The sequence below is a fragment of the Citrus clementina genome, unplaced genomic scaffold (genome assembly GCF_000493195.1).
Source record: "Citrus clementina cultivar Clemenules unplaced genomic scaffold, Citrus_clementina_v1.0 scaffold_3, whole genome shotgun sequence".
In the NCBI taxonomy this organism is placed as follows: domain Eukaryota; kingdom Viridiplantae; phylum Streptophyta; class Magnoliopsida; order Sapindales; family Rutaceae; genus Citrus; species Citrus x clementina.
In genome coordinates, this window is record NW_006262339.1 from 18,629,208 (window position 1) to 18,700,424 (window position 71,217).

The 71,217-nt window shown below is 33.3% G+C and overlaps 7 protein-coding genes and 2 pseudogenes across 9 annotated transcripts; 3 read left to right on the top strand and 6 right to left on the bottom strand.

Moving 5' to 3' along the window:
- Positions 1–13,564: 13,564 nt before the first annotated feature.
- On the bottom strand, positions 13,565–16,499 carry LOC18047181 (protein N-lysine methyltransferase METTL21A). Its single transcript, XM_006441424.2, has 5 exons — positions 16,148–16,499; positions 15,812–15,954; positions 15,177–15,361; positions 14,293–14,406; positions 13,565–14,210 (listed from the first exon to the last, which is right to left on the bottom strand). Exons 1-5 carry the CDS (start codon positions 16,412–16,414, stop codon positions 14,074–14,076), a joined length of 846 nt encoding a protein of 281 aa, XP_006441487.1. The 5' UTR covers positions 16,415–16,499; the 3' UTR covers positions 13,565–14,073.
- Positions 16,500–16,909: 410 nt separating this feature from the next.
- On the bottom strand, positions 16,910–19,207 carry LOC18047182 (UPF0426 protein At1g28150, chloroplastic). The gene is made up of 3 exons (XM_006441426.2): positions 19,014–19,207; positions 18,717–18,890; positions 16,910–17,214 (listed from the first exon to the last, which is right to left on the bottom strand). The coding sequence occupies exons 1-3, from the start codon at positions 19,050–19,052 to the stop codon at positions 17,035–17,037; spliced, it is 393 nt and encodes a 130-aa protein (XP_006441489.1). The 5' UTR covers positions 19,053–19,207; the 3' UTR covers positions 16,910–17,034.
- A 2,299-nt stretch (positions 19,208–21,506) lies between these two features.
- Positions 21,507–22,623, bottom strand: LOC18047183. The gene is made up of 3 exons (XM_006441427.2): positions 22,454–22,623; positions 21,913–22,104; positions 21,507–21,804 (listed from the first exon to the last, which is right to left on the bottom strand). Exons 2-3 carry the CDS (start codon positions 22,090–22,092, stop codon positions 21,712–21,714), a joined length of 273 nt encoding a protein of 90 aa, XP_006441490.1. The 5' UTR covers positions 22,093–22,104; positions 22,454–22,623; the 3' UTR covers positions 21,507–21,711.
- A 5,920-nt stretch (positions 22,624–28,543) lies between these two features.
- LOC18047185 (abietadienol/abietadienal oxidase) lies at positions 28,544–31,618 on the top strand. Its single transcript, XM_006441428.2, has 9 exons — positions 28,544–28,773; positions 29,225–29,549; positions 29,647–29,796; positions 30,046–30,285; positions 30,389–30,475; positions 30,590–30,668; positions 30,774–30,895; positions 31,074–31,201; positions 31,507–31,618. Exons 1-9 carry the CDS (start codon positions 28,544–28,546, stop codon positions 31,616–31,618), a joined length of 1,473 nt encoding a protein of 490 aa, XP_006441491.2.
- Positions 31,619–39,544: 7,926 nt separating this feature from the next.
- Positions 39,545–41,135, top strand: LOC18047186 (annotated as a pseudogene).
- Positions 41,136–45,070: 3,935 nt separating this feature from the next.
- LOC18047187 lies at positions 45,071–47,434 on the top strand. Of its 2 annotated transcripts, none has more exons than XM_024189608.1 (6): positions 45,071–45,177; positions 45,309–45,379; positions 45,518–45,566; positions 45,771–45,877; positions 46,452–46,534; positions 46,673–47,434. In XM_024189608.1, exons 1-6 carry the CDS (start codon positions 45,129–45,131, stop codon positions 46,926–46,928), a joined length of 615 nt encoding a protein of 204 aa, XP_024045376.1. In that variant the 5' UTR covers positions 45,071–45,128; the 3' UTR covers positions 46,929–47,434. The 2 variants fall into 2 exon arrangements, with proteins under 2 accessions (XP_024045376.1, XP_024045375.1); XM_024189607.1 differs by having other exon boundaries at positions 45,157–45,177; positions 45,478–45,566.
- A 12-nt stretch (positions 47,435–47,446) lies between these two features.
- Positions 47,447–48,705, bottom strand: LOC112099642 (annotated as a pseudogene).
- A 614-nt stretch (positions 48,706–49,319) lies between these two features.
- Positions 49,320–54,115, bottom strand: LOC18047188. Of its 2 annotated transcripts, none has more exons than XM_024187488.1 (5): positions 53,871–54,115; positions 52,657–52,793; positions 51,233–51,572; positions 50,017–50,426; positions 49,320–49,524 (listed from the first exon to the last, which is right to left on the bottom strand). In XM_024187488.1, the coding sequence occupies exons 2-5, from the start codon at positions 52,764–52,766 to the stop codon at positions 49,413–49,415; spliced, it is 972 nt and encodes a 323-aa protein (XP_024043256.1). In that variant the 5' UTR covers positions 52,767–52,793; positions 53,871–54,115; the 3' UTR covers positions 49,320–49,412. The 2 variants fall into 2 exon arrangements, with proteins under 2 accessions (XP_024043256.1, XP_006441494.1); XM_006441431.2 differs by having other exon boundaries at positions 52,637–52,793.
- Positions 54,116–62,075: 7,960 nt separating this feature from the next.
- Positions 62,076–64,185, bottom strand: LOC112099643. Its single transcript, XM_024187066.1, has 4 exons — positions 64,130–64,185; positions 63,353–63,973; positions 62,772–63,178; positions 62,076–62,665 (listed from the first exon to the last, which is right to left on the bottom strand). The coding sequence occupies exons 1-4, from the start codon at positions 64,183–64,185 to the stop codon at positions 62,076–62,078; spliced, it is 1,674 nt and encodes a 557-aa protein (XP_024042834.1).
- Between the last annotated feature and the right edge of the window lie 7,032 nt (positions 64,186–71,217).

Consider the following 71,217-nt stretch of genomic DNA (forward strand, 5'->3'; position numbering starts at 1 on the left):
CTTTTTATTTTTGCGAGCCCTTACTTTATTCCCCTTCGGCCTTCCACATTCCAAGCTTGATACTTCCATTTCTTTTTTCTGGGTTTTGTCATTTCCGCTCTTGGCCCACTCTCATTGCTTTCAATTTCGGTTTCCATTTGATTCTGAGGCCCATTAATTTTTTCCTTACAGCTCATTTCTTCCAAATCCCTTATTATTTCCTCTTCTACCCTCTTAAAATTCCCCCCTCTTTCTGAACTCCTGCCATTTCTTTTATTGATTTTTTGACTTTGAAAATTTCCTTCCTGCTGATTTTCTCTCTTGCCCATAATTTCGTTCTTCCCAAGCATTCCCGTACAGCTATCACCTGGTTGTCTGTGTTCTAAGGCCCCTTGCATTAATTTCATTTCACCTACCCTATGAGTTTCTCCCATATGTCTACTCATACTATCCATACCCGTATTCCTTTGGATTCGATTCACTTCATCATCCCCCACTGATTCTTCAATTATGTTTCTTTTTTTTGTTGGTGTTGAGGAGCAAGTGTGACTTTTACTGGGTTCCGAATCATATTTTTCTCTCATCGTGCTCTGTTTTAATCTCTCTAATGCAGTGGTTGCCTTTAGCCATGGGCCGTATGGGAGCTCATCCTTTGATTGGGATCTATAATGCCCGCATTCCCTATATTCGTGCCCTATTCTTCCACAACAGAAACAAAAATTGGCAACCGTTCATACATGACTCTCATAGGAATGTCCTCTTCCTCTTCCCCTTCTTGTTCTAACTCGATTAGCTTCTTCAGTGGCTTGGTGATGTCTACTGAAATTCTGATTCTTAGAAATTGTCCAAAACACTCCTCAGCTGCATCTGTATCTACTTCTTCCACCTTTCTAATCACCTCTCCTAATTCCACAGCCATCTCCTTTGACATACACATAATGGGAACATCATGAATTTGTACCCAAAAGGATGTATGACTAAAATTCTGCTTTTTAACATCCCCTATCCCCACTGGTTCAGTGAGCACAATAAGAGCTCTGTCGAAATGCCAAGGGCCTCCCATCATAATGCTTCTTTTATGATTTTCACTCCCAAACTTAAACATGAAGACCTTATCCCCTAGGCTTTCTATTTTAACTTCCCGTGAAGTTTTCTATACCTTATGTATTGTAAATTTCAGACCTTCAAAGCTCACCCCCCTTGTATTGAGTACTTTCCCAATTAGGCACCCTTCAATAATCTTTTCTCCCTTAGTTTTCATTTTACTTTTGAAAGCCACTCTTCATTCTTCCTCTTCACTTAGCTTTATAGCTCTGCACCTCTTAATTAAATCTTCAGGATCCATCTATGCACCCCTTCTCCCAGCTTTTGAATGTTCTGTAGTGTAAAGGACAATGAAACTTCTATCTTAATAAAGAAAAAGCATAAAAATTACTCAACAACCCATCCGAGAGTGACCCTAAAGAGTCATGATGGCTCTACTCTCCCTCTCATCCTTATTCGTTTTCAGAGAAAACTAATAAAGAAAGAGACCCGAAAGAGTAATAACTTCTATGTGCTTAGTTGTATCATGTTGGACAAGATTGTGAGCTATTGATTGTAGCTTTATTACAAAATAAAGTTTCATAGGTACTAAAGTAGAAATTTTGAGATATTCAAGTAGCCATTTTAGCCACAAAAGCTCACAAATTCCCTGAGCAACAACTTTGAATTTGGCTTCCTCACTACTCCTTGCTACAACAATTTGCTTTTTGCTTCTCCAAGTTATTAAGTTCCCACGAATCAAAGTATAATATCCTAAAGTAAATCTTCTATCCATTATAGTTCCTACCCAATCAGCATCAGTGTAGGCTTCAATCTTTAGGTGGCCATGATTTGCAAACAATAAACTTCTTCCAAGTGTACCTTTTAAATACTTGAGAATTCAATAGACTACTTCAAATTGTTTTTGTCCAGGTGATTGCATAAATTGACTCATTACACTTACTGCAAAGACAATATCTGGCTGAGTATGTAAAAGATAAGTAAGACTTCGTAGATGCCTATGAAATTGTTCTCGATTCACTACTTCCTCTGTACTTATTACTTGTAACTTTAAATTGGCTTCCATAGGTGTTTCTACTGGTTTGTAGCTAATTAAAATAGTCTTCTTCAATAAGTTTAATATATACTTCCTTTGAGAGATAAATACTTCTCTTGGATCTAGCAAACTCCATTCTTAAAGAGTATATCTTTTTTATAAGTTCTCTGACAAAAACAATCTTTAAATCCTCTAATTCTCCTGCATCATCTCTAATCAAGAAAAAATCATCCATATAAACAATAAGTATAGAAATCTTAACTTAACTTGGTGTTTGTAAAATAGTGTATGATCAGCTTGACTCTGATGATATCTATATCTTTTGATAGCTTTAATGAATTGGTCAAACCATGCTCTAAGTGATTGTTTCAACCCATATAATGATTTCTTTAATTTACAAACCTTTTTTTATTCCATATACATTTTCAAAACCCGGTGACACATCCACGAACACTTGTTCCTCTAAATCACCATTTGAAAAGGCATTCTTTACATCTAATTGCTGCAATAGCTAGTTCAAACTTGTAGTAAGAGACAACAACACTCGTATTAAATTACCTTTGTTATTGGTGCAGAAGTTTCTTGATAATCAACCCTATATGTTTGTGTGAAGTCTTTAGCTACAAGTCTTGCCTTGTATCTCTTGATGATACCATATATATTTCATAATGAACACCCACTTACAACTTATTATTTTCTTTGACCTTGGCAACTCAATAATCTTCCATGTTTTATTGTTAGCAATAGCCCTCGTCTTTTCCTTTATAGATGTCTTCCACTCAACATGCTTCAAGGCCTCTTGTATAATTCTAGGAATAGAAACTTTGGAAAGATTAGTTGGTAAAAGCTCTATGATTGGGAGACAACCTATGTTATGTCATAAATTTAGTAATAGGATGCACAATACAAGAACGAGTATCCTTTCTGAGTGTAATTGGAATATTTAGATCATAAAAAAGATTGCCATCTTGCTAAGACTCATGAATTAAAGATGGGTTAGGAAAGAACTACTTGTTGCATTTAACTTACCGTCATCCAGAGAATGTTTTTGGCAAGTAGTAGGTTGGTGCTCTTTGTTCTGACAACCCTTCCTTCGAGAGTAAACACGAAACTTAAATTGAGGTTGATTTCATAGTGGTTATCCCCCTAAAATGTTGTCTATAATGTTTGGCTCAATAAGTAATGGTAAAAAAAAAACTAAGTGAAGTAACATGTACAGGTGCAAGTATTAGTGAAGTACCCAATAATTCCCAAGAATGGTCTTCTTTGTCATTATGTTCCCACTGGAGAACATTTTTGGTAAAATAAGGTTAATGCTAAAAAACTGTCACATCCATACTTATACTAAAATTTTTAGGCACTGGATTATAGCATTTGTACACTTTTTGTTTAGGAGAATACCCAACAAACACACTTTTTAGCCCTAGGATCAAGTTTTGAACAATCTTGTTTATGAATATGCACAAAAACAGTGCAGCCAAACACTTTAACAAGTAATAAGGTGAAGATCCTCATGTAGGAAGAAATTGTCATCAAATTAGTTAGGGGAGGCTCAAATTTTAATACTCTAGTTGGTATTCTATTGACCAAATAAAAAGCTATAATAACAACCCCAACCTAAAGATATTTAGGAATTCTTATAGTGAACATTATCGACCTAAAAATGTCAAGTAAGTGACAATTTTTTTCGTTATGCTATTTTGTTTTATTATAGAATATCAAAACAAGTTGACTGATTAAAAATACCTTTTTCTTTTAGAAAGCTACTAAGAATAGAGTTAACAAATTCTTTCCATTATACGTTATAAACACTTGAATCTGAGTATAGAATTGATTTTCAATCATGGCATATAATTCTTTAAACACACTTGAGACCTCATATTTTTCTCTCAAAAAGTACACCCAACATATTTTAATGTGGTCATCAATAAAAGTGATGAATCACTTAGTTCCGGTCACATTGGTAACTAGAGAAGGTCCCCCACGTATTATTATAAATTAGATAAAATGGTTTAGATGCTTGATAGGAATGTGAAGGTTAATGCACACGATGATGCTTGGATAATTGATAAGTTTCACATTAAATTAATAAAGGATTTAAATTCTGGAACAGAGATGAAAACAATTGTTTTAAGTACGGAAAATTAAAATGGCCTAACATATAGTGCCATAACATTATTTAACTTTGATCAAGAACAAAAATATTACTTCTTGTAGCATGAGCTTGTCTACTCTTGAAGAAATTATTGTCAAATAATAGAGTTTATCCACCTTTCTAGCACTACCAATTATCTTCTCTGAATGTAGGTCCTGAAATTCACAGTGAGAATCAAGAAATTTGACAACATAGTTAGAATTGTAGGTGAGTTTACTTATAGACACAAGATTACTTGAAAGCTTAGGAACATGGAGAACATATTTTAGAACCAGATTTTCTGAGATAATTATTGAACATTTTCCTGCAATAAGTGAGAAACTACCATCAGCAATTCAATTTTTTAAAGTACTAGAACATGGAAAATATGTACTAAACACATGAAACAAACTAGTCATGTGATTAGATGCACTGAATCAATGATATAAGATGCTGGATTCAAAAGGCTAGTTAGGGCACTTGTGGGGCTACATGAGCTACCTTTTTAGGCAACAGAAACTGAAAGGACACTTGAAGACTAAGCTAGGTTTAGCAAGTTGTAAATATGATCAAGTTGCTCCTTATTGAAGGGAGTTGTCCTTATTTCACTAGTAATCTGTAATCCACGCCCACTTATATCTCCAAATCTACCCCCTTCCAATTTGCTGGTTTGCCATGTAATTTCTAGCATGTTTCTCTGTTTTTTACAAAGGTTGCACCAAATCTTGGTCATCTCTTTCAACTTTCACTATGTGATGGCTAATTTTTTTATTAGACATAGTTATTGCCTCAATGGCTGTTACATTGGGTGAAGAATTTTTAGTTTCTGTTGCATTTAGTGCAAAATTTGCATGAGTAATATTATGTGACTTCTGCCTCATCATCACCAATCCATAACTTTCTTCCCTCTTGACTTCCCAAAAAACTTCTCTAATAGAGGGTAATGGGTCTTTGCCAAGAATTTTCCCTCGCAATTCATCTAAATCAGTATTGAGTCCAGCCAAAAATTCAAATACACAGTCCTTCTCAACCGTTTTCTTGAATTGAGCACTATCTTCTGCACATGCCCATTCAAAACCATAAAAAAGGTTAAGTTCTTGCAGAAACCTCTTAGTATATTATAATGTTGTGTAACTGTCTATTCTCTTTGTCATCTCTCTCAGATCTCTGTCTTAATTTCATAGATTTGTGCATAATTGCCCATGTCTAAGTATGTCTCACTCACTACATCTCATAATGCCTTGGCTATAGAGAGATACATAAATGTTTGACCTATCTCCTTGTCCATGGAGTTCATTAGCCATGGCATAATCATTAAATTCTTTGAATCCTAGATAGAATAAGTCAGATCGTCTTCCTCTGGAGCTTTCTTTGGCCAGTTAAATAGCTAGTTTTCCCTTGACCTCAGATGAACAACTTCATGGATTTTGATCACCGTGGAAAGTTTTGTCCAATTAGTGAGTAAGTAGTGATTTGGAGGATTGGGCTATCAACCAGGCTAGATGATAAATTTTCCCAAGATGATAATAAGGTTCCAAACATTATGGATTCAAAAGAAAAGGATAACTTTGGTGTGAACAGTAAAAAAGAGTTGCTGAATTTATCAAATAATCAACACATTGTAAGAAAATTTGTTTTCTTAGAAAGGGCAGCTCTAATACCACAAGCACATAGGTAATTGAGAACAGAACTTTGATAATCAATTTTATTTACCAAGATAAGTTACAGACTTGTATATAGATCAGTGTATAATAGATTCTAACTAAAGAAAATATAAGTAAGAGATATAATGCCTTATATAATAAAAACTACTAATTTCAAAATTTAAATAGGCCAACTTATCTAATTATTGATTACTGACTTGATCTTTCCGTAGAAAATAAGGTTGATTATTATTATTTTTTTCTCATTTATTTTATACTACTTATGTTACAAATAAATACCAAAGCATACAAGATTGAAGTATATAAAACTAATGCATAACTAAAGCGTAAATCAAGATCAAAGCATACAAAATTCATATTAAAGCCTTAAAGTATCAAGATCGAAGCCCATTCATCTGAAGCCATAATTTGGATGTTCTGAAGTCCCTGAAGATTAATTGAAGATGGTGAATCCAATGAAGCCTAAATTTGAAGCCTACAATATTTTTTATGAAAATTATTTGCCGTGAATTATGCCTCAGTGATTCATCTAGAAGCCATATGCCTTAGTAATTCATCTAGAAGCCATGAGACTTACTAGCACAATCAAGCCCATCGAACTGATACGAAGTCATTGCTTGAACTAGTACAAAGCCATTTCTTGAAGATAGAATATCTCACTTGAATGAAATAAGTTTCGATTTCATATTTCAAGCAATCTATGATTACAACTCAATGCTTAACAGAATTATATCAGAGTTGAAGATATATAGAAACAAAATCACTAATGAAGAAGACATGCTCAACATTTAATGCTTCAAATATGATTCTGTAGCAACAATATCGAGCTCACTATACTAAAAGGCATTAATATCATTTTTTAAGCAAAATGCTATTACAGAGAAGTATGGTGAAAATCATTAACATGAAAAGGTCATAATCACACTAAAAATCATGATTATGATCATGATTTAGTCACGTTCGTAAAGAAATCATTATCGATCTCATGGTGATAATAATATCTCAGATGCATGATGTGTAAACAGTTGACTTAATTGATGATGGAGATATCTATACCAATTAGGATTACTATCAAATTTTATGATCTTTTATATTCACACATGTTATTTTATATATGATGATGTCTAACATATTTTTCTTTTGAAAGCATATGGATCTTCAAAGAGGATTGCATAATAGAGAAATGTGTTTAGCAGACAGTACAACTACACATATTATCATTAGAAATAAGAAATATTTCATGAGTTTAACTTTACTTGAGGTTAAAGTGAATACCATTTGAGGCCCTGCACCTATGATTGAGGGCTTTGGGAGAGCAATGCTCATTTTAGTGCATGGTATAGAATTACATATGACATAACTCAAAAGTGATTTATAATTGACAAGTATAAGAGTATCTTATTATTTTATAACTCGGTAAATCCAAGGTTGATCACATAGAAAAATATTTAATTTGTCAATTTCCATTAATTATCTAAAAACTAAAAGTATAATTTAAATACACACTATTTAATTTAAGTGAAACTATAGAAATAAATTAATTAAAGTTATGGATCTACTCTTAGTAGTAAATATAATTTAATAATTCTTTTTATCATTTCTATTTATTTGCCAAAAATATTAATTACATATAATTATTTTTCTAATTAATTTTATATGGATTAAGTACCTCGTGTGCAAAAATCCAGTTTCTCTAAAATAAATCAAAATATCATTTTACCATACTTATATTGAAATATTAAGAATTTATTGTACCAAACTCCCTTATTTGTTTACAATAAATCAAAATTACAAAATATAAAATATGGACAAAATCAAATAGAAAGTAATTTAAATAAAATAGAAAGTAATTTAATTTATATAATTAAAAATAGTTGATTAAACCATATTTTTCTACTAAGAGTGTCACCTTACCCTAACTATTATTATTTAGTTAAAAAGTGAAATAAAAATAATTTTTAAAATTAAATTACACATAATTTAAAAATAGAATAACTAAAATTAAAAATAAAACTAAATTTATTATGAAAATTAGTTTCCAAAAAATTCAGGAAGACATATGTGGATCTATTCACCTACATAGTGGTCTATTTTGTTAATTTATGGTCTAGAGTGATGCACCTATACAATGGTCACACGTTTGCTTATTATCCACCCATAACATTCGGTTTGTTAGATTAATCTGCACATGTTATCAGTTTATGTGCATTGTTTCCAAATTATCTAATCAAGACTATGTGGCTAGATAATGTTAGTGAGTTCATTTCTAAAGCTTTTGATGATTATTACATGTTAGTTGGGATTAATGTAGAGCACCTAATATGAAATGTGCATACATAGAATGGATCAACAAAATCACTTATCAAACGTCATCGTGTAATTATAAGAACTTTGTTATTATGCACTCGATTACTTATTTCTGCATAAGGACATACTATTTTGCATGTTGTGATGTTGATCCGCTTGAGGCCTACTACCTATCTCTAGTATTCCCTATTGCAATTGGTACCGGGGGCATCGACCTAATATATCCTATTTGTACACTTTTGGTTGTGTTGCAAAGTACATGTTGCACCTCTCTGATGCACTAAAATGGGACCCCAACTACGTTTAAGAATTTACGTAGATTTTGACTCATCATTTATTATAAGATATCTTGAGCGTATCATCAATGATATATTTATCGCATACTTTTCAGATCGTCATTGATGAGACAAAATTTCCTTTGTAAAAAGAGAAAAAGCCACCGTATGATGATAAGTATATATTTTCTCTACATTTTACTAATTAATTTCTCCATTTTTTTCTTGTTTTGTTCTTAAATATTCTAATCACTTTAGTGAAAATAGAAGAGAAGAAACAATAGAAGCAGAGTCAGCCTTTTGAATTAATCTCCATAACTAGTTTCATCAACTATTTATTCCCTTTTCTTGTTATGTTAGGCTAAATTTTCTATTTGATTGAGGGTGAATTCAAAACCCGAAACATGTCATATGGTTAATGTTCAATTTCTATCATTCAGTGTAATTGAGATTGTTTATGTTCTTCTATAACTAATGGTTATGATTTTATTATTGTCTTATTTGAGTTGCCAATTAGATCGGACTTGAATGAATTCTATTACTAGGTTAAAATTCTTGATCTGTAATTGTCTTGATATTTTAATCATTAGTAGCAAATTGGAATCTTTGGAGAACATAATATAGGTTAAATAATTCGAGCTTGTGTGTTTATTGCCTAGATTAACCTAAATGTTTCTCTGCTTAATGCTTCCATTATCTTAAATTTAAAGAGTTTGTTTTAAATTATTTAATGGTTAGAGATTAAGTGAAGTGCTTGTTTTACCTAACAATACATTAAGGAAAAATACAGACTAACATAGCTGATTGTTGTCTATGGTTGATAGTTTCAATAGAAATTGATGATAGAATTGATATATCATGCTACATGTTTGGTGGTGGCGAATGATCCTCTAATCAAAGTTTTTATCATTATTATTTCTTTTTCTTTTAATTAGAGTTTTATTAAATTATTGTTTTCATAGTTTTAATTTCTTTATTTCCTACTATTTAGTTAAAAATTCATAAAACCCTTTTTTTAATAGTTGGCATTTTCTTTAATTAGATTAATGTATAACAACAACAATAATAATAATATAAATTGAGATAATGGAAGCATTAAGTAGAGAAAAATATTAGGTTGAACTAAGCAATAAACACACAAGCTTGAATTATTTAACCTAGGTTATGTTCTTCAATTGAAATCATTGATTCTAATTTGCTACTAATGATTAAAATATCAAAACAATTACGGATAAAGAATTTTAATCTAGCAATAGAATATATTCAAGTCCTATTTAATTGGTCACTCAAAAAAGACAAGAATAAATCGTAGACATTAATTATAGACGAATATAAACAATCTCAATTAAGTTGAATGATTGAAATTGAAAATTAATTATATAGCATGTTTAGGGTTTTGAATTCACTCTTAACCAATTGTTACAAGGCCAAAAGGGAAAGCCACCAAATTGAATTAGATTCAATTTCTTCTTTAGTCTCCACGTGATGGCCGTAATCTTCTTAATGTGCATGAATTAATTTTAGGGCAATTATCTACCACCACTTGTTTTTTTGACTTTTTCAAAAATACACATATTTTGTTTTTAGTTGATTTCCACCTAAAGTTACAAAATGTATCATTTTTCCACTGCCGTCTAAACTCTATGAGAGAAGTTAACAAAATATTAACAAAATGACTATTTTACCCCCTTTAATGTAAAATTACTATTTCACCCTAATTAAATAAAAAAAATTAAATTACTTCAAATTTTCTTTGCAATTTAGACAGTAGATAATAAGTTAAACAAAATAATCTAGAATATTTTTACATTTTTTCCTCTTTCTACCGCGTTTAAATGACGTTGATTTTTGCTATGTAGGTGAAATGACAATTTTACCCCTATGACATCAGCAAGTTATAACAGAATGCAAACAGATGTGGAAAAGTGCAAGAAAATGTAACTACTAGTGGAAATCAACAAAAAAAAAAAAGATATGTGTATTTTTTTAAAAACCGGAAAGAATAGATGGTCGATAGATAATTTCCCTTAATTTTATTGGCTTCAGTTTTCTTGGGTTCCAAAAATCTTCAATTATTTCCCTTTTCTAATTCTTTCAAGTAGATTTTTCTTGAATGTCCCGATTTAATTTCTATTTAATCCTAGAATATATCTAAAATAACAAAATATAAAAGCTAAGATAAAAATTAACATAATAAAGTAATTTGAAAATAACTAAATTAAAAAATTTACTAAAGGAAATAGAATATTTAAAGACCAAAAACAAGAAAAAAAATGGAGAAATTAATTCGGAAAAGACCTTTATCATCCTAAGAGGACAATTAACATGTACTTGGGCCCTGAAAGTACCATATTTGAATGTCATTTAATATTATGATATATTTAGCCAATGTACTAGAATCCGAACATAGGCTTTTTCCCAGTGTACTTTATTAGCAGGGTTTAGTTCCTGAACCCAACTAGATGAACATTAGAATGGGTTTAAACAGATTTTTCATTTTTCATGGAGCTATTGGGTTGGTGTTTATTTCATAATAAATGAACTGAAAGAAAAAATCTTAGGTTTTGTGGCTCTATGTAGATACATGTTATTTACTTGATCCTCATAAAACTTGTTCAAAGGCAAGATAGGTTATTACTTATTGATTGACACTAAAAAATTTACATTTAATAAAGATAAAATTATCAGTATTTCACTTACAGTGTCAATTAATGTGCTCATTATTTCTAAATTATCTTAACACTCTACAAATATATTTTTATGTTAAATTGATTTGTAATATGTTAATTTTATTTTAATTTTATATTGTAGATTCATTTCTAAAATAAAGAGGAGTTGGAACTGAGAGCGGGAAACAAAGAAGAATTGATGGAGCCATTTAGAATGCATTATTGAGGAGATGTAATTAAATAATTTGAAAAAAATATAAAATAAAAAATAAAAAAATGAAAAGTGAGCAAACATGTTTGTGATGGTCAAGTGGCCATTTTGCCACTTGACCATCACACTTCTCTATGTATATATACTATAAAAAATAAAATAAAATAACAATAAAATAAAAGAAGAGGATGCATTCATTGCCTATAAAAGGCAAGGTGATGCAAGCAGTGAGGGAATCTGTGAAGAGAACAAGAGGAAAACTACGAAATCCTTTCTTTCTTTCTTTTTCTATTGTCTTGTTTTCTCGAATAATCAATTTTCTTATAATATATTTTAGAACTTTTTTAAATAAAATGAGTGTTTTTTTTTAATATGAGTAGCTAAATTTACTAAGTTAAGGTGAAAGGTGAAGTTCAATTATTCAAATTATTGAATTAATTACTCTCTTAAATGAGTCTTAAATTGATAAAATCAATCTAAAAATATGTTAAGGTGAATAATAATTAACTGACAGAATAAATGCAAAATACAAATATGAGAGAGTGTTATAATCATAATTTGAAATTCGAGAGTGAATCTCGTAACCTTAGCATATTTTTAGATTGATTTTATCAATTTCTTTTCCAAGCATTTAATTTTCTTTGTTTAATAAATTGACTACTAAATTTTAAATTTCATGTGATTCAACCCCGGACTCACCGAGTTATATTATGAATAGGTACTTTTATACTTGGGAGTAATAACACTTTTGAATCATGTCACTTATAATAGCACAATAATTTCTTGGAATTCTGTGAAGTAGACTTTTATGACTACATCCTCCTATAGTTCTTACTTTACATGAAGCAAGTAAGAATGCATATTGTTGTGGTTTGTTACCCATAATATTCAGAGTGCATGTAAATTATCTTGAAATGCCGACGTCCAAATAGTGATATATGAAGATAATGCTGCTTGCATAGTTTGACTCAAAGGAGGATATATAAAAAAAGATAGAATGAAGCATATCTCGTTGAAGTTCTTCTATACTCATGAACTTCAACAAATAAGAAGATTGATATTAACTATATACATTTCACATATAACTTTGCAGATATGTTTACAAAAGCTCTACCCATTTCAACATTTGAGAAGAGAGAATATGACATTAACATGTGCCATTTAAATAGACTATCGAGTTGGTCATTAGGAGGGAGCATCCATCACGAGAGCACTCATCAGACGGAGCACCCATCGGGGGGAGCACTATCTTACTAAAGAATTTCTACATCTAAACTTGACATATGTGCAATGTACTCTTTTTCCTCCCCTTGACCAACTTTTCTATTGGGTTTTTAGTGGTAAATGGTTTTAATAAGGCAATCATAGAGCACGTCCAGTGCTGCTTTAGCGTTCGCTAAATTATCTTGAAGCAGTGGATATATAAGGAGAAGCGATATATAAGGTTGTGTTTGTGTGACTATCCACTTTTGCCAGCCACATGGTGCTTAGCTCACCATCAGGTCCAAGCTAAATGTGTGACCGCATGTTACAATTGTTTGGAAGGACAAGTCTCTTAGTAAGACTAAGCTAATTAGGTGAGAAACAAGAGCCAAGAATGCAAACCGCTAGCACCGATTGGTTGGTTAGCTTTGGAGGATTAGAAGAAATAAAGAAGCCAAGGGAAAATTGATGTGTGCCAACCCTCCTCATATGTGCAGATTTCAATTGGTTGGAATAGCCTATAAACAAGCTCATGAAGTTTTGTATTTAGTATAACTTGAAATTAATTTAAAATTTCTCTCTTTTAACTTGTCCATCAGAATTTCCATATTTTCTATAATAACTACATTATTTGCTTGAGTTATTAATCACTTCTTGTTAACATCCATAACAGTTGTCACATAAGAATGTTCGTATCATGATACCGAATTATTGACTCGTAGTATCCCATTGTAAATGTTAGTGCGTTATCACGAGTTAAAGTTATTTTCTATATATATATATATATATAATTTATGCTTATTTTTCATTTTCATTAATGTGATAAATATTTAACATCATCTAAATATGATTTATTGATAATAAAATTGGAATGATTTGTGTGGTTTACTCTCAATATCTATGCTTGCTTTTAGGAGTTATACTAATATTTCATTTTGATAAATGCAAGGGGGTCCAATCTCATTTACCAATAATCCTCCAAAATAAATAATAAATTATGTTTTAGCCATAAATGCCTCTGTCCATGAATAATAAAACAATTAAATATGAGGGAAACACACAAATACAAATCCTGAAGATGTAAATGTTTACAGTATAATAACACTTTTCTTATCTCTTTGAGACACTATCTTCATCTAAAGTTCCAAGAAAACGTCACCAAATATTTTTGAATAAGGGACTCAATGGCAGCTGCCTTTGAAAAAAGGGGCATAAAAGAAGCACAAGGCTTGTAAACTGATCATAATTTGAATTCATACTATGTAAAGGTCACAAAATGTTGGTTAAGCTCTTGTCATTGGAAAAGTACTAATTGTCTAAAAGTTCGAACATTGGTTTGAATCCATCACAAGGGGCTTTCTAGCTATTAACTAGTGTTAGCATACCTCTTTGCAGCCAGCCCACTGCCTTCTGGCCTAAAGGCATCTTTTCTACACATGAAACTGGGTTGTATTGTGTTGTCACAGTTTTGATACCACTTAGATGCATGAGCTTATTTGCCAAGAAAAAGAGGAATCATTGGTAACAAAAAGAAGGCCCTTGTAGAGAAGCTCATTTCTCTAACTTTTTCACCAGGATATACACCACAACTCGAGGGCTGCAGTAATCTGGATGCCACTGTGTCTGTTCCACACGGCCAATCACAAAATCTTTCATTGCAGCTTCTAGAAAGTACTCCAGAACAGAATCTGCAAACCAAAAAAAGTATTGAGAACCTAAGGATGATCCTACAGAGAGAAAAAAGAGTGATAGTGAGGGAGAGAGACTTGCCATTCCGAAGTTCTCCAGCCAAAAAGATAGTAGTTTGGGTTCCACAAAGTTGCAGAAGGGTATCCAACAAATCACCCACTGCTCCTTCACTGTAAATCACATCTGATCCTAGCACTGACAAAGCAGTGTACATAAAATTAATACACAAAAGGTCAACTTCATCAAGAAATTCAAGGTCACCAAATAACTCAAAAACAGGTTAAGTGCTCCAGAATGATTCAAGGAATCACGCAAGAAAATTTCCCATGCTCTGTTTCTTTCTTTCTTTTTTTTTTAAATAAGAGTAAAGAAGTTAACCACATGTAATTGTTCAGTACACTCCATTTGAAGATCGACATGGAAAATTGCTATACGTTAGGCAATGGGTTCACTGCTAATCTCATGAACTATTTAGAGCCATCAGCTAATTGTGGAACTCAAGGAGGCTATGAGGTTATGTGTAGAATTGAGGTGCCATGGCTTTTAATCCACAACTGTTGTGGGATGGAATCACCAAATTTTAAAATATAAGTGTGTTAGTGGCTGGTAAACATTGGCTACCAAATAAAAGTGAGTGTTTATAAAACACTACAGTTTCTATGCGTTCAAAGTTAAGCTCAAGCACAGAAGCCCCGAACATACCCCCTAAGTTTTGTTTGAGACAAAATGCTAGGCGATATAAAAGAGCAAAAGCAGAAGTTAGTGCTCTAAGTGGGAAAAGAAATCCTGAGTAAGGCAGTGCATCAAATTTTGATTATTTTTAGGCTTAAAAATTGTAGTTTAACATGTCAGCACTGAAGCAATATTATAGCTGACCACCATCCACCATTTGTGTAGCATATCAGCACTCAATTATCAAACGACATTTTAAGTTGCTTGTAAGAAAAGCAAGAGTGATTCATTACCATAATCAGGTAAAGGTTGAATCAGATCTTGATCAGGATCATCTCCCCATGTGAGCTCTGTGACTACAGCAGATCCCCGTAAATCTCCATGTCTCAGGTTGTTTTCAATGTTCTTCTTCAGTAGCCTCAGTCTATCGGGCAAATCGGTAAGGATAACTTGAGCACCCAAAAGGGCTGCAATGCAGCTAAAAACAGAAAAAAGTAAGAATAAAATAATTAAACTGAGAAGCAAGATATTCAGGATGAGCTTATACCAAAACCCAATTTTAAGCTAAATTTAAAATGTTAAAATTTAGACCAACTAAGGTTATATGCCTGGGAATGTTGTGCGTCAACCTAATTTTAAACACCCAACAACTAAAGTGTTTCGTAAACACCAATTTAGATAACGTTTATCACCCACTGACCCACCCACACACTTAGTACTTAAGAGCTAGTGATTTCATTCTTAAAAAGAAAAAAAAGTTTTCATTTTCATGTTGACACAATCACTATACTGCATTTTCACTGTTTTTAGTCTCATAATGTAAATGCTATCAAGCCCTATTCCCGAGTCTCAAAAATACAAAATTCAAACTTCATTTCCTAATTCAAAAGAATCTCTAAAACCAGGGTCAAAAAGTGTAAGCGCTTACCCTACCAAGCCACATCCAGAACCCAATTCAACAATCTTCTTCCCATGAAGTAAAAGCATCCCTGAATCCACGGCATGCTCCAAGAACTTCCCCAAGACAACCCCACTATCCCACATCACTGATCCAGTCACTCCGGGTGTGCCCTGCAATCACACCATAGAATACATCTGTAACTGTTGTGCTTCTGATATACTTACATAGATAGTGCTTCCATAATACAACAATTGCAGCACCTCAATCCGAAAAATAGCCATTATAAAAAAAGATTAAAAAAAAAACTGGGTATCAGCTGAAAATTAAAATATAAAACCAAAGAAATGGAGAGTTAAAAATTACCAAAGAAGAAGGAGACTGGAGAATAGATAAAGAGTGGCCACAAGCGTCAATGCGGAGGTTAAGAGATGATTGGGCGACAAATGCGTTGGGTTTTGAGAGAGTTGGCTGTTGAATTCCCCACAGTAACATTGTCTCCTCTGCTGCTGATTCTGATTCTGAATCCCCGCTAACTATCAGTAATCTTACTTTGCCATCGTACGATCCCAATTTCACCATTTTCATCATCTCTGTTTCTTCCTCTGTTTCCACTTCAGCCGCAGTAGCCATTCTTTTCAACTGTTCCTAAATTTCGTTTCTGGGATTTTGTGTTCGCTCCAGAGGTTTTTTAATTGTTTGAAGTTTTTAAGGCTTTTCATTAAGTCATTTTCATAAAAATACTATATTTCAGGGGCCGTATTGATAAAACTAGATTTCTTAATTTTTTTTATGGGTAATTTACCTTGCAGTCCTTGTTGTTTGATGAAATATTGTAAACTCCACTAGTTCGCAAAATCCTTAATTTCAATCCTCTCTATTTCGGGTTTTTTTTTTTTTCATTTTTCTTGCAATAACTTACTTTTAAAGAAGATTTATAATCATATTGTTGAAAATAAACTGTATTCAAATAAAATTTAATTAAATAATAGTTTTCAATGTAATATTTCAATATGAAATATCATCAGTGAGTTGTTATAATATATAGCGTAAAATAAATAAATAAACCGAAAGAAAAAGGAAAGTAGTGGGGCTACTTGACATATGGTATGTTTGATGCACTTTATGTAGAACCACCATCGATTGACAATTTACTTGATCTCAATGTTTTTTGTTTATTCAGTACTTTAATGTATAAATGCAATGACCGAATGCAGATAGATAAATATGAAACAGGGAGGACCAAAATCTCATCATTCAATCTCTATCTGTTCTGGAACTTCTTCATCTGATTTTGAGTCTTCAGCTTTGATTTCTTCTTCTGTAATTCCAGCGGCTTCCACTGTTCTTGTAACCCAGTCCTTCAGTGGATCATCGTTCAAATCAAGCCTTAGAAGACCGGCAAACATGCCACCCACGAAGGCAACCGGCTCCTGGAGAGATGAAAATGATGATTTCATAAATGAGTCACGAGAAAACACATCAAAGAAAAACTTCTTTTCCCAGGACATAAACATTATGGCAAAACAAAAGCTAGAAAGCCAGTGGCTCAGCAATCAGTGATAGCAGTTAAGGTAAAGGAAGATAGAGCTTTCTAAAGTGAAATATGCAGTATGCTGTGATGCAACTGTTCACAAAAAGTGAGTTGCAGATTATTGAAACATGTTGAGAAAAGCATTAATAAAAGAAACTAAACAAAAGAAACAAAGAAAGGGACACCTTGCCTTCTTATAGACAATTTTATATGTTAAACATACATACAAATTTCAAATATTTCACATACTTTTAGGGGCCAAAAAGGAAAAATTTGAAGAGGAAGACTCAAAAAGAAAGAACCAAGTACTTGTGGAAGACTGTGTGCACAAAGACTGATCAGTCCAAGTGGAACGAAAGCTCACCAGAACAAACACAATCTCTATTTCACTACTAACTTAGAAAACAGAGGCCAGCAAAAAATAAAAATTCGAAAGCTAAACAATCAGAGCAGATGAGAGCGAATTAAACTCTTCTAATACTCAGAGATAAAGCATAACATTAAAGCTTATAAAGACAGAAGGAACTCTCCATTCTAGTGATGAGGATGTCAAAAATTGCTAAAACATTCTCTTAACAGACCTAAGCACGCTTTTCGAGTGTATTTATGAATGCCCTTCAGAAAAATACAAAAATATTCCAGGTTGTGTTATGCATTCACTTGAGATACAAAAGGTTTGACGCACCAATTACTTTCAATCTTAAAATACTGAATAAGGTTTTAACAACCAACCATCAAGAAAATATGATAATAGAAGCCAGAAAACACAAGCTAAGTGAATCTATGAGTGACATTTTTTTGCACAACCCTTGCTGCACACCTTGTTGAGCAAATGATGAGGGAAGCCAGATGAAGAAGATTTAACTCATATATCTTCCCCACCCACTAGGAGAGGCCTGGGGCCACCAGTGGATGTAAAGAGTATCCAACTCCTCTTCAAACAAAAAACAAAGCAACCAATACAATAATTAACTGCTCACTGTTACAAATGCAACTGAAAGGACATTTCTCAGACAAGACTTCATCAGTTTGCGATAAGTTAAGAGAAGCAAAACAACTTTTCTCTCTTCCACCAGTTCATCAATGACAATCAATCAAAAGACAGAAGTACAGCAAAGGATAAATTGACCAAACTCCATCAAATCACAACCAAAACAGTAAGAGAAAACTATCCTAATACACATAAGCTTGCAACAAGTGGAATGTGTTCAAAAAATATAAATTCCCAAATAAATAAATAAACCCATATACAAAAAGTGAGTGAAAATTCTAAAGCGACAATGCAGGAAAGCAAACATATGGAGTTCTCTGGGTTTGCTCTATTGAAACAATATAAACAAATAAACATTAGAATGGAGTCAAATAAAGACCAAATCGAAGAGAGTAAAAATTAGCGAGTACCTTAAGAGCTTCTTTGAGGATGGGTTCATCGATGGGACTGGAGAAACACGCTCTCACTCCATTTTTGTTTCTATAATTATTACTCCTTAATCTTAAACTAGAACTGCTGCTGCGTTTAAGCAATAATGATGATGGTGGTGGAGATGAGTTTTGTCTTGGATTCCTTATTTGATACTGCCCAAAACCAAACAAATATGTAAAAGATTAACAATTGAAAAGCATTGAAATAATTATTGAATAAATTGAAAAGCATGGAAATAATTACTGAACCAAAATTGTAATTAATAATAAGCTCACCAGTGTACATGAAGGAGAATTGTTGAGAGATTGAGCCATTGTTTCCAAGAGTTATCTGATGAAAATTATTATAATATCTGCCTTATTTTTCTTCTGCACTCCCCCACAAACATGTGGGTCGGTTCCGTTCCGGTTGGATTGGGTCGGGTCCAGTTGGATCGAGCTCTTCAATCATGTCAAATTTTGATTTTTTAGCCGGTATGTTTTGGTTTTCGAACAATGCCACTAGTGGTCTGTCAAAAAAAAAAGAGTAAAAAAAACACACCAACTTAAAAAACCATTAAGCACACCACTTAAATAAAGAAATTTATAACAAATTTTGTTATCTTTTTTTTTTAATTCAGGTAATTTTTGCTAAAATTAACATAATATATCTTAAGAGTTGATTTTAAGAGACTTAAAAGTAATTATGAAAACCCAATTTGAAGCTAATTTATTTTTTGGTTCACTGATTTTGTTGCATTTTGCATGATTATTGGCTTCAATGTCTTCTACCAATACCATTGTTTTTTTTGTTGTTGTTGTGTGTGTGTGTAAATTTTTACAAAATACTTAATGGGTAAAAAACTATCTCAACCTTTCATTTATTTTTTAATTTTTTATCTTTTTAATGTCATGTGGAAACCTCAAATGCATAAAAAAGTCCCTGACAATTAGAATTAGTAGACCTAGTAGCAACCCTCGAAATTCCTTATCTTCGTTTAAAAATTATTTTATTTCTAAAATGCCTATGTTAATATTTTAAACCACTTCAAATCTGCAATAAAAATTTTTCTTATAAAATCAACATATTTTTTTCACTAGTTACGTAGTTGTTTTTGGGAAGAACACAGACACTAAAAAATTGAGTGGTTGAAAAAGAACATTTTTCCTCGAGTTAACTAATAAATACAATTATATTTTCAAGAAAAGTCCGCTCCCTCTCATAGACTTTGTTGACATCGAGCTGTGGAGCTACGAACCATTACTAAAGACACGGGCTGCCGTTAGATCAAGAAATCCTTAAGTTGTAACCCCTTAGATTACTTTCATTCTTTTAATTACTCTTGTAAACTTGTGACCTCTTAAATTACGTCCATTTCTTTAATTGTCCCCATAAACTAAATTTCTGGCTCCGTCCTATACCATTCCTATGCAGAAATTCGTAATCGATCCCAACATTATTTGCGAGTAATCTCTGCGGAATAAAAGCACTTTGAAAAGGAGAGATGATTTGGTCTAGGGAAGGCTTGATTATGCTTCTAATGTCTTAGCAATAATCTTGTAGATAATGTTACACAGGCTGATATGCTGAATCAACCTTTGGTATGAGAGCTATGAATGTTCTGGTACAAATTTGACAAATGCAGGCCAACTCTAAGACCTCTCTTAGAGAGGATCAGTTCTTCAGGCAGAAACCTGCTGCAAAACCATCTGCACCAGGGGATTTAATGAATTATTGTTTCTATTCTCATAATGTAAATACTACCAAGCCTATTCCTTAATCTCAAAAGTACAAAAATTCAATCTTCATTTCCTAATTCCAACGAATCTCTAGAACCAGGGCTACAAGGAAAACAGCTTACCCAACCAAGCCAGAACCAGAACCCAATTCAACAGTGTTTCTTCCCATCGAATATGAAAGAAAAAGTCATTTCAAATTGATCTTAGATGAAAGAGCTAAGAAGATCTGGATTCAAGCCCCCATTACAGTTCCAGCTTCCAATGCTCAATTGCAGGATATTCAAAGCTTTTTTCAAGAAATGGCAAGGAGTCTGAGGAAACCTGATTTGGAACTTTCGGTGGTTTACTGCTGGATTGCGTGGTATTCAAGAAACAAATTTATTTTTGAAGGTAAGAAGTTAGAGCCAGATTTAGCAGCAGCAAAAGCTGAATCAGTCCTGGAAGCATATCGAAGAGTGAGGAAAACAGAGGCGTCACACAATGATATTTCCAGAAAAAGGAAAAAGCAAGAGTGGACTCCTCCTCCTGAAAATGTCTTCAAGGTCAATGTAGATGCAGCTGTTAGCAACAAAGATCAGATGGCTAGGCTCGGAGCTGTGATAAAAGACTCAGGAGGCAAAATAGTAGCTGCTGGAATTAGTCAGGCTCATCTAAGGGGAAATGTTAGTTATGCTGAAGCTGAAGCTGTTCAGTGGGGTCTTAAAGTGACAAGAGAAGCAGAATTGAACTCGGTGATCATAGAGACAGATTGTTTGGAAGTGGCCGAGCTAATCAACAACACAAAGGGCAGCAAAACAGAAATCTTCTGGACAATTGCAGATATCCGAAATCAGAGAAGGGATTATCAAAAAGTCATAGTCCAACATGTGTCCAGAAATCGTAATGCTTACGCCCATTCCTTAGCAAAGTTTGCTTTAGGAAGCAATTCGCCTAATGTCTGGTTAAATTCTATACCAGCGGAGGTCCAAATTGTATTTGATGTGTTGTAATGAAATGAAAGGCTTACTTTCTTCTCAAAAAAAAAAGATGAAAGAGCTAAAAGGGAAAGACAGTTATAGAATACACATTTGAGTAGTATATACCATTATCGAAGTCCCTCCATCCGATATAATATGAACTTATTAACACAAACCATATTCATGAAAATACGATTATCGTAATAGCTAATTAAGATTTGTAATTTTTCACAGCTCCTTTACGTAGCTCTAAAGTCTAAACCTAGATATCAGGCTCAAAAAAGAAGATAGATCATATTCTAGTCCGACACTGTTGTTTGAAGGGGAAGAGCACTTTCCACTCCCTTGGCATCCACATTTCTTTCCGAAATTTTTGACATTCCAGCAAACATCTGAGAAACAACCCAACACACGTCGATAAATGGGTGTATACATACAGATTAGACAGCCAAAAAATATGAATTTACACGGTACGGGCGGCATTCTTTCGCATGAACTACCTTTTGGACAGTCTTCTTAAAACAAGCTTTGTGTGCGTCCATCGATGCATGAATGAACTCGTCAATGTGATCCCTCAGATCCTCCAGGAAACTGGCATCATCATTCTTCTTCTTTCGGCACGAAGTCATAGCAGCAGCAGGGGCTGGTTCTTTCTCTTGTTGAGCTTTTTGGGTATCCATCTTTGTTATCACCTAATAAAATTATAAACAGTACAATCCCAGTAACACCAATTACCGTAATTTCAACTCGTTCACTGAACAATGATCCTTTCACTTACAAAACTAAGCATAACTTAAATGATACATTGTGGATAAAGTTAAGTGATTTGGATTCAAATATTGATGCCCTTTTGTTAATATCAGTTTCTAAGCCTTCACTCATCGATTAGTGATAATTTTAATGTTAAGAAATGGGTATTGCATACCACCTGTATGATTGAATATCCCAAAGAGGCAAAGAGTCGCATAACAAATCATCTATAAAACATCTATACATCGCAAATTTGATCAAAGCAAGAGTAAATTAGAAAAGAGCGCTTACGGTTTGATGGCCTTTTCGACTTGTCAGTTGTCGCTAATCTTCGTTGATGGTGTGGAAGCTTAATTGTATTTGTAGTTGGCAACTTTTCTTGGAAAACAAGTTTTATTATTATTTATTGTTTTTTCTAGAAACTTGCGGAGCAAGTTCAGGTGTTTGTTGAAGACAGTGAGGCTGAGGTGGCCAGAGAAGTCTAGAAGAGGCGCGCGCGCGCGTAGGCCGTATATTTATTTTTATATTTTCATATATCAAGTGAAGAAAATAATTTATCCACTTATATTAAGTATGTCCGATTACTTTCTCAATAACCAAAATACCCATTAGATTAAATTTATTTTTTAATTAGTCAGGGCTGATGTGTTTTTCGAATACCATATAGTTTAATATACTAAAAAAAATTATTTTCTTGAATCTACATTACAATATACTAATATTTACCATCAAAAATATATTGAAACCTCCTAAATCAATTTTGTGATAGCGTAGTTTAGATATCTTAATTTAGAAGGAGTCAAATCTCTATCAAACGTACATAATTAAAACTTAAACTTTTATTCGAATAATTGGGAAGGAAGAAGATTTATTATTATGACATTGAGAATCACATAAGTGTGTTTGTTTTGATATCGAGTCAAGGAACTAGTGGCATGACTGTGGTGCATTAGAGCATCTCCAAAAGGCTCTATAAATTTTACTATTCAAATATTTATTTACTTACCTATGTGGCAAATAGAAAAGTGAAAAAAATATATTATTCTCTAAAAGACTTTTCAAATAAAAATGAGTTAATATTATTTTAATTAAATAACTATTTTTTTAAAGGAAAAATCAACAGTAATTAAAGCACCTCTCTTTTTCTCCAACAAAAAATAATAAAATATAAATTGAAGAGAGAGCAAGCAACTCTCCAAATTTGAAGAGAGAATATTATTTCATATTTGAAGAATCTTAATTGGAATTTTTTTGGAGCCTTAAATGCTGATGTGCCTCTTCAAATAAGTAATAAAATCTTATTTGAAGAGTTTTTTTAGTGATTTAGTTGCACCATACATATGCACTCACTTTTTCTTTATTAATAACAATTATTCTATTGCATATACAATTTATAATTTTTATTTTACAGGTATATCATGAAAACTTGTACATATTCTTGGAAAAATAGTTTCGACAATGGCTATTTTGTGGTATAATTTTGAGTAAGACCCAATTGATGTAAGTAAAAAGTCATGAATGATTCCGTCGTAAATTCTTTATAATGGTATATTTATGTACTCAAAATAATGCTCGAGTGAACGATAAATTGTCCCTCAAAGCACACCCATAAAATAAAAAAAAAATTAAGGAAAATGCAATTATTCTACATAAGAAAAGAAGCCAAAGCATTACTTTATGTACAATTACTCAAGTGTAGTTGGATGAGAGTACAAAAATAGAGGTTGATAAGAGTACAAATATAGAGGCTTTCTCTCGCTTGCGCAAGTGCAAATCCCATCTTGATTTAGCAAAGGAGTTACGAGTGATTTGCAACAGGTAGATTAATTCTAATATTAGTTTTTGAAATTAATCCTTGAATTAATCAGAACAGTTACGCTCGCTAACTATTAAAATTAATTAAAAGAAAAAGATAAATGATATGAAATCTTAAAAGAGACTTCAATACTGAAACCCATCTACCTTTTGGGCTTCTGCTGAAGTAAACGAAAGCCCATCTCCATGCTAATGCGAAATTAAGAAGTCTAGGAGAAAAATGTCCCTTAATTATTTGACCCAAATACCCTTAATTTTCAATTTATTATTTCAATTACATTACATTTTCCTATGTTTTGGGAAACGCCTCAATTCGGTTGGTTCAAACTTAATTGCGACGTGGGCATGTGCCTGTTAATGCTAATTGTGGTATTGTGAGTTATGGGCAGTGATTCGCAATCAAGATGGGTTAGTTATATAAGTAATAGTTGACATTGGTGTTTATTCTGGTCACATTAATTTGGCTGAGGTGGAAGCTTTATGTTTTGGTTTACGACCGCAAGAGAGGATAGTTTGGCTTCGTTGATTATAGAGTTGGATTCGTTATATGTTACTCGGCTCATTCAAGGGCAACAAAGTAACCGGAGTGATCTTTTTTGGATTATAATTGAAATATAATAATTTTAAATCTGCGCTTCGTCTTAGTAATTCCTTTGTATTAATTGAAGATTTTCCGCAAGAATTATCTTGTTATCTTTGAGGTTCTACATCTTGATTTAATGAGAATTTTCTCCTTTAAAAGAAAAAAAAAAAAGAGTAGACCGAATTTACTTTCATGTATATGAGAGGAAAAATAAATAGCTTTTACAATGCAAACAAATGTGGGGAAATGATGTGGCACGTACGTAAAGATATACTTGCATGTACATCATTATTATTATTATTATTATTATTATTATTATTATTTTCTATCTAAAGTGATGTTTTTGCACTGTTGTTTGCTAAATCAAATTTCACAACATTTTATAATTAAGTTATGTATTAATACTACATCATTCGACATTTGGTAAAAATTTTGATTATGTAGAATCATTTAGTTTTAAATCAAAATTTATGATAACTTTTTGTCGTTTTCAGTAAATTTTTATGTCAATCATATTTGACAAATATCAACAAAAGAATTGCAATTCAAAATTTCTGATAAACCGATTTTGGGAATCACCTAATATTTGTCAACCATAATAAGCTCAGGAGGCTTAGCTAACACAACAGACATGCAACCCTCATTGTGAGTTTTAAATGCACAGTTAATATCAAAGTCCACTACATTCAGCTGCCAAATTTCTTTAATTACAAGCAGAAACAATTAAAGTCGGATGAATGACTCAATCCACCGACCCAACATGAGCAAGTTTTGCCTGTTTCACATGGGTCACAATTAGATTTTGTTATCTTCAAAAAGCACTTTCTAGATAAGTTGATGCAAAATTAATCAACTTGAAAGTTAGAGCTGCTGGTCATTGGAAAAACAATTTTGACATTAGAAGAGCTAGGCATCACAAATTGTTCCCAAATCACATGTCCATAACCAACAAACTGTGAGCAACTTCTCATTCTTGAAATCGAGGATTCAGGTCCTTTCTTGTGTGTTGTAGAAGTTAATTTTCTTTCAATATTTAGAAGTAAATCTTGTACATTTCAAATTTTGAATATCCAAACTGAGTCATCATATATTTAAAAGGTTAATTATAATAAATTTCTAATTTTAAATATTATTACTTTGATTGTTATTCAAAACATCAGACGCTACACATTTACAAAAAGGAAAGTGTATAAACATATATTATCTGCAAGCATGTTCACAAGTGCTTGCCATATTGCAATAATAAATGAGAATTGAACCAGAAATTAACAAATTGAACCAGTTGAACTTTAAAAATTGTGGGCTGTGGTTGGGTGATAAACAAGTTGAAGAAATCATGCCTAGCTGGTTAAAGCTGGCATGACTCATGAGTCTACATTGTGATACCACTGATCATTCTACTCTTCATTAAAATATTGAACTAAATGATTGCAAATATTCAGGGCCTTGATTCTTGGAAAGTATGCCTAGAATCAAGGGTTACTCTAATTAATTCAACTCCTAATTGCTTTAACTCTCCCTTTTTGCTTCTTTGACCGGTTTAGTGGCTCTAGAACTGGAGACCCAAATTCATTTCTTGCATCATCAAGTATCTGCTATAATAGTCGGTAAGCACATCCGTACTCAAAACGTTTGATGCGTGCATATATATATATATATATATTAAACCGTACAGTTTAAAAGAGTTAGTTTTTAAATGAACTATAAAATTGTGTGGTTTTAAAGAGTTGAAAACTAATATTCTTAAATTCCACAATTTTAAAGTGTGTCTGCATGAAAAAAGAATGAAGACGACTGCATTAGAGAAGGACTATACACACACGTGCACGCACACGCACACACACACACACACACACACTCACACTAATTTAATACTTACCAATTATTATACTCTCGCTTATATTTAACAATTAGTGATTTAGGGCAAGTTTGTTAATGTTGTAAATTTAAAGTAATTATTATGTATCCTATAGAAATAAAACGCAATGAAGAGAATTATTTAAATATTTAGTAATATTTTTTTTAAAAGTGTTGTGAGATTTCAATATAGTCATATGTATTTAGTAAATCTCACTTTTAAAATGTCGCAAGAATATAAATGACTGAAATAGACATAATATTGAATAAAACTTATTTAATAAATATGTATATATAATAATTAATAACTAAAATAAATATTTTATTTTATTATTTTTTTATTTTGTTATCTCAATATAATTGGTAATACTAATAATCTCTTTAAATTTAATGAGTTTATTTCTTAATTGAATAAGGATAATTTTAGATTTTATAATATATGTTAGGATATTTATGGAATTGTATTAAGTATAAAACTAATTCTCCAAATCAAATTTTGAAAAGCAACTACTCTTTTCTTACTTCTCAAAATCGACTGTAAAATAGGAAAATTTTGTTAAAAGTGGTTTTTTTTAAAAAAAATATCAAACACTAAAATTAACTTTTTAAAATTACTTTTAAGACTATCAAAAATTAAAAAACAATCCCAAGTAGATTCTTAATTGTGATCTTAAAACTTTTATCCTTTGGTTATCTTAGGTTTTATATACACATAACAAAATTCAAGCATATAATAAACACAAGAATCATTGGAGAAAAAAAAAATTAAGAATTGCGCAACTTAAGAATTTATGTGAGGATCCCTTAGGATCACATTTGCTAAGAATGATTAGAGAAAAGTGATGGACGTTAAATATTCTCCTAAAATATTTGAAAATGAAAAAGGTCGGTCAAATATCCCCTATAACAACTACTGATTATGCTATACACATTTGGAATTTTGATATGCGTACGTAGCTCAAGAATGATACTGTGCAAGAACATGGCAAAGAATGAAGGGCGGCCATAAATCGCAGGCCGACCTCGAGCTCTCAACTTGTCGATGTATGAAACCTGCAATTTCATTAATTTAACCACATAATAAATAGAAGACATTAGTAACAAATTCAAGTCAAACTTGAGCTAACTTTATGCATGCAGTGAAGCATCTCTTCAACTTGAAGATTACTCTCTTGTTTTTATGCTTTTGCAGTTGAACACAGGTGTGATACTTTAAATTAACCCAAATAGCAATTTTTTTTTAACATTATTGAGCAACTTTTTCTTTATTTATTATTTATTTTTCCTCTATCAATAAGTACATCTATTTGAACATTATATCAATTTGATTTCAAAAAGATAGTACTAAATGACACTTTATTTCTCATATTATTTTTAGGTTTTACCCCCGATCCCTTACATTTCCCTTAATATGTCATTGCTCTAATCATGTTAATTTTTTTTTTTTCTAAAAACTCATCTCAATATATGGTAGAACGACAACCTGATTTTTATTAAAATTTTGACGTAAAAAGAGTAAGGAAGTATTATAAAAACTACAAGTGGGTAATATGTGATAAAATTTAAAAATTATAGTTTGAATTTTGAGAAAATTACTTATAGACACTATATATCCTATGGATTTCTCCATTCACCTTGGCTTTCTTTACTTTTTAAAAAATCTTGTGTCACATATACATTATTAATTATGTATAATTTAGAAAAAGTCTTAAGTGTCTCAAGAACATTGCTCATTTTTTATTCACTCCTTATTATGTATTTTGGAAAGAAAAAATATTTTTTTATTACTTTTATTTTTATATACCACTAATGACATCCATATATTTGGTAAGGTAAAAGCTAAGTACAGGATCCTGGCCCATCTCTAGTATAAAAATTATCAAAGAAAATTTACTCGACGTGGCTTTGCTAGATCTTTATATAAACTTGAGGTCAACGAAACTTGTTTGCAATTTAAATAATATTAATTAATTGCTTATTTTTCTAATAGTTTCTGTTATAATATTCATATTTAGCTCACCACTATATTAATGATGATGATGAACTGTTTTTGCATGTTTAAATTCAACTATCTCTCTCTCATTCCACAAATTTCTTTTTTTTTTTTTTTAATTTTCCCACAGAAAATGAGGGAAATTTTTCCAGGACAATGGCCTGTTGTCACCATTCTCACAACACTAATGTTCATTATATTCGTGGGAAAGTTTCTATGCAGCACGAGAAAAAACCCTGAAAAGATCTCATACAAATTGCCTCCAGGAAGAAGAGGCTGGCCGTTAGTTGGTGATAGCTTCAACTTCTACAATGCTGTTGCTGGCTCTCACCCTCCTAGCTTTGTTCAAGAACAAGTCAAAAGGTACAAAATCTATAACTAATTTTCCTGGAAAATTCTGATGCTTTATCTTCCAGGGAAGCTAAAACTCAGCTTGCCTTCACTTGTTAATTCAAGTCACTTGAAAGTTTATTAATTAAAGAACATCGTCTGATGCAATGTTAGAGAAAGAAGTTTTCGAGTCAAGTTTTTAGTTTCTCTAACATAGTATCAAGAGGCTAACCTATGCATGCATGGCTGTGGCATGAGGGCTTTGGACCGCAAGTCAAAATTTTTTTGGAGAAGATAAGAATCTTAATTGAAATTCAGCCCATTCTTTGAATGTATTATGTTTGGACTCTTCAGTTATAGAATTTCGATTTTAATCCTCTTCAAGTTAGTAGTTTTTCCACTTTGATTTTATCCCATTTCTTTGAACCAAAATCTCGGTTCTACCACTGATCATTGATTTCAATTTTCAATTTCTCTTCGGTAGGTTTGGAAATATTTTTTCCTGCAGCTTGTTTGGCAAATGGACAGTGGTTTCAGCAGACCCCAGTTTCAATCGATTTGTAATGCAAAATGAAGGAAAATTTTTTCAGTCAAGTTATCCGAAATCTTTCAGAGATTTGGTTGGTAAAAATGGGGTGATTACAGTTCAAGGAGAGCAGCACAGGAAACTACATGGCATTGCTGCGAATATGATGAGACTAGAGAAGCTGAAATTCCATTTCCTGAAGGACATTCAGATAGTTATGCTTCACACCTTGAAAAAGTTCCAGGAAAATCAAGTCATTCTTCTCCAGGATGTTTGCAGAAAGGCAAGTAGAATTCTGTTTCCTATTTAGTCAAGTTTGTACTTAAAAGGATAAAAAATTCTAATTCTAGGTTGCTGAATTTTGTTAATTCTCATTTCAGATTGCTATCAATTTGATGGTTAATCAATTATTAGGCGTATCAAGCGAGTCAGAAATTGATCAGATGGCTCGGTTTTTTTCTGATTTTGTTGATGGCTGTCTTTCTGTTCCTGTCGATTTTCCAGGTTTCACTTACCATACTGCCATGAAGGTAACTTAATTTCATTTTCTGAAATTTTTTATATTAATTAAACCTTGATTTATGCAACCTAATTACACTTTATGGACACCAAACTTTTAGAAACAATTTCCTTTTTTTTTTGAAACGGAAAAGTGTTGTAATTAAAATAAAAAAACATCAACCACTAAGTTATATTCAAAATGTTTTCTTGTAGGCTAAGTAATCTTTTATTTTGTCAAACATTTAAACTGATATTTGAATGTGTCATGTCTTTGACAGGCAAGGGAGAAAATAATAAGCAAGATTAAGAAGACTATTAATGAGCACAGGCAAAAAGGGTCATCAGAATCCGGAGACGGCTTACTTGGAAGATTATTAGATGAAGAAAGCTTGCCGGATGAAAGTATATCCGATTTCATTATCAATCTTCTGTTTGCCGGAAATGAAACAACTGCGAAAACAATGCTTTTTGCTATTTATTTTCTCACTCAGAATCCTAGAGCCATGAAGCAGCTTCTGGTACTGACCAATAACTGAAATCTTTTTCATAAGAGCATTACTCAAAAATTATAGTGTCTCCAACAAATTCTTCCTTTTCTTGCTTTTATTTTTGGCCCAACAGGACGAACAAGAGAATCTAAAGAGGAACTCTGTTGAAGAAGAAATGCTAACCTGGCAAGATTACAAAGCAATGCCATTCACTCAATGTGTAAGCTGTAATTGGATATCAAGTCCAATAATTACCCTAGTTCTGACTGAACGAGATTCAAGAAATTTTACCGGTCGAATCAACTAATCCCTGAAGTTAACGTGATAATTGCAGGTTATCGATGAAACACTTCGGATTGGGGGCATAGCAATTTGGCTAATCAGGGAGGCAAAAGAAGATGTTACATACCACGGTTTATACTTCAATTCATTAATATACTTAATGTCATAAATCATCAAATATTTTTGAAGTTCTTGCATTTTAAAATTTTGTTCATTTTGTTGATTGGTTTTGGCAGATTACGTTATCCCCAAAGGGTGCTCTGTAATTCCATTTATGTCAGCAGTTCATTTGGATGAGAATTTGTACAAGGATGCTGTCACCTTCAATCCCTGGAGATGGATGGATCCTGAAAATGAGGTTAGAAAAATCTATTTAATATTCACCTTTTAGAGCACTAAAACATGGGATATCATCATTCATGTCCCTGATTTCTATAGATTTCTCAATTTGGACATAGTTTTCCTGCTTGTATCAAATGGGTCCCTGTTAGTATTTGGAATTTCTAGTTAGCTAATTTGATGTAATTTGTCTGTAGCAAAAGAGAAATTGGAGAAATAGTCCATATTTTTCCCCATTTGGAGGGGGAGCTCGGTTTTGTCCTGGGGCAGAGTTGGCTAGGCTTCAAATTGCTCTATTTCTTCATTACTTTATAACTACATACAGGTGCTACCTCTCTCTTTCTCTTTATAAATTGTTATGGGTAATAGTTAAATTTTCCAAGTAATATATGAAGAAATTTTACCACATATGATATGATATTTATCTGTTAGATGATAAGATAGTTGAATATCTAATTTTATAAATGTGGACTTTTATCATTTAACAAATGAATGATGAATTAATAATGGCACCTCAGCACACAAAAATTACATGAAAAATCTAATTATTTAATTATTAATATTTTTCTAATTTACATTGAGCTTATATGATTTATTAAATTAATTCTTTGAATTTTTCTTTTTAATCAGATGGACTCAAGTGAAGGGAGATCGGATGTCCTTTTTCCCATCTGCTCGCTTGGTGAATGGCTTTCAAATTCGTTTGATGAATAGACATGATGAACAAATGAAATCAAAGTGAAAGAAACGAGTTTTTTTTTTCAATTAACTTTATATATATAAAGATTTTAGACTTTGTTAAAATCTGAAAAAGATATTAAGTCATATGATTTTCTAAACTTTAATAAAGCGTGGGATCCTGAATTAGAACATAAATATGTATATGTAGTTGGCAATTTATTACACCCATTTGTTTAATGAATGATTTGTAAATTCTTCCTTTCGTATCATATATACAAATGTAATATTCTATAGTATCATTATGATCTATTTTGCTAAAAATTATCTCAACGGACAATGAAGATAACTCCCATGTAATAAAATTTTTATATGAGTCTGAAACACACCTTATAAAATTACATTTATGGCCTCTAAAATATAGTTTTAAAAAAATTTGGTTATTGATTGAATCTATGAGCTAAATTGCAAATTTCAAATGTGGTATATTTATTGTATTTTTTAGTGTATTAGTAATATCATGTGCTCATATGCTCCATGTTCCTCTTGATTTCTAAAATAGTCGAAGTCCTCAACAACTTAAACTCATCTTCATATTTGCATATTTCATTCACTTATAAAACTCCCACTATCATGCACTACCACCATAAGGGTTTGCTTGGTATGTCGAATTGAATTGAATTGAATTAAATTGGATTAGATTGGATTGGATAAGATAGAATTGAATTGGATAATATTAGATTATATATAATACCATATCTTGTGTTTGGTATGTCATGAGATTGGCTAATAACTAATAATATGTCTTATATATGAGTTTATCAAAAAAAAAAAATTTATTTTAAAATGGCATGGAATATAATCTAACTAAAATTAATAATTATTGGTAAATTTCTAAAAAATGCAAAATCTTCCCTTAATTTTTTTTTTTATATTTAACATGCTATAGTTTTTAAACTTATATTTTACTAAATAATATCATCATAAACATAACAAGAATATCACCAACAAATATAATAAGAACATCAGTCCATAAATAAATAAAAAATTACATAATAATGTCACTAGCTGTATATATGAAAATATTACATATCATTAATATAAAAGAGTGTCCTGACATAAATACTATCATTGGATGATGACATACCAAAAAACCAAAAGTCATCACCCAAATGAAATTACAACACAAAGGTGCCAGCAAGTTAAACTATTATCAAGTTTCCCAAAAGTCATATCTTGCAGCATATTGAACACATGATATCCATAGGGATGGCAATGGAGCAGATATGGATTGGATCTATATTGCTCCATATCCAGATCCGTAATAAAAATTAAGATCCGTATCTACTCCAGATCAGTCATGGATCTATATTTTTCGCTCCATATCTAGATCCGAAACAAAAAATAAAGATTTATATCTGCTCCAAATCCAAAAAGAAAAATTCAAATTCAAATTTGCTCTAAATCCTGCTCCAAATCCAAAAAGAAAAATTCAAATTCAAATTTGCTCTAAATCCATCATGAATTTTAAATCTCAATAATAAGAGATCAATATTTTTTTAGAAAGAAAATTTAAGACTAAAATGCATTGGTAAAAATTAAATTGTATATTTTGTATAAAAAATCTAATAAGTATTGTAGCTTCTACTTTTACACCAAAATATATAAATAAGAAAGATAATAAAATATCGATCAAAAGTAATTGCAGAAATAAAATCATTAAAATATTCTAATGTCTCATTTACCATCTTGATATCCACTGTACACCATCATCATTCTAATATCATTAAATAATAACATATAAGTTAAAAATGATTTATTATATTTAGTGCTTTATTATTTTTATTATGATCATATATTAACTAAATATATGATAACATAATTATTTTATAGTTGATAGCCACCATTGATTAGTGATTATACAAAATAAATAAGATTATGAGAAAATGAGAGAAAAATAAACTCAAGTCTATCGATTTTCCTAACAATTAAAGAACTTATTCAAGCATTCAAATGAAGTGGAGAAGCAAGAGTAAACTAAAGAGGAAAAAAGAGACTAAATTGTAGAGTGAAAAACTTAAAAAAATGAGGGCAAGCTATCCTAATTTTATTTCACACTTAATAAATTTTTGTCTTATTATCAATTAAGTACCTTTAAGTTTAAAATTCTTAAATACATGCTAATGAATAAATTTTATCATCATTTATAATTACATAATTGTTAAGAATTTTTTAAAATAAAATTACATTAAATAGTGAGTGGATATGAATTTGGATCTAGATATTAAGATAAATCCGAATTTGCTCCAGATCCGCCTTAGATCCACGCATCGATATCCAAATCCGATCCAAATCCATTTTAATCCGACCCAAATCCGATCCAATTGGATTTGGATCACATGGATCATGGATCAGATCCGATCCATTGCCATCCTTAGATATCCATCTATGTCAGCCACGTATATGGTTACAAAAAAATTATATATCAACACTACATTTGTCAACCATGAAATCCACCCCTCACAATTGACATAATGAATTCCATTTTGTCATGGTCATTACGTAGTGTTTTAAAAATCTCGACACTATTTGGTTCATTTAAAAATTTCTTCATTAACTTATTCGATCATGAAATGGCAACTCCATTCTCTCCAATGATCAGTGGTTTTTTGGCTTTCACTTTCTTTCTCCTTGGTCATACTTTGAACTAGTTGTGCCACATTTTCATTTGACCTCTCCGCAACATCTTTAAATACACCAACAAAATTCTCAAATGTATTCTCAACTGGATCTTTTGACCTCTTTCACTTCTTATCAATAGTTTGAGATTCATTTTGATTCATAAAATAGTTAGTTTCAATTTGATTAGGTGACAATGGAGAGTGAGGTTATGGGGCCCCAACAATTCTTCTATGCGCTTGTGGGTGTAACATCCTTCTATGTAATTCCATTAAAATGGCAGTAAGGTTACCTAGGGCGTAACTGCCTAGCCCGTTGACACAATTACAAATGTGTGTAGCCCCTCATGTCCATCCACCGCTTAGTGTGGGGCTCTGCGCTTCCATTGTATAAGGAAATAAAGTTGCACCTTGGCTATCAGCTTATGCTTTTAGCCCAATGGTAAGCACTTGATCCTAACAATTGGTATCAGAGCAAGGTCACGGGTTCAAGCCGCCACAGAAGCAATTTTGTGGGAGGGGGGTTGTTGAGGTTATAGGGCCCCAACAATTCTTTTGTGCGCTTGTGAGTGTAACATCCTTCTGTGGTAGTAAGGTTACCTAGGGCGTAACTACCCGGCCTGTTGTGTAATTCCATTGAAGTGACATTAAGGTTACCTAGGGCGTAACTGCCCCACGCGTTGAAACAATTATAAATGTGTGTAACCCCTCATGTCCATCCACCACTTAGTGTGGGGCTCTGCGCTTCCATTGTATCAGGAAATAAAGTTGCACCTTGGCTATCAACTTAAGCTTTTAGCCCAATGGTAAGCGCTTGATCCTAACAGAGAGAAACCCATAGCTAAATCAAATTCATTACCATAAAATCCTTCCTCATTAGCATTCATCGCCATATCATTGGGAGTTCTTGTTGTCCTTCCATTGGCATGATCTTTTCCCCCTATTTTAGCAAACCTCTCATATAAAGGAAATGGTTTGCCTCTCCACCCTTTTGCATCTTTATGATTCTACAATAAATAAATAAATAAATATATACATAAAGACATATAACAATTAAAAATAATGCAAACTAAATGATAATGTTTATTTAAAAAAAAATTATTGCAAACCTACACATAAGATTCCCACGCTTCATCACTGTTAACTTCAATGCACTTCTTCTCATCATTCCATCCAAATCCACTTGTGTTCAACATATAAAAAATGATTGAATATTTTCGTTTCCAAGCCTTCATTTTGGAATCAATATAGGGGCTAGCCTTCAATCCAAATTCAGGAAGCAACTGCTACAATTTCACCTCCATTTTTCTTGTAGGCCCTACTATATCAACACACCCACCATTTGCCACTATTGCCTCCAACACATCCATTAAAGCTTCTTTTTCTTCCCTAGTCCATACACGCCTACTCCCTTTTTTGTCTTATTCATTGACTTGAGCATTACCACCTCCATCTTCCATTCCTAAACAATGTTAATTTCACTCACTTTTCATTATAATGATAATATTATACATATAACACCCATTTTCGGTGACAGCAGAAAACGTCGGAGAAGTTGGAGGAGAAGGTTCTTTCTCGTCCTGTCTTTGTTCATGTTGACTACTAGTATAGATTGGGTATGGAACACTAGTGGTATAGTCAACATAACGTATAGAGGAACTAGGTATATCCGAAGTGGAAAACATAGGTTGACTCTTTACTGGTTGGTAAGGGAGATTTATAACAGAAGGGATTTTTGTAAATTTTCTTTCTAATAAAGGAATGCTTGAGCACAACTGTTTATTAGAAAATCTGGTTTGTTTAGGGTTTGGTTAAGGGTTTTATGCCAACTTGGATTAGTCCTATATGAACATAATTAAAATTCTTTTCTTTTAATTTCTTTAATGAATGCTCTGAAAACAACTGGATTGTTTCAAATGGCTTTGAAAGAGTTATATCTCGCTCTTCAGTCTTTATTACATAATCATTTTTGAAAAAAATCAAGCTTTTTTGTTTTGTAAATTTTTTCTTATATATATATATATATATATATATATATATATATTACAAAAAAATAGCACCCATGTTCAATAACTAACCAATAAAAGATATTACATAATCAAATAAATTTCAAGAAATAACTTTAAGGAATAATTCATATATGAAATTAATATGAAAACAAATATATATTTATATATTAAAACAACTCTAATATTCAAATACAAAAAAAAAATCTTAATTGAGAAATTCTAAGTTCTACGACTTCCACTTCACTCATTAAACATTTGTAAAGCTAAGTTGCTTCTCCCTATAGACCACTGCTCTAAAGAACCAACTTCATTAATAGTATTAAAGTCAACATGGCTTTCGCTATTAACAAGTTGGTATATCTCATGTTCCATTGAATCTATTGACATCTCTCTCATAATCAGATTGTGTGTAAAAGACAGCAAGCAGTTGTTATTTTGCATTGCATCGTTAATGGATAAAAAGAAGGGCTTTTTAAAATTACCCAACGAATTTTGAGAAATCCAAAACAATGCTCTACTACATTCCTTGCTGATGAATATTTCATGTTGAAGTATTCCTCATGATTAATTGGGGCACATCTATCTTTCCATTCTGATAAATAATATCTTGTTCCTTTATAGGGTACAAGAAATCTTTTAGTATTTGCATACCCAGCATCTACTAAGTAATAATAGCCTATCAAATGTTAAAAAAAATGTTAATAAACATAAGTCAGTTATATAAACATTAATAATTAATAAAGCATTATATCGAAATAATATTATGCATTATTAATTTATTAGCTTACCAATTGGTGCTTTTAATTCATTTGGTCTAGATAATGCATCTTGAAGCACTCTTGAATCTGAAGTTGAACCCTCCCAGCCAGGAAACACAAATATGAACATCATATCTCGTGAGCAAACTCCTAAGACATTAGCCGCAATGCATTTTTTCTTGTTCTATATCGTGGTTTATCAACTTCAGGTACATGTACTTTGATGTGTGTACCATCTAATGCCCCAAGCAATTCTATTAATCCATTTGACCATAAAAAAATTATGATATAACATGGCAAACTCTCTTTATTAAAAGAGAAAATAAAAATCAAGAATTTAAGCATGTCGTACCTTAAACCATTTCCATCTCTCATCCGTGCAATTTTCAGTTATAAGGTTAGGTGTTCTCAATAAGATATTTTCCAATTGTAAAACTGCATTAAAATCAAATTGAAGTATCTACTAACTATCTCTCCTGAACATAGAACTTTACTATGAATTGTTTTGTTTTTTACATGATGGGCAGGTATATGTATAAACATGCATACTTGTTCCTCAACAGAGACTGTACCATCAACCTTCAAACCCCTATTTATACGAAGTAGCTCATATAATAATTTGAATGTCCTCTTATCTATTAGTAGTTGATTCACACATTCTATGTTATTGCCTATTATACTTTCTAGATAAATGAGGCGTGTTGCATGCCTAATGAATGTGCAATTTGCAACGATATATTTTTCATTTTGTCGACTTCTGCGATACCAAACTACGGTCGCCAATGCACACAAACATAAATGCTGTAAACGTGACTCGTATATAAGAGAGAATAATATAATTTCTCTTTCATCCATATCTAGTTATTGGAAGATATATAGTGCGAGCATATCACATGGATATTAAAGTGAAGTAGATATCAACATAAAGAATTACCATAACTGGACAGATAAGGAACTAATCAAGATACATTCCCTGTGAACAAGTTATTAGCTCAGTTCTAAGAAACTTATAAAGCAACCATTTTCTTTTCAAAATATCTAAATCTTGTCAACATAAGAGACAGTTTAATTATTGTATTCTTAAAAGCATAAAGATAAATTTATATCATTAGATAGCAAACAGTAAAGTAAATTCACTATAGGCAAGAACAAATTTCCAGAATTGCTATCCTTATTTTCTTTAAAATAGAAAAAATTCGCTAAAAAAACAAAATGACAAGATATAACTTTAATTAAAACTATGAAGATAAAGTTCTATTATTAGAAAGCAAGAAGTAAAGTAAATTCACTATAGGTAAGAACAAATTTCCAAAATTACTCAAGAAACAATTTCCAGATTTGTTATCCTTATTTTCTTTAAAATAGAAGAAATTCACTAAAAAAAATGACAAGATACAACTTTAATCAAAAGTATAAAAATAAAGTTCTGTTATTAGAACAAGTAGTAAAGTAAATTCATTATAGGCAAGAACGAATTTCTAGAATTGCTTAAGAAACAATTTCCAGAATTGCTATCCTTATTTTCTTTAAAATAGAAGAAATTCACTAAAAAAAATGAAATGACAATATACAATTTTCATCAAAAGTACGAAGATAAAGTTCTATTATTAGATAGCAAGCAGTAAAGTAAATTCATTAGAGCCAAGAATAAATTTCTAGAATTACTCAAGAAACAATTTCCATAATTGGTTTTTATTTTTAAATAGAATAAATTCACTAAAGAACAAAATGACAAGATCCAGCTTTAATCAAAAGCAAATCACATAAACTAACAAAGAATCTGGACCATATGGGTAGAAATTGATAGCAAGATTTGCTAGCTTATGAACAATCCCATTACTGTATTTGGAAAAATAAAAGAAATTCCACGAAAATGTCTCTTTTTAATTCAGCTTGAATTTTAGTCAAAACCCAAAAAATTCATGGAGCTACTCTTTCCCATGAACTAATCCATAAACAAGTTCACTCAACACAAACGATTAACCTCCAAAATTGACTTATACACATGAAAATTAATAGAAACTAAGAAACACTCAACTACCATATAAAAAATTAAAATTCATTCTATTAAATAATTACAACAAACAAATAAACGAATAAAAAAATATTTAACATAAATTGATTTTTTTTAGTCAAGATTTAAGGAGACTTACTATATGAAGAGGAAATTTGGCGAGAAGAAAGACTTTGGCGGTGAGAGTGATGGAGAGAAATTTTGGGATTTTTTCTTATCCAGTGAATAGTGATATGTTATATTTTAGCTTATCCCACCCTCCCCTCATTATAAAATTCGGATACCGTATTGGATTAAATAGTGGACTCCATTAATTTTATCCTACAATTCCTTTTGTGTACCAAACACTACATTAGGATAATTTTAGGGTAAAATTATCTAATCCCATCATTTTATACTCCAACCAAAGGAGCCCTAACTATAGCAAACTGACTACCAATTTTCTTTACTGTAAAATCTCTCTCCCATTTTCACTTCTTCATAAATCTCTCTAATTTCTTTCTAAAATCCTTAAGAACAAGACCTCCAAACATGGCAATATTGTGGCATTTTGCTATAGTTGTTTCCATTGCCATTGTTTTCATCCCTACATCTACTCTTCCCATGAACGTGACTGATCAATGTTGGAGGAAAAATCCTAACTGGCACATGCATCAATGCCAGGTCGCTACATGTTCCATGAGTTTTTCTGGAAAGATAACCGATAATGTTGGTAAAGACATAGTACATTACAAAGTCACTGATCCTGGTGATGATACTATAAACCCTAAACTTGGAACCCTAAGATATGGAGCCACATTGATTCCACAAAAAGTATGGATCACTTTTTAGAATTACATGAACATCACACTCCACAAATCGCTAATTATCAGTAGTTTAAGTACCATTGACCATCGAGGTGTCAACATCCACATTACAGGCATTGCATGCCTTATGGTATACAAGGTAATTAATCAGCATGCCATCACATTCCAATATTTTATGCAATGATTTTTTTAATAATTTTTCTTACATTATTTCCATCGATGAATTAATTAATTTTTCAGGTAAGCAATGTGATCATTTATGGGCTATACATCCACCATTGCTGAGCGAAGGGCCCAAGCCCTGTGATGAGTCCAAACAGAAAGATAATGCAACTGGGAAAATTTGACGGAGATGCAATCAGGCTAGTGACAACATCAAAGGTTTGGATAGATCACAACATACGATATGAATGTCAGGATGGGCTGATCGATGTAAGACGTGGCTCGACAGATGTCACCATCTCAAACAACTGGTTTAGAAACCAAGAGAAGGTGAAGCTTTTTGGACATGATGATGAATACATAAGAGACAAAACATGAAGGTCATTGTTGTGAATAATCATTTTGGCCCTAATCGGAACCAAAGATTGCCAGGGTATGTATCTTGCTACACTCTCATCTCTCATACCGATGTGGAGCTCTTACATATTAATTTATTTTTTTTAGTCAAGCAATTTTTTTAACATGGTATGAAAACCAATGCCTCAAGGTTTATTTGTATTATGCACAAACTCTTTCGAATTTGATTATTTCTTTATTTTCTAGCTCAAACATTTTTTACCCATCTATGATCTTCTGGCTCAAGTCTAAATTCATGTTTCAAATAAGAAGACTTATGAAAATTTGTTTTAATACTACTATTGGACTCTTACTTATCAATTTAAACCTTTAGGTCAACTTTTTTTATATAACAAATTGAAAACCCTACATGGTTCGCCATGGATTTGCACATGTAGCCAACAATTTGTACCTAAAATGGACAGACACAATACGCAATCGGGGGAAGCATGAACCCTAGCATCAAGAGTCAAGCCAACTTGTTAATTGCACCAAAAGTAGGAAACAAAAAAGTAAACTTAATTCAACACTAAATCTTAAAGAGAGGGAAAAAAATCTTTGAGTTAATCATTAATTGTGCAAAACTAAACAGATTACATGGAGCCAAGGAGACTCAAAGAAATTTTTCCCAGTAGGGGATCTTTTTAAAAATGGTGCTTCCTCACAGAAACATATATTTGAATTACACCGAGGAACAAACATTTCAAGTTGCAGATGCCAAGTCTGCGAGGTCATTGACAAGTGAATCAAGTGTTTGAGGAGATCTAGATGTTAAATCAAATAAGGGTCCAATAATTGTTGATAGATATACATACTAGAAATATATAAGTTGTATTAGAGTTTTCTTTTCGGACTTTGAATTCATTGATTTCTTGTATTCAAGATAAATGATAAATTGGATATAGAATATACTTCATATTATTTTCCCTACTGTATATATTATCCTTTAATTTCTTGTCACATATAGGTGATTCTCATAATATTTATTTTAAATATGAGAACATTTATTGTAATCTAGCTCATCAAGTTAGTTTAGTTTCAGTTGACATCTGTTACAACAATACCTACAACAATATTGTGTCAAAGAACTAAATATGTTTCAGTATTCGGACAATGTGTTTTAATATTAACATTATTATTTTTCTCTCGTTACCATATTTTTTGCTTAAACTACTTCGTTGTGTATTTTATATAAATTGATGAAAAACAACAATAGTATGAGTTAAATGAAAATATATAATATATAGTAGAATCTATTGGAAATATGAGTTAATATTATTTCTTTGAATTCCAAATTAAACAAGTTGGAATAGAAATTCCAATCAGCAAACACAATGGCGGTGAACAATTGCCTGCAAGATATTTTAATCCATTGCTCGCAAGATGAACAATTGAGAATAGTGATATAGATATATATATATTTTTTATGACATGAGACTATTGCTCAAATTACAACTCATATTATATGAGAATATAACTAATATGTACAATCATATATATATATATATATATACTGAGACCTGTTGACATTAATGTTTATATGGCACCGCTCAGATTTTTTTTTAACCCTCTCAAATATTTGAGGGACGTCAAACTCCCAGCCTGGGAGAAAGACTGCCTTCACTCAAGCTCTGGGACTCCAAGGAAGGAAATTTAAATTAAACCCCTGCAATGCGTCTGCGGAGGCTCGAACCACTTCCCTCACATTTGTGAGGGAGTGGCTCTAGCCACTTGGGCTTATTTAACCCACAAGTTGCACTCGAGAATTTGTAGCCATGGACACAAAAGTTGTATCCCATAATGATGAAATTGACACACTAGACCAACATATAGAGGATTTGTCAAGGTGTGCAAGAGCACTTATTCTTAAGACCAAATTTTGTGCCTCAAAATAACATTTACCAATGTAAGAAGGACGAACAAAAGAAAGTAGTTGTTGTGAAAAACTTAATATACTCGCAAGCGCACGAATCCAAAAATAGAATAGTGGTAACGAGGTTGAACCCACATAGATTGTTATAAATTAAAAAGTCCAATTTAAATCTAAAATTACTATTAATCCTAACCAAGTTGAGCAAATTGACTTTCTAAGAAAATTAAACCAATTAAACTAAGAAAACAACTAAAACAAAGGAGAATTCAATAAGACAAAAATTACCAAGGTTTCAAAATCTACCACTATTCAACTAGTAATTATCTAATTATCAATTAATTCTCAATTTTAAAGTGACAACTCGAAATCAATTTATGTCATCTCATGGATATAACAATTAAGCCCAAATAAAATTAATCTTGTATAGGTTCTTTTTATGTTTAATAGTATGATATCTAAACTATTTTTTTTCAGGCTATGAATAGGCTATTGAACAATTAATCTTGTCTCACAAAAACTTGATAAAACTTAGAGTTTCTATAAACTAATGTTTCTTTGTGTAACGAAGAGGACTAGATGCCCACACTAAATTTTATAAGAGTTTTGCTATTCAGTAGTATGATGCTTTAATGACCATGTGCTTCATGGAATTCATGAGTGCTCTAAGATGCCTATCTTGCTCTCATAGGAATGGATCCAATTTCATACTCATATAGGTAAATCCCTTGCAAGTGTGTCATGCTACTTTGACAAACCATTATACACAAAATGTGGGGCTAAGGAGTTCCTTAAGAGCCTAATTACTCAAAACTTAATGACTACAGTAAGCAACCATGTCACTGTAGAAAGGACTAAAACAAATCAACAGTGCTACAAGACAACAAGTGATTTTTTATTACTTTTATGAACTTACTTTATAAGATCTCCAATCACATAGGTAAGGCTACCATCATTTTTGTCTTTGGTTCTAGATAAAGTCCCATTCCCCTTAACTTATTTGCCACTAGCCTCTTGTTCAGAGGTTTTATCATATAATTGACCAAATTTGACTCTGACATCACAAACCTAGGCTTACAATTCCAAAATCTAATAACTGCTGAAACAATGCTATATCTCAGACAAATTTATCTGTTTTTCCCATTATATTACTTATTTTTTTCCTTCACAATAATAGCATGGCAATCATAATATAATCACACAAGAACATAAGGATAAATGTTAATAGAAAGATTTGCTAAAAGACATCTTAACTATTCAAACTCCTTCTCAAAAAAAAAAAAAAAAAACTATTCAAACTCAGTTAGCGATGGGCATCAGATTGAATTTGGCCAATTCTGTCTGATCTGATCTGAACTATTTTTTTTTTTATCGAATTCGGATTTTGATCTAAATCCAATCGGATAAGAATTTTGTAATTTTATCGGTTTTTATTTGTATCAGATCTGATCGAATTGCACTTACAATTAGAAAGAATATACAACTTAAATATAAATAAGAAATAAGACAACCTTAATCCTTAAATTCCCAAATCAAAATGAAAAGAATCAAATAAGCAGCTCAGCCGCATCACCTATGAACCCATCCATTCTCTTTGAGAGAAAGTCAGCCAGCTCTCTAGTTGTCGACGCCTTAGTTGTACACAAACGACGATGCAACTGACAACTGCTGAGCTCGTGAACCTCACATTGTAAAAGTCCTAAACCTAGCCACTGCATTTATTTGTTTATTACAAAAGTTTCAAATGGAGTCGGATCCATCAAAACTTGTGAGTTGCAGAGGTTATAAGAATAGATACTTTGACTTTGAAAAACTTGTAGAGGTTTGGTCTTTTGAATTTCTTGTGAATTTGTTTTTGACTACATATCATTCTCCTTATTTTTGGTGATTGTAAAATTAATTGTTTGATTTGGCTTTCTTGCTTTTAGGATGCAATTTATTGAAGTCCTTAATAAAATAATTGATGTTAAATGAACACACTTTCATTTTTTGTCTTCCCCTTTCCCTTTGCTAGCTTGCTGCAATTTCAATTTTGTGCTTCAACTTGCAAGTGTTCCAGATTCATTTGATTTATTCGAACACATGCAATTCAGTATGATATTATCGATCCGATCCGAATCCAAATTAATCCAAATTATTCACCTAATTTGAATTCAATCTGAATATGTTTAGATCGAGTTTAAGTTTGAATTGCACTTGGATGACTTTTTAAAGTCAACTGGAATAATTTGAATTAGCCTTCCATATGTAATATGTCTCATAATTTAATTCAACTTGATTAATCTAGATCACATGTAAATTTGCCTTATTAAACTCTAATTTAATTTGTAATTAAACCAAACATATAACTAATTTCAAATCAAACACAAAAGTAATTGTTCTCACTTCCTTCTAATGCGGTACATTATTATTTTGAAATGTCCATATAATCTCAAAAAAATCTCAATAAATTAATACTCTATAAATTGATATTTCGATTAAATAATATATTTTGTCAATCTCAACTTAGGAACAACGTGCTAAATTATATTTTGAGTAATTAAAATTTTCTTAATGAATAAATTTTTCTTGGGACCAAGAGTACTAATTTATTGAGAATACACTGAAACAAATCAAATAATTGTTATGCCACATCAATTAATAACATGAAAAAAGGGTATCGATAGATAATAATTACATATGAAATCAAAAACTATTTGGGCCGCTCTATTGCGCCCAATTACTTAAAAAAGTTGGCCCGTAAAGAGCCCATTTAATAGAAGCCCAAAAAATACAAGTCATCGTAGTTATTTGTATTTTGTGAAAATCCAGAAGAATCCTCAAAAAGGTCGAAGCAGAAACACAGGAAGAGAACTCCGAAAGACAAAAAGAAAGAAAGGAGATGGCGGGGAGAGAAGTGCGAGAATACACAAATCTCAGCGACCCAAAAGGTAGTAATTACGTTTAAACCCCTTCAATCTGGTTAAATTTATACATAATTATGTTAAAACTGCTGTAGTGCCCCGTCGTCGTCGTAAAAGTAGTAATATTTTCTTGATTTTGTTTAAATTTTGATGCACAGACAAGAAATGGGGTAAAGGGAAAGACAAAATAGACGATGAAGACATCACTTTTCAGCGCATGGTTGCCAAGGTTAGACTGTCTCCCTCTCTTTTTTTTTTGTGTTTAATTTTATTGTGACCAAAAAATTTAAAGAAATTGGGAAGATTTCTGATCACATGCCCCGGCAGGGATGTTGGCTTTGTCCTATTGGGTGATTAATGCAAGCAGATGCAAGAAGTTGCTGGTGAACGTGGCGGTTATCTTCATGGCCGTGGAGGTACTACCCTTCTCTCTTTTCTGTGTAGTCATGTATGTGCGTACATTTGTGGTTTTGTTACATTATATCGAGGTTATGTTTGTAATTGTTGTAATTCTGCTTAGTTTTGAAAGGAAGGTAGTCAAAGCAGTTGGGTGAATGCCCACTTAGGCTAGCTCTTCAATATGAAACATATCTGTAGTGTGTTGAGGTTTGTTTGTGCAGCTTTGGACAGTGATGATTTGCTCTACCTCAAGGAGCAGATGGAAGCTGAGGAGGATGCTGAACGCCTCCTTCGGCGTACTGAGAAACGGGCTTTTGCTGCTTTTAAGATATCCTTTCTTTTTTATATGCTCTATGTTATATCATTGTTATGTTGATAAATTAGTATTTGGGGAGGACATGGAGGTAATAGCATGTGAAACCAGTGTGTTTTCTTCGTCCTGTTGCATCTTTGATGTAGTTGAAGCATGGGCTTCATTGTGAACTAATTGTCTGGTTCTTGTGGAAACCAATTAAATGTGTGTAACTGGAACTCCAAATTGGGTCTTTTTATTCCATCTGCTAGGTTTTTTTAATATCTGCTTTTGCAGTTACTGCAGAATCTAATGACACGACTCATTGTTGCCCTGCATTTTTTTCTATTTGAAACTAAGAGCTAGCATCATCTTCTTTTTCTGTTGTCATTCAAGTTTTGTTTGTTTTGATGATGATAACAGTTGAAAAACACAAATTTAGAGTATTAATACTTTTACTAGAATCTCATAAATCTGAAAGTTGCTGACTCAGTCATGGGCTTAAACATGTTGCAGCATACTAATAGTATATTTCTTAATCATTTCCATAATCTGGTGCTTTTGGTTTCAAAGATCAGCTTATTAGTTTTGCTCCTTAACCAATGGATACAAAGCTGCAAGTTTAGCAGATTCATCACCTGCATCTGTTCCCTTGCCACTTCGTGTTGAGCCCAAGCCGAGGAGTGGGATTAGGTATGTGTGTTTACTCTTTCAGAGACACGTACGCACACATGCATAAACAGAAACATAACCTATATTGTCTTTACAATTTGCAGTTCTGCTTATTCAATTGCTTCTTTTGTGTAGCTGATATGATTGTTGTAATTGTAGACAGCAGGATCTGTTGAAAAAGGTGTTGGAAGTCAAACCAAAGAAACCGAGAGTTTCAACCCCATCTGATGGTAATCAGCCCAAAGCAATTTCTAGCAACTCAGCAGCAAACAATATCAAGCCTGAGGTTGACCAGGTGAAGAAGAAAGAGCAAACTACATCAAAATCAGACAAACCAGGAGGTCAGAATGAGGTTGAAAAGCCTGTTAAAAGTTTATTAGGCTTAGCATATGCAAGTTCTGATGATGAAGATTGATTGTAGAATTGAGGGGTATCGCTAGAGCCAGCCCATATTCATTCATTTTTCTGTAATAGATAACTTTTGCTTGCTTTCTTAATTAGTGTGGCGTGTTCCAGTGTCCGAACAAGACTAGTTGTTTGATGAATTCTGTGTTCTACAAAGCCAAAGTAGAAACTTGTAGATTACATGCTATGACTGAAACCCAAAAAAAAAAAAAAAATTCCTAGTATTTTTGTTCATTATCTATATTCTCTTAGTCGACCTAGCACCTAAGTCGCCTGGAGCACTTGAAAGCACTTGATGAACTTGTCAACGGACGTTCTGACCTGGCATCTGCAGCTTGAAATTTTTGTTCCTCATTATACTGCAGATTTGCTTTTCCAGAACCCGTTTTCTTGGAAAGAAGCTCCGTTTTTGAAGACATCTTCAACAGCAAAAAGTTTCCATGAGTCTCCTTGCCTCCTTGCGATCTGTTTAAATTTTTGTAATGATTAGTTAGAAGGCTTTTTTCTCTTTGTTTTAGTTTTTTGTTTTTAACGAGTCTCCTTGCCTCCTTGCGATCTGTTTAAATTTTTGTAATGATTAGTTAGAAGGCTTTTTTCTCTTTGTTTTAGTTTTTTGTTTTTAACTGTTATATGATTCAAAAAAAGATAATTCCTCTGATGTTACTCTTTGTTTTCCATTTGCTATTCTTTTGTAATAGTTATAAGAAGTGTTGCATTTACCTCTTTGTTTCCAGATTTTGGTGCAATAAATAGGTTGTACTAGGATTCACTCTTCCCCCAATTGCATTTGGTGTCCTTTCTTGGTACAGGTTGTTGACTACGTGAGCAAATCCATTGCAAACCCTGCAAAGTTTTGATGTCTTACAATGATTTATATTTCTTGTACTTGCATCGCATGGTTCAGACTCTTGCCTTTTGAATTTCTGAGTTCAGAGTTTTGAAAATCTTTCATGCTGGAAGTTTACTCTTGTACTTTTGGGTATCGATACCTTTATGTAATGTAGCCAAATTATTGATAGAGATAAAGAATTTAGCAAGACGCAAGTATATTACCTCGGCCTTTGTTAATTGCATTCAGGTCCAAAATGGTTGAAAGCAATAGTCACCGTCGTGTTCCTGTCTCATATATATCCATTATCATGTCAGGTGCAGCATAACTTTGTCCTGGTTGCTAAACCAGTTGTTATGGACGGTTACATCCGTCAAGCTGTGCTGTGATCTATCCAAACCTTTGATGCTGTCAACGACCTGATTGCATCCCCATCAACCTTCCCTAGCCGCATTACCTTCGGGTTTGTAACCCATCACAAAGCTTGACCCCACAGCTTGACAGTGGTGGATGTATAGTCTGAGTGATACATTACTTGCCCGAAGAATTCATCAATAGAAAATAGAAAATAGAAAATTTTGCATATTTCATTTGAAAAACTATTGCATGAAAACAGGGAATGAGATGGTGTCGATTACCTTACACACCCCTAGGCATGCAGCTGCTGTAATGTGTATGTTTATACCACGACCATCAATGGCAATTAAACAACTGATAATTAGCAGTTTTGAGGAGTGTTATGTTAATGTTCTTTTGGAAAATGATCCATGACATATCTTCAGGTTCCGCGTTTAGGGCTTAAAGGGTGATCACTAGGATCTATAACTTTGTAACTTATCACATCTTTACCAACGTTATTGATCATCTTTCATGAAATGCCTCGGGAGCATGTAGCAAGCCAATAACGGTGCCTCCGCCGGTCAGGGTTCCTTCCCCAACATTGATCAATCACATTCATGGCAAGTAGGAATGAAAAAATGGCAATGGAAAGAGCTACTGCAAAATGTCAAGAAGTTGGCCATTCTTTCAGGTGCTGTTTTAGGCTTTAGAGTGGAATAGAGAGCTATTGGACAAGTGGAGAGGGAGACAGATTTAATAGTAGGAGAAGAAAGAAAGCAAATAAGCAAAGAAAATTAGTAGTCAGTTCTTTTGGTTGTGGTGTAGTAGTAGTAGAGGAATTTTTACCAGTGAATGAAAGATACCAATAGAAAAGAAAGTTTCAGTTATTGAATGTTGAGAGATATGACCTATTATTGGATATTCGGCAGCAACGAAGGATGTCAGCCAGTGACATTCTATTTGTTAAATGGTGATGACAATAATATTTTTTAAAATTTAAATCCATGCAACGTAAATTTTTCACTATTAACCAATTGATTTATTCCCCAATCGATGGATTTACCTCAATATCCTTGCTCATCCAAGAATCCACAGTTCTCAGTTCCATTCCTTAAATGGACACATTTTGTTGCTCCTAAAATAAAGTTGCCCCCTGTGATCCTGACTTCTTCCATGTAACAGCAGCTATCTTTTTGCAAATGATAGGGCTTATCATGAAAAAAATGCATATGCTATACAAATAACACAATGACATTCAAGAAAATGAGCTAGCAATCTACTAATCTCTTATGCCAATATCACAGTTCTCGAGTTATCGACAATGATTTAAGATTTTCTCCACATACTGAAAAAGTCATCTGCAAATGACTTCAGATTGTCCCACAGAGTAGTTTTCTTTGGAACTTCTGCATCATCGGTCTGCCTACTAGAACTGTCACTGCAGAACAGAATTTGCTTTTCAGTTTGGTAAATTAAAGGGATTGCCAAAATTTAGAAAAACAAGAAACAGAGATGATATGGTTCAAGTGGAGATAAAAATGTTCGAAGAGTCTGTTTTAAAACCTAAGCCATGTTCAAGGCCAGTTAACTGAACTATGTGTGAGAAACCCATAAGAGCACTATCAGAGTCATGTCCCACAAATCGGGAAGTCACTAAGTCTTTCGAAGCCTAAAATTCAAGAACTCCAAAGCAGTAACGTGTTGTATATCAAAATCCTTGTGGGCTAGCTAAGACTAACTGTTCACAATAACCTTCCACATCTATATAGACATAATCTAGAAACTCCTTTGTTTTCTAACTTTTGCTCATTGTGCTCCCTATTGAGCTTCAATGGAACAAATCCTAGGCAAAGTAGACACTATTTCAGAATTTGTAAACATTACTTCCAAGATGTACAAATACTCACAACTGTTATAGAAACAAACTTACATTGCACTTGTTTCGAGCTCAGGAGACCCTTTAGACTGCTCAACTTTGTGCTGTGTGTCACCAGACTCCACTGAAACTTCAGATACAACCTGTTCCTCTTTCTCATCTGCATTCCCAGCTGAAGGATGAGAAACTTCCTCAGTTTCTCCTATAGGCAGAGGACTTTCGCTCGCAACAAAATTAGAAGGGGCACCCTCAGGTTCCTCTTTTTTCCTGTTCTCTGCTGTATCTTGACCTTGATAAAAAGTTTTATCAGTTACTTCTTTGAATGGATGTATTTCCTTTCCAACAAAATCCAGATGATTTTCCCCAGCTCCTTCCAATTTCGCACCCGCCGGTTCTATAAATTGGGGATAACTAACATTGTTACTATTTTCTGTCATCAGATTAACAGGACCAGGCTGACCATCCTGCAAGAACAAAACATAAACTATAATAGGCAGAGAAAAGACTCCACTCTAGCAACTGAAAGAGAAAACGTAATAATAATAATAACATCAAGGATTTCAAGACCAAAGGAGAAGAAGAAAAAAAAATCAACAAGTCACCAAAAATTCCTATCAACTACATTGAAGATGCAAAGCTTTTAGATAAGATCATAAGACAAGATCTGTGAAAGCTATCTTGGCATATAAATAGACAACCATTTGTTATTAACAAGAAAAAATATGACTATCAAAGCCCCATTTCGATGCAATTGTCGTGGCAAGCACGCATCCAGGACTTCTTTAAAATTGTTAAAACAAATAATTTCATTTTATCATTTTTTCTGTTTGCCCCAAGAATGGGGAGGATGTATGTATACACACACACACACATGTACGTTACACACATAGTTTATGTACCAAATCTGCTTCTTCCACAATCATCTTACAGCAGTTTGTTTTCAGCACCACACTTTTGCCATTAAAAAAGTAACAAACCATAACAAAAGAATCAGAGAAAAATATTTTTAAAAAAAAATGTCAAGATATTCTCCATCATGATGCAGAATACATCTATCAATTGAGTGTTCTAATTTCAACTGCAGAGGAATTCCTACAATCAACCTTCCAACCTCCATGGGCATGAACCCACAATTCAGTTGATAAACCCTAAAAGGCTTTAAAATTTCTGATTCATCTAATTATGTTTTTGACAGAGTAACTACCATTTCCACCCAAAAAAAAAAAAATGCAAACAATCAAACAAAAGGTGAAAGATGTCAAATACGTACTGGAGCTGTGGGATTTTCAACCTCTTCAAAGATGTTCCTTTCAGCTACAGAGGAAGTGAATGGGCCACCCTCTACTTCTAGATGCTTTTCACTGACATCACCAATCTCCACATTATTAGCAGCTACTTTATCAACCTCATTTTGAGTTCCCCCATCTATGCATACTTCGTGCTCTTTAAGTAGTCCATCTCCTACTAAATTTTCAGTCCCATCAGGAGATGATGATTTACATTTGTGCACCACTTCCTGGAGAATGATCTTCACAACATAGTAAGAACCACCCACATTCTTGCGAACATCAGATGCAGTTGGGAATTTCCCATCATGTCTTACTCTATACCTGTACAACATTAAATTAATGGTAAGATTCAACACAAAAGCTTTGATTTTTGTATTATTCTTTATCACAAACAACAAACAATAGCAATAAGATGATGATATAAAACAGAGAACATAAGATATGTTTCTAAACAAACTTAAGGACCATACTTCTCAGGCTACCAGCAAACTGAAAACTCAACACAAAATCTATCGTACCGGCAAGTTCCAACAAAATGTGAAGAAATAAAAATCAATGGAATTTACTAGTTTTGTCTTCCTAAACACTGTAAAAATTTCCCATTTCAGAAAGCTTCCCAAGCGACAAATCATAATTTTGTTATAGCTTCTTCACTGTTGGTGTATTGATCCAGGGATGGTGTTACTTGACTTCTATGGAACAGTAGCTTCATAAAACCACAGAGTGATAATAATTTTTTATCTGCTGAACAAAGTAACTTTCATCTTCCCCTTTTCTCCTCCACATTGATCTTCCCCAAGGTACAAGGGATAAAAGGCTATTAATCTGTTCTCTCTTTCTTTTCCCCATCCAAAAGAAACCACACAGTTAGATGAGATTACTAAAGTTTAAATTGGAAAAAGAACAAGATACAAATACTCGGTAACAGGATACCTATAGATTAACCAGGACATCCAAAGAATCAAAGACCTAATTTTTGAATGCTTTAAGATAATTACAATCTCTGCCAAGATGAAGTTGTAAGTACCAAAAAAAATATACATATATATTTTCACCTTGTTTTTGATAATCACAGTCCTTTTAAAATGTAAATAAATGAATAAATCATAGTCCGCTATGATATCTCCTTGCCGTATACTTCCTCAAAAAGCCAAGCTTTAAATTCATTCATTCCGAATGCTCTATTTGCCTTTTCAAAATTGGCACATTCATTAAAAGCAAAACACAATTTCCTTGTGTTCGTATAATAATTATACCCTCTTATCGGAAAAAAAATCTAACAACTATACCCTCAAGAAGAGTCAATCTAAAAAATAATCATGGTGTGAATACAGCTTGATGTAGCTGTTTAAAGAAGATATAAAAAAATAAATTAAAAAAAATACTTGTTTACAAAAGATTCCACCATAGCTTTTCGTTCATCTCTTGGAAGCCTCCGACCTCTCTGGGATTTCGGTGCGTCAGAAGGAACAGAGGCAGCATATGACTTTCCACGCCACTGAATATTTGATCCATTTACAACATTGTTTAACCCAGTGAGAACTGTCAAGCACCAAGGTTGCAAATAATTTGAGAAAATTCAGACATAAGGAAAACGCAAAACTAAAAAGGAAAGACGTGATACATTGCATCAACTAGAAACCCAACAAATGAATACTAAAGATTTAAAAGGAAAAACGGATGGGTATGAGAAACTTGACCAACTAAACACCAACTCTTACTCTCTATTATGACTTGATCTCAGGTAACAGTGGGTGCAAAGTGCACTCACGGCCAGCTGAGCTGAACCCAGATGGCTATATCACCATGTACGCTAGTCAGATAGACCCTTACAAAAAGCTAAGCTTTATTTATTAAAATCCTTCATAAGCAACTTCCAACGAAAGTTTTAAATGCAACCTTTTTCAGCCCTTTTCACTATCTATAGGTTTTTATATACTACATTTATTTTTCACAGGAACACGGAAATACACGTCTATTCATTTCCTTATGCCAAATCCAGGAAGTTGTCGTGTCTGACATTACCAATGAGACTACATTTACATTTGCTATCAGACTTCATTACTTCATGCACTGACGGATCAGCAAAACTTTGTAGGCTTTTCACAGTATATAATTTTTTCACAAGTACATAAATATATTCTTAAACATGTACGGAAACACACATGTATAATCATTTCCTAAGATAGGTTGCTGTGACTAACATTTTATCTTTGTGCGACCCTTTCCAACAAGTCATAGCTTTAATCATTTTACGCCTCACGTTTCCAATCATACTTCTTTACATACTTACCACATGCATTGTTCTGCTTAGAATCGAAAGTTCCCTTAATTTTTTACCAATAAGCAAAATAAGATGGCTTCTTCCACCAATATTGTCCATGGCCAATCATCAGTTAGTTTTCCCTTTCTTTAATATTGATCTAATACACTAAAAACATCCCAAAATCACAATATTTACTTCATCATTTCCAGCAAATGCTAGTTAAAAAAAGAAAAAAAAGGCAACAAAATGTTCAGTTGACGGCTTAGTAATAAAAATACAAAAGCATAAAAAAACCTTCATATCTAAACAAACTCAAACACAGAGAAAGAGAGAGTGGTTGCAGTTTTCTTTACCGATTCTATTTCTATTAAGAAGAAACCGACGAGCAGGAGAGGTTCTTACAATCTTCAGCATCCTTTCTTCAAATCAAAATCCCACCCATTTACTTATTTTACACCCAAATTCAAAAGAGCAAGAGAGTTTTACAAGAAAGGGTTTTAGGGTTCTTTTTATTTATTTGTTAAAATTTTTAAATCAAGGGTTTTAGCTTTTAGGGTTTTTGATTCGATGATATTAAGGTTTTATTTTTATGTTTCCAGAGCGGTTTCGTTTTTTTGACTATTTGATTTCTAGCCGATCGGGTTTGTAATTTTTGGGTAATATTTTATGGCAACCATTGAGGTTTAGCCTAAATTCGATAATACCCCCAAGGTTTCAGAATAACCTTCTAATACCCTTACGGTTATTCAAACAGACCATTTTCCACAAACTTTAAACTCATTCAAATAACTTTGAATATTATCACACCTAGTCTTTACAAAATCAACTGTAATGATTAAGATCGAATGTTATAATAATTAACTGAACATCTGATTGGCTAATGGATTCCATTAGATATGGCCATCAATTTATTTGTAAACATATTCATATTAAATTGAATTTTATAATTAAAAACTACTCGGTGAAACCTTGAGATTTAACACCAATTATTTTCTATTCCTAAGCTAAATACAAACATTAGACTAGCAGTAGGCTTTATTGGTATATCGTTAATACTCTTACATTATGAACAAGGATGTTGGACTGGAAAATAAAGTGATAAATTGCAATCCAATGATTACTAAATTTTTCATTTTGATTCTTAAGATTTTTATCTTGTTCTCAAGTTTTAGTTAAATTTGTTGTTACTTAAAAATCGATATTAGACCCAATAACTAGCCCTTGACCTTATCTGACAAAACGACAAAAGACATGTATTTATATTTATAGACCCAATCTATTATGTTAGCATTACTATTATCATGTGTTTACTACAACGGTAATCAAAATGAGTTGGAATTGAAATAGAAGGGAATCAGAATAGGGAACGAGAATCATAATAAATTATTTACTTAGTTATATGAATCAGAATCGGAATGAGTTATATTATCATTGATGTGTTTATTTTGTCTTAAAATAGTAATAAATTGTTGCAAATTACTAATAAATTTCTGTCATTCTTTGTTATAATAATTTTGATGATTATTATTATTCAAAATAATTATTTTTAATAATAATAAGACTAATAATGACGACAACGACGATGATGATAATGAAACTAATAATTATAATTATTGTTAGAATTATTATTACTATATTTATTAATTAATTAATATTAATATAATTAGTTAAAATTATTATTATTATTAATTTTATTATCATTATTATTATTAATTTTATTATCATTAATTAATTAATTTATTATATTATTATTATTATAGTGATGGTGATGATGATGATGATGATAATGAAAAATAATAATTATAATCATAATTTTAACATTAATAGTAATAATGATTATTATTTTTTAAAAATTATCATTACTATTATTATTAATTAATTAATATTAATATTATTAGTTATAATTATTTTTTAATTTTTATTATTAATTTTTATCATTAATTAGTAGTATTGTTATTGTTAAATTATTACTCATATTATTTAATAATAAAATGATACAATGTAATAATATTTTATTTGAAGATAAAATAGAAATTATAAAATTTGGGTGAAGGTAAAATGGAAAGTTTAAGAAATGGAAACTTGATTCCCTACCCCCTGATGTGAAGATCATTAATCCTAAAAATTTATAGGACTCGTGTGTTTCATTTTCAATCTCATTTTTATTTTAGTAGGTAAACACCATCAATTATTTTTATTTTAAATTCCGATTCCTTAATTTAGGAAGTAAATACACCATTATGAGTATTTGGAACTTGTGAAATAGGTAACGGAAAGGCCCATATAAGCCAATAGCTAATTTAGGCACATGTCTTATGAAATACAAGTGTGCAACCTAAGAGAGAGGGGTGAATTGAGATTCTAAAAATTATTTGATTCTAAAACAAATTATCATGCAAATCTAAAGAGAATTTAAAGCAATAATAATTAAATCAATTACAATATAAAAAGATAAGGGAAGAGAAATTCAAACACGAAGATTTTTACGTGGTTTGGCAAACCTCGCCTACGTCCATGCCTCCAAGTTTTCTGGGCTTGAGAATTTCACTAAGCAAGCCTTCAAGGTTTCAAATGCTTACACTTGACTTCCAAGGTATCAACGAACCTTTACAACAAGAGATTATCCCAAATCTCTTAACCCAAGTGTATCCCCACACTTACAATCGTTCAAAATAAAAAATTATAAATTATTTTTCTCTCACACAATATTTAAGATTGCAAATTAATGCCCAATGTGTGAATAGATGAAGCAATGATGTGTTTAAAGCTCTATGAAGATTGTATTCTCGAATATAAGCTCAATAGTTGTGTTGTGATCAACCTTATTTGAATTTGAATGAGCTTATTTATAGTTGGAGCTGAAACACTAGCTGTTATAGATTGTCTGCCCAAAAATGGCTTGCCGTTAACCATTATCAGTTAACCGTTTAGACTGGTCAAAGTTATCGTTGGGTCAAATTTCAAATAAACGGTTTGCCATTTAGGCTTACCCTTTTGCCGTTAAATTCCAGAGACCTGCAAGATAAACTTCAGTTATCTGTTTACATTAAACGGTTAAAGATTTGCACGAAATACCCTTTCTGGAATTTATCGGTTAGCCGTTTGTAATTAATGGTTCGCCGTTTGTTTCCAGTAACCTGCAGAACAAAATTAGCCTTATCCGTTTCAGTTAAACTTTTGCCGTTTGTTTCCAGTAACAAGATGAGTACAATCTTCCATTCTGGATTTTATTGGTTAACCGTTTCAATAAACGGTTTACGGTTTAATTCCACTAGCCTTCCCAGCATTTTGTGTTTTCTGTTTTTCTTAACCAGTTAGAGCTTAAGCAATTCATTACTCTCTGAATCTAATCGGTTAACCGTTTAAAGAAAAATGATTCACCGTTTATTTCCATAATCACAGTTTTAGGTAGATATTGCAGAGAATCATTTTTCAATTTCAAGTTTAACAATTCCAACTTTTATGAATATAATTGAAATGATTATAAGGCTTTCGTTTATTAACGAATAGCTCCACCATTTTAATAAAAAATATTTAAAGTTTGTTATCATCAAAATTAATATTATGAACCTATACATGTTAACATTCTCTCTCTTTTTGATGATGACAAACTTCATTCAATATTTTGCTCCCCCTTAATATATGCTCCCCCTAAATGTATGGCCAATTAAAAATATGTCCAATAAACAGATTTTTGCTCAAGGAAACATTTTTAAAAAGAATTCATTGCAAAAAGTATTTTAAAAGCAAAATTCATTTCAAAAGTGAATTTTATTCTTATTTCGCTATCTCCCCTTTTATCAATATACACAAAATACAGGAGCATAACATAATCTCTTCCTCTTCATCATAAAAAAGAAAAGAGAGAAAAGAAAGATGTAAAGCATAGAGGTGAGAAAGAAATTACCTAGTTTTGGCGAGCAATAATTTTGGCAAAGTTTCCCCTTAAAATGGAACAAATCCGCTAATACAAAATGAGATTAAAAACATTTCCAAATATATTAACAACAACTCCATCATCCAACATACCAACAACTCCATTATCCAATATAAAATCAGCCAATATATAATCATTTAACAGTAAATCATCCAATGTCAAATCATCCAACAGCACAAAAACAATTCATCATCAAAATCATAGAGAAATAGCAATGTATACCCAAAATATAAATAGCAACACACAAAGAAATAAAATATGACATGTATGTGTGAATATGAGACTCAGAAACTAAGAAGGTGGTGAAGATGTGCTCCCCGGATCATAACCGAAATAACGAAGAAGAGTGCGCTGTCCAGCTATAAGCTCAAGCTGCTGATCGATGCTCTACTACTGGAAGGTCTGAAAATCAGAACGAAGCTACTGATGGTCGCTGGAGAAAGTGTCCAACCTATCGATAATCAGCTGCTGCCTCTCCAAAATCCTGCGAACATCATCCGCCAACTGCTACAAAGCGTCCGAAGTAGGGGGCTGAACTGAAGTAAGAGGCTGGTTGGGAGCTAAAGGTGGCTCAGAAGCGAAGGGCTGCTCAGGAACAGCAGATAGCTCGGAAGCAAAAGGCTGTGCTGGAGCTGGAGGTGGCATCGAAGTAGATGGAATATCAGCATCCATCTCACGCTCCTTTGTATCGGAATCAGCTAGAGGCTGGGGAACAGAACGGCGACGCGGAGGAGGAGGATGAGGCCTTAATTTAAAATTTGGAAGCTAATCGGGAGAATAAATATCGTTGAGCATCCGATTATCCTCTCGAGCAATCAAGGTATCCCAGTTTTTGGAGTTTTTAGTATTAATCCATTGCCCATTCTTTCTAGAAAAACCAATACTAGTCATGGCCTCTGAGCCAATCTGTCTAGTCTCCGTATAGCCTGCATCTAGAATAAACACCTCAAAGCGTCGCGGTATCTTAATAATGATACTGCCATATGGAAGCAAGCGGTGGTTAACCGTGGGAGTACTCAACATGTGTCTCATAATAACATAGCTAAGGTTAATAGGTCTCCCAGTAATGAAACTATCTAATAACCCAACATCCAACCGTGTTACCTCATCTGAGTGGCCCTTCCTAGGTGTAATGATATGTTGTAAAATAGTATGCAGGATACGAACTTGTAGAGGTAATGGTTGAGACCGAAATGGTAAATTACAAATGTCATTTGTCAGGTCACGATAAATGTTTCGGACACCGCGATGATGAGAAAAACTACTAAAAGAGAGTGCTTTCCTGGATGTATAAACCCTATGTCCATTATTAGAAATCCCTAGAATATTGTTCAAGAGCTCAACATCAAATTCAATATGCACACCACCAACCTGAGTAACTATCCTATTTAGGCGGGTTGCAGAGATTTCTATGTTTGAGTAAAAAACTCGCACTAAGTTAGGATAAACTTAGTCATCAAAATCAATGGCGGACTCCCAAAGTTGAAGCATATTTCTAACACTTTTACCACACACAATTAAAGTTCTAAAGTCGTCTATGTCAACATAAAAAGAATCCAGCACCTTTCTACCATTGAAGCGGTCCTCGAAACACTTGGCCAATGAGGGTATGGGAAAATGAATTCTTTCAAATTCAGAGACTGTCTATGGTGGAATGGGATTCCTTTGAGGCGTATCCTTCCTCCTTCGAGTTCTCCGAGAGGATTCAGCCATGGTGAGAAATAAGAGAATTTGGAAAATCTGCGGGTGATGTGAGTGGAAGAAAATGAGTTGATTATTTGGTTAAGGATGGGTAGAGGATACAATTTTGAGACTCAATGTGGTCGAAAAAGGACAAGAATCAGGTAAAAAATCACGAAACCCGACCAGCTGCACTTAGGGTTTTGATTTGGGATTTTTCAATTTCAGGCTCGATTTGAAGATTGTAATCCGTGAAAGTGATCTAATGATGATGGGAAATGATGTTATAGGTGTGATTTGCCAAGGAAATCAAGAAAAATGGAGGTTTGAGGATAGAGAAAACTTCAGCTGTGCAACAATGGTTGAAACGGTAAGAGGGCAAATGAAGATGGAGAAGAAACCCTTTAAACAGTTTTATACTAACGAAAACGGCTAACCGTTTATTTAAACGGTTAGGGAGTAACTTCCAGAGAGCAATTAATAGGAAATGGTGAAAGGTTAGTTCGTTTAGTGGTTAAAGAGTAATTTCCAAAGAGAATATCCTAATTTCTAGAATTAAACGGTACACTGTTTATTGAAAAACGGTTATCCGTTTATTGTATTTTGATTTCGCACATTTATTTTCAATATTTGGCCAACAATTAATATGTTCCAAGATCATCTCATGAATATGAAACATGTTAAAGGCCAGTTCAATGCATGATTTATCAACTAGCATATGAGTCAAACAATCAATATACATATATAAACCAAAAGATAACACAAACATATCACTTACAAATATTTCATAGATATCAAAACATTAACCAATCAATTTTAATAGACTCTATATCATAAATAGAAATGTTAATACAAAAATTTTATCACCCCAAGTTCATGCCGAATTTCTGAAAATTGTTCTTCGCTAAGAGGTTTTGTAAAAATATCGGCAAGTTGTTTTTCCGTAGAAAAAAACTATGCGATATCTCCCATTTGAACATGATCTCTCAAGAAATGATGTATTATTTCTATATGCTTAGTTTGAGAGTGTTGAATAGGATTTTTTGAAAGATTTATAGCACTAGTATTATCATACTTAATAGGAATTTGTTTAAGGTTAATATCATAATCTCTAAGTGTTTGTTTCATCCAAAGAGCTTGTGCATAATAACTTCCTGCAGCTATATATTCAGCCTCGGTAGTTGAAAGTGCAACAGAATTTTGGTTCTTTCTAAACTATGAAACAAGTGAGTGACCTAGAATATGGCAAGTCTCACTAGTGCTTTTCCTATCAACTTTATAACCGGCAAAGTCCGCATCCGAATAGCATGTTAAATCTATATGAGTTCCCCTAGGATACCAAAGGCCGAGATCTATAGTTCCACTTAAATAGCGTAAGATTCATTTTACAGCAAGTAAATGGGATTCCTTGGGACATGATTGAAATCTTGCATACAAACATACACTAAACATGATATCAGGTCTACTTGTAGTTAAATAAAATAAAGATCTGATCATACCTTGATACATTTTGATATCTACTTCTTTGTCTTTTTCATCTTTGTCAAGCTTGGTTGTTGTGCTCATCGGAGTATTTTTGGTCTTTGAGTCATCAATGCCGAATCTTTTGAGTAGATATTTTACATACTTGGCCTGATTTATGAAAATTTCTTCCTCATTTTGTTTTATTTGCAGCTCAAAGAAGTACTTCAACTCTCCCATCATACTCATTTCAAATTCATTACTCATGCAAGATGAAAATTCTTTACACAACAATTTATTAGTAGAACCAAAAATAATATCATCAACATAAATTTGAACAATAAGTATGTCTTTGTTCTTATGTTTGACAAAGAGAGTAGTCTCTGCTTTACCCATTGAAAAATCATTTTCTAACAAGAAATTCTTAAGTCTATCATACTATGCTTTAGGTGCTTTTTTTAATCCATACAAAGCTTTAAATAACTTATAAACATGATTTGAAAAGTTTTCATTTTCTAAACCAGAGGGTTGTTTTATATATACTTCTTCCATAATATAACCATTTAAGAAAACACTTTTCACATCTATTTTAAATAAAATGAAATTTTTTTTAGGAAAAAAATGGAATTCATTAAACAGCCAAAGCTTCAACTAACCAAGGGGGTGGAACAAACCTCCACTCACCCGAACCTGACATAGAACCCCCCACCTGAGCCACAGTGTGGGCAGCGGAGTTCGCAGATCTACGAACAAAAGAGAAAGCTACTTCTCCTAGAGAGCGAGCCAAGGCTCTACAATCATCAATAATTGAACCAAAACCATTAGGATAAATAGTCTTATCATGTAAAGCATTGAAAACTTGTAAACTATCCATCTCTAGAATTACAGAATGAAAAGCAAACTTCTTAAGCCAGCTAAGAGCTTCCCTACGTCCGATCGCTTCAGCCTCTCTAGCTTCAAAACTTCCCGGAAAAATGTCGCTTTTTGCCGCAATGAAGTCACCCTGAGCAGACTCGATGACAGCCCCCAGACTAATCATTCCCCTTGAGCTAACTATAGCTCTATCGACATTACACTTATACCACCCTTCACAGGGCATAAACCAGCAAGCAGAACCATGACCAGGAGTATTAGGAATAAGGGAAAAATAGGCATTCTTGGGAGATTGCTGCCAGAGAAACAAATTCTGCCCAGCAGTGTTCAACACAGGTTGGACCCTTCCGTTGACACCATTCCATACTTTGTTATTTCTATTCAACCACAACCCCCAGCATATCATACCAACCATGCTACACTCCTTTATGTTACAGTGACTAAACAACTCCTCCATCCAATGAGTAAAATTCAAACAACTCCCATTAAAGCCAATCACAGAGGAAATCCAGCAAGCTTTAGCAAAATGGCAATGAACCAGGACATGGAAAATAGATTCAGGAGAAGAATGACAAATGGGACAAGAAGCTTGTACCTCTACTCGCCTTTACGAAAGGTTGTCGGCAGTAGGAAGGACATTAGACATTGCTCGCCAAAGGAAGTTTTTGACTTTTGCTGGGATAGAGAGCTGCCATAATTTACGCCAAGCTCTGCTACTAGGGGGAGAAAGCATAGAGTTAAGCAGTCTGTAGCAGCTTCGAACCGTGTAAAGGCCTTTGGAATCCGGCAGCCAAAACCAAGAGTCTTTATCATGCCTTGCTCCTAGCGGAATATGGAGAATAAGGTTCCGATCCCTAGTGTTGAAAATATCATTCACCACTTCATAGTCCCAACGGCGCTGGTTAGGAATCATAAGGCTGTCCACTGATGAAGAAGCTATATTTACTGGAAGTGAAGAGGAAATGAAGCCATTGTTTTTGTCTGGTAACCATGGGGCATGACCAATAATTGTTTGCTGACCCCTTCTAATTTGGATACGGCCTCCGCGAAGAATAGCCAGTTGAGCAGCCAAGATTGATCTCCAAACAAGGCTAGGATTGCTACCCAGCCGAGCCTCAACAAAAGAGGAGGAGGGGAAGTACCTAGCCTTGAAAAGGAGAGTCACAAGAGCATTGGGGTTGGTTAGGAGGCGCCAACCTTGCTTACCAAGCATTTCAACATTAAATAAATGCATGAGGCTTGGGCTTACACATTCTTTCCCAATTTATCCAATTAATCCCTCTACTGCCATTTTGATTTCTACCCCACCAGAAGGAGTTCATCATCTTCTCTAGCTCTCTACAAAGTTCTCGGGGAAGGAGGAAGATATTCATTGCATAATTGGGCATTGCTTGGGCTACTGTCTTGAGAAAGATCTCTTTACCAACTCTTAACAACAACTTTTGATTCCAATCGTACAAACGCTTCCAAACTCTGTCTTGGATATATCTAAAAATAACAATCTTGCTTCTGCCTATATGAGAAGGAAGCCCCAAGTAATTTCCTTGGATGCCATTAGCCTGGACCCCAAGGAGGTTGCAAATAGAATGGGCAGCCTCATTGTTAACATTTGCGCTAAAAGAAATATAGGACTTGTTGTAGTTAATCCTTTGACCCGAAGCAGCCCCATACATAGATAAAATAGACTTCATAACATGGGCCTCTTGGTCCCTAGCTTTAAAGAAAAAGAAGCAGTCATCAGGGAAGAAGAGATGAGTGAGGCTTGGAGCTCCTCTCGCAATTCTGACCCCATGAAGCAGACCAGCTTTTTCGTGGTGGTGGATAAGGGAGCTTAGGCCTTCCACACATATAATAAAGAGATAAGGCGATAAAGGGTCCCCTTACCGAAGACCACAGCTAGGGATAATAGGGCCAATATCCATACCGTCACGAGAGAACTTATAAGATACAGTGGATACACATAACATAATCAGCTTAATAAACTCAGGATCAAACCCCATTTTGAGCATAATAGCAGATAAAAAAGTCCATTCGATTCTGTCATAAGCTTTGGCCATGTCAATTTTAAGAGCTGCTGCCCCTTCCCTACCCTGTCTTTTCCTCTTCAAATAGTGCATAACCTCAGCCGAAATCATAATGTTATCAGTGATGCTTCTACCCAAAATAAACGCACTTTGAGAATCCGAAATAATAAACCCCAAAACCAACTTAAGCCGACTAGCTAACATCTTAGCGACTATTTTATACAGAACATTACACAGAGCTATATGCCGAAAATCAGTTATATAATCCAGGTTGGGCTTTTTAGGAATTAAGATTACTAGGGTCTCATTCAAATCCACAGGAAACATACAATGATGAATAAATTGCAAACAGACAGCAGAAACATCATCACCAACTATTGACCAAAAGTTTTGAATGAAAGCAGGGTTCATACCATCGGGGCCAAGGGACTTGTCTTTGTCTGGGTGCATGCTGAAGATCGCTGCTCGAACATCTGCAGGACTGAAGGGCTCCAAAAGCGAAATTTTCTACTTAGCTAAGATTTTAGGCTCTACACACTGGAGGACTTCAGCACAGGAGCCACCTTCCGAAGAGAAAATCTGAGTGAAGTAATCAATGATTATCTTGTTAATGTCGGTCGAGGTAGTGCACCATTACCCCTGAGCATTTCGAAGCTTCCATATCTTATTTTTCTTCTTCCGAGCTGAAGCCATGGCATGAAAATATTTAGAATTCATGTCACCTTCTTTAAGCCAAACTGATTTTGCCCTCTACTTCCAAAAGGTCTCGTGGCTGTGAAGTAATTCGTTGTAGCGTTTCCGAGCTTCAATAAAACTATCCACACTAACCGAATCACGCTTGCCCCGTAACAAAGCCATTTTCTCCTTACAGGCTGCAATACAAGCTCGATAGTCCCGCGTGAGATGACCCCCCCCCACCGAACCAGAGCAGAACCACAATGAGCTATTTTGCTTTGAATGGGCACCCCAACAGACGAAGCCCAGCTCTCCTTCACAATCTTTAAATAATCAAACTCGCGGAGCCAACTATTTTCAAACTGAAACTTCTTATTCCTCGGCGGATTCATCACCAGAGACGGATCAAGGAAAATTGGGAGATGATAAGAGCAATAGGCTTTCAGACTACAAACCTTTGTTTTCAGGAACAAATGGATCCAAGGATTAGAGGTTAGGGCACGGTCAAGACGCTCCTCTACCCACTCATCAGAGCCCCGAGATCGTTCCCAAGTAAACGGATAACCCACCATACCCAAATCGAAGAGCCCTGACTCGAGAACTGCTTCCTGAAACCCATGCAATTTCCAGGTCGGTTGAGCATGCTTCCCATGCTTCCCACGCTTCTCACTTGAGTGGAGGAGGTCGTTAAAATCACCAATGCAAATCCAAGGTAATGGGGAGACCAAAGCGAGAGAACGGAGCAACCTCCAAGATTCACGACGCTGGGAGGTTTCTGGAAAATCGTAGAAACCCGTGACCTGCCAACACTTCCCCTCTGGATTCCGGACAGCCACGTCAATAAAAGTCTTCCCAAACTTGATTAATTGAACAATGAAATTAGGCTTCCAAAATAAGGCCAGCCCACCACTTCGGCTAACCTTATCCACTACAAACAAACCAACATAGCCTAGCTGGATTTTGATTTTCTCGAGCTTGTCTCTATGGCACAATGTTTCCATCAAAAAGATAAAAGCAAGATTATACTGCTTAGCAAGGTCAGCAAGAACCTGAACTGTACGTGGGTGACCTAAACCACGACAGTTCCAGCTTAGGCAACTTATTGGTTTCTGTGGGCCTGGCTTACAGGTCCCACCGCCGGTCCATTTTTAGAGCATCTAAATCCTCCATGCTTGTAGATGTGTCCACCTCTTCTGGACCCATTATTGGGAGAGGCCCATTTCCTGATCTTTTGCATTTTGCATCGGATATGATTAATTGACAATCATACTTAACTTCATTAGCTTTTAATATAACCATACTGCTAGCAGAAGCACCCATCTATTTGCCATTAATGCTCAGTTGGCTACAAGTTATGTCAGGGTTAGAAAGTGCCGAAACAATAGGCACCTGTCTAACCATTTGCTATTTTCCACGCGATTTGCACCCATCCTTCGCGGATTTTGTGGCCCCATTCTCACCTACTATCCTAGCAACTCCTGGTTTGAGGTAGTTTCCAGAGAAGCATGCCTCCATCTCTGGTGACTCAGACCTCAACCAACGCTCATCGAAGTTCATCATACCTCACTTAGGGGGCACTTTCATCCAACTACCATAGGGCCTATCAACGTTACCCTCTGTGCAATCATACAAAGAAGGGTAGTTGCGTTCGATATGGCCTAGAAGACCGCAGATGAAACAAAACACATTGAGACGTTCATACTTAAAATCCACCCAAAACCATTCCCCTCCTATTCATTTCAACCGCATTCGATGTTTGAGGGGCTTCCTTACATCAAGAGACACTCTCAGGCGCATATAATTCCTCAAAACACCTTTGAGATTATTTTCGTCTGATTCCAAGAACGAACCAATGTAATTGCCAATGCTTTGCAGGATGCTTTCGGACTGGAAACCCAATGGCAGGTTGTAAATTTAGACCCAAAAAGTAGTAAGGAGCAAAGGGATATTTTGAGGTTGCTCATCAGCACCTAATCTGTGAACAAGGAGGATATGTTGGTCAAAAGTCCACGGCCCGAAATCGAGAATCCTCCTTACATCTATTTCATGAAAAAATTGAAATAAGAACAGAGTAGGAGATAAATCTTTGATGCATACACCCTTTCCCGGCCTCCATAAGGCTGCCATAGTATTCTTCATTGCAACGAAATTGATCACCTTATCAGTTAAGAAGCGTCCCATAAGACAATATCGGGAATCAACTTTAACCCTCCCATTATCTTCGTCCTCCGCTCCAACCACCTCAAGACCACCCTCCTCCTCTTCATCTATTTGCAGACGTGCACATTCTCTCTATAAATCAGCTGTTCCTCGGTTACTCGAACCAGCCATAGAGGAACGAGAGAGCAAGGGCTGAGAAGACGAGAAGAAAAAGACAGAGCCAACTTAGAGCCAACTTAGAGCCAATCAAACTTGTCAGAGAGACAAGACGAAACCAAACTTGCCAAAAGACAAGACGTAATAGAGAAGCTTGATTTTATTTTTAAACAAAATATTATTGAAAATTAAATCTTCTTCGCCACACAAATGAATGCGATTCTACGTATGTATGTAGCATCGTAATTTATTAAATTACAAATCAATCATAGAAATATCAGCGAATGATTCAATATCAAGAATCTTTTACTCCTCAAAGATCCCGTAAAAGAACTTCTTGAAGAGCTGTATGTGATTGTTTTCCAAGTTTATAATCACCGACAAACTCCCATCACTGCTTGGATAATAAAATGAAATATTTATGACATGCAAATGCCAACAATATTCTAATTGGTTCTAGTCTAGCTGCGGGTGCAAATGTTTCATCAAAATCAACTTATTCTTCTTGGTTGTAACCTTGAGCCACTAATCTATCTTTATTCCTTACAACCACACCAGATTCATCCATCTTATTTCTAAATATCCATTTAGTACCTATAATGGATTGATGTTCCAGCTTAGTAACTAATTCTCACACATTATTTCTCTCAAATTGATTTAACTCCTCTTGCATTGCCATAATCTAAGATTCATCATTTTTCACATCCGCAAAGGATTTGAGTTCAATTTGAGAAATAAATGCATTATGCTCACAAGTGTTCCTAAGTGATGATCTAATTGTAACACCTCGTGAGGGATCTTCTAAAATTACATTCTTAGGATGAGAAGAAACATACCTCCACTCCTTGGGGAGTGTTTGAGAAGTACCTTCATGTTGCTCCATATTTGTTTGCTCTTCTTGTCCATCCTCTTGATTTCTTTGTGGTGCATTCTCTTATTTATCATTTGATAATTCTTCTTGTAACTCTTCATCTGTATCATCATAAATAATTCTTTTCTTCTCAAAGAATGGGTTAGACTCATCAAATGTAACATGCATAAATTCTTCTACAACTAGAGTTATTTTGTTATAAACTCTATAAACTTTGCTGAAGTTTTGAATATTCAAGAAAACTACCAACATCGGATTTTGGATCAAATTTGCGAAGATTATCTTTTGTGTTCAAAATAAAACATTTGCATCCAAAAACTTTAAAATAACCAATGTTGGGTTTTCTATCTTTCCAAAGCTCATATGGAGTTTTATTAAAAATATGTCTAATCAACACACGATTTAAAACATAACAAGCGGTGTTGACGGCCTCCGCCCAAAAATACTTAAGCAATGAATTTTCATTTAACATAGTCCTAGCAATTTCTTGAATAGATCTATTCTTTCTCTCAAACACTCCATTTTATTGTGGAGTTCTAAGTGATGAAAATTGATACTCAATACCAAAATCATTACAAAAATTTTCAAATGCATGATTTCAAATTCTCTACCATGATCACTTCTAATACAAGTAATAGAATACCCTTTTTCATTGTGAACCTATTTACAGAAAATTCTAAATCTCTCAAAGGCATCATCTTTATTAGCTAAGAACAATATCCATATGAATCTAGAATAATCATCCACAATCACAAATGCATAATATTTGCCATTTAAACTTGCATACCTTGAGGGTCCAAACAAATCTATGTGAAGAAGTTGAAGTGGTTTTGAAGTGGAAATATGATTTTTGTTTTTAAAAGATGTTTTGATTTGATTTCCAAATTGACAAGCTTCACAAATTCTATCCTTTTGAAAACCGATTTTTGGAAGACTTTTGACTAAATCATTTTTTGAAATTTTTGAAATCAAGTCCATACTTGCATGTTCTAATCTTCTATGCTATAACCAACTATCATCATACAATGCTGAAAAACATTTATCAAAAGTAGATGCACATTCTATGTTAATGATATAAATATTACCACATTTATTTCCAATAAAGAAGATCTTGCCATCACATGAATTCTCAATAACACAACTAAATTTATCAAAAAAAAACTTTATAACATTTGTCACATAATTGACTAATACTAATCAAGTTGTGTTTCAAGTTCTCAACCAATTATACATTCTTAATTAGGGTTGAGGAAACTTTACCAACATTTCTAATTTCGAGAATTTTTCCTTTTGAGTTGTCTCCAAAAGATACATCTCCACCATTTTCAATTTTAGTGAAGCTTGAGAATCATGCATAGTTTTTGGTCATGTGCCCTAAACAACCATTGTCCAAGTACCATTTATTTTTCTTTTTCTTCGTGCCCTGCAAAGAAAATTTCAAGTTTTAGGTACCCAAACCTTTTTGGGTTCTTGAGAGTTAGCAATGGTTCCTTTTGGAACCCAAATGCATTTTATATCATAATATGCATTTCTTTTTACTGGACACCTATTTTTCATATGATCATCTTGATTACAGAAATGACATACAACTTGATTGCTACTAGATGTACTCTTCACAAAGTAGTTCTTATAATATTTTTGTTTCAAGTTTGGCTTATAACCAATACCCTATTTGTCAAACACACATTTTTGTGAATTGAACATGTTATCCAATATCTTTGCCCATTTGTAAATTTCAAAATAATCTCATTTAACTCATTGCTCGTTTTCTTAAGTGTTTCATTTTCATTTTTCAAATCATCTATGTGTGGTTCTAAATACTCATGTGAGGTGCTAGGTTTCTCATTTGATAACACAATTTTATCATGCAATGTTTTATTCTCTACTTCTAGGCATGTAATTTTTGCATTTAGAGATTCGTTTTCATTTTTGAGCTTTACCATTTCCTTTTTAAGACATACATTTTTTTTACTAATCTTCATCAACTCATTATGCAATTCTGTAAAAGCATCATACAATTCATCATAAGTAAGATCACTTACATCATTGAGATCATTATCATCTCCTATTGTCATAAGTGCTAGGTTTGATACTTCTTGTGACTCTTCTTCATCACTTGAATCTTCATTGCTATCATCCCAAGTTGCAATCATGACTTTCTTCTTAAGTTTTTTAATAAGTAGACACTCCGATCTTATATGGCCAGGCTTCTTGCATTCATAGCATGTGATTACCTCTTTCTTCTCCCTTTGGTTTTTTAAGTTTCTGAATTTTCTTCGTTCACCAGTTTTTATGAAAAATTTTCTGAACCTCCTTGCTAGCATGGCCAACTCTTCATCATCTGATTCACTCTCCCTATCACTCTCATATTTTGAGACTTTGAGAGCAATACTTTTCTTCTTCTCCTCATGCCCTTTCTCTATTGCCAAATTTTCTTCATATGAAATGAGAGAACCAATGAAATCATCAAGAGATAAAGTATTTAAAATTTTGACCTCTTCAATAGCAGTTCTTTTAGGTCTCTATTCTTCTGAAAGTGACCTAATGATTTTCTTAACTTTCTCACTATTAGAGAAGGTCTTTCCTAGGGCTTTTAGGGTGTTTACTATGTTCGTAAATCTAGTATACATAGAGTACACACTCTCATTTTGTTCCATTTAGAACAACTCATATTGTCGAGTGTACCTACTAATTTTCGACTCTTTCACTTGATTTGTGCCTTCATAGACAACTTCAAATTTGTGTCAAATTCGTTGGCACTCTCACAACTAGATACTATATGAAATTCTTTCTTATCAGGTGCACAAAACAAGGCATCGATAGCTTTGGAATTTAGAGAAGCTTTTCTCTTTTCCAAGTCATTCCATTCCCGTGAAGGTTTTGGAATATTTTCCCTAAATTCATCTTTAGTTAAGGGCATAAATGGACCATCACATACAACTTCCCAAATTTCATAATCTAGTGCTTGTAGATAAATTCTCATCCTAGTTTTCTAATATGGGTAATCATTTCCGTCGAAGAACGATGATCTAGTTGTGGACTGTCCTTCTCTAAATGTGGAGTCATTTTGGGTTGCCATAAATCTTTTACTCTAGATGGTTAAGTCCTAACAAGAGAACCAAGCACTGATACCAAATGAAATACAAGTGTGCAACCCAAGAAGGGGGGTGAATTGGGATTCTAAAAATTATTTAATTCTAAAACAAATTATCATGCAAATCTAAAGAGAGTTTAGAGCAATAACAATTAAATCAATTAAAATTAAATTAATTACAATATAAAAAGATAAGGGAATAGAGATTCAAACACGAAGATTTTTACGTGGCTCGGCCAACCTCGCTTACGTCCACGCCTCCAAACTTTCCGGGCTTGAGGATTTCACTAAGCAAGCCTCCAAGGCTTCAAATGCTTACACTTGACTTCTAAGGTGTTAATGGACCTTTACAACAAGAGATTATTCATAATCTCTTAACCCAAGTGTATCCCAACACTTACAATCACTCAAAATAAAATATTATAAATTAATGCCCAATGTGTGAATAAATGAAGCAAAAATGTGTTTAAAGCTCTATGAAGATTGTATTTTTGAATATAAGCTCAATAGTCGTGGTTTGATCAACCTTATTTGAATTTGAATGAGCTTATTTATAGTTAGAGCTGAAAAACTAGCCATTACAAACTGTCTGTCCGAAAACGGTTCACTGTTGACCATTATCGGTTAACCATTTAAACTAGTCAAAGTTACCATTGGGCCAAATTTCAAATAAACGGTTTGCCGTTTAGGATTACCCTTTCACCGTTAAATTCCAGAGACCTTTAAGATAAACTTCAATTATCTATTTACATTAAACGGTTAAAAATTT

Excerpts from the sequence above, each read along its gene's own strand:
- LOC18047182 (XM_006441426.2), bottom strand. The coding sequence starts at position 19,052 with ATGGCTCAATCTCTCAACAATTCTCCTTCATGTACACTG. Across the intron at positions 18,891-19,013 it reads ATTCTCCTTCATGTACACTG|TATCAAATAAGGAATCCAAG; the intron begins GTGAGCTTATTA and ends GGTTTTGGGCAG. Across the intron at positions 17,215-18,716 it reads TCCTCAAAGAAGCTCTTAAG|GAGCCGGTTGCCTTCGTGGG; the intron begins GTACTCGCTAAT and ends TCATCTCTCCAG.
- LOC18047185 (XM_006441428.2), top strand. The coding sequence starts at position 28,544 with ATGAGGGAAATTTTTCCAGGACAATGGCCTGTTGTCACCATTCTCACA. Across the intron at positions 29,797-30,045 it reads CTTACCATACTGCCATGAAG|GCAAGGGAGAAAATAATAAG; the intron begins GTAACTTAATTT and ends TGTCTTTGACAG. Across the intron at positions 30,896-31,073 it reads GGATGGATCCTGAAAATGAG|CAAAAGAGAAATTGGAGAAA; the intron begins GTTAGAAAAATC and ends ATTTGTCTGTAG.
- LOC112099643 (XM_024187066.1), bottom strand. The coding sequence starts at position 64,185 with ATGGCTTCAGCTCGGAAGAAGAAAAATAAGATATGGAAGCTTCGAAAT. Across the intron at positions 63,974-64,129 it reads AAGCTTCGAAATGCTCAGGG|TCCTGCAGATGTTCGAGCAG; the intron begins GTAATGGTGCAC and ends GGAGCCCTTCAG. Across the intron at positions 63,179-63,352 it reads ATCCCTAGCTGTGGTCTTCG|GGACCAAGAGGCCCATGTTA; the intron begins GTAAGGGGACCC and ends CTTTAAAGCTAG.
- LOC18047183 (XM_006441427.2), bottom strand. The coding sequence starts at position 22,092 with ATGGATACCCAAAAAGCTCAACAAGAGAAAGAACCAGCCCCTGCTGCT. Across the intron at positions 21,805-21,912 it reads TTAAGAAGACTGTCCAAAAG|ATGTTTGCTGGAATGTCAAA; the intron begins GTAGTTCATGCG and ends GTTGTTTCTCAG.
- LOC18047181 (XM_006441424.2), bottom strand. The coding sequence starts at position 16,414 with ATGGCTACTGCGGCTGAAGTGGAAACAGAGGAAGAAACAGAGATGATG. Across the intron at positions 15,955-16,147 it reads TCCAGTCTCCTTCTTCTTTG|GGCACACCCGGAGTGACTGG; the intron begins GTAATTTTTAAC and ends GTGTGATTGCAG. Across the intron at positions 14,211-14,292 it reads GGCTGGAGAACTTCGGAATG|ATTCTGTTCTGGAGTACTTT; the intron begins GCAAGTCTCTCT and ends TTTGGTTTGCAG.
- LOC18047187 (XM_024189608.1), top strand. The coding sequence starts at position 45,129 with ATGGCGGGGAGAGAAGTGCGAGAATACACAAATCTCAGCGACCCAAAA. Across the intron at positions 45,380-45,517 it reads TTCAGCGCATGGTTGCCAAG|ATGCAAGAAGTTGCTGGTGA; the intron begins GTTAGACTGTCT and ends TAATGCAAGCAG. Across the intron at positions 45,878-46,451 it reads GGGCTTTTGCTGCTTTTAAG|AAAGCTGCAAGTTTAGCAGA; the intron begins ATATCCTTTCTT and ends ACCAATGGATAC.
- LOC18047188 (XM_006441431.2), bottom strand. The coding sequence starts at position 53,931 with ATGCTGAAGATTGTAAGAACCTCTCCTGCTCGTCGGTTTCTTCTTAAT. Across the intron at positions 52,794-53,870 it reads TCTTAATAGAAATAGAATCG|TTCTCACTGGGTTAAACAAT; the intron begins GTAAAGAAAACT and ends GGTGCTTGACAG. Across the intron at positions 49,525-50,016 it reads GAGCTCGAAACAAGTGCAAT|TGACAGTTCTAGTAGGCAGA; the intron begins GTAAGTTTGTTT and ends TCTGTTCTGCAG.